The following is a 72089-nucleotide window of genomic DNA, read 5'->3' as shown; positions in this document are numbered from 1 at the left end:
CATAAAAGTGAGGGACTGGGCATTTCAGATCTGACAGTAGATTATTTTCTTATTGCTTTTCCACAGTGTTTTACCTATACTAGTTAAACAAATATTAAAGAAGTACGTATAAAACAATACAAATAACTCAAAGTTTTAGTATTTCCCTATGATTAGACTACACTATTTTTGCTATGTGTAATTGGTGATACTGAATAAAAATGTTTTGATAAAAACTCTGTTCACATGAGTGAATTTGGAAAATGAAGATAAAGAATTTTGTGAAAGATATTTCTAAATAATGAAATGATTCAGCAGTCTAAGCCTTCTTGGTTTGCCCAAAACTGTTTTTCCACAATAGGTAACTGCCTTTGGATGATAAGTGAAGTATAAATTTGGGATAATTGCATGGTATAAAAAGTACCCAAATGCTATTTGCACAATTCTCTGCAAAAGACTGCAACTGAATTGCCCTCTTGGTCAAATGATTTATCAAGCATGTGGAATAGAAAACTTAAAATCTAGTTAAATTTTAAAGAGAAAAAATAATCTCCAAATAGTTTTAGCAGAATCTTCCATTCTTAATGAAAAAAAGTTTGTTAAAACTAAAATGGACAGTTGGGTTTCCAACAAGTAAACCATTTATTCCTCCTTTTGTTTTCATGTTTGAAAGCACAAATACATACAAGGTATGTATGTAAATGAGCATTCATCAAAAGACTAGCATTCTTCTATGTAAAAAGATGAAAGCTATATATCTAATCTAATGCTGGACATGAACTGATATCATATGCATATTGATTATACCTTAAAAGTTTCATATGGTTTCAGCAGTGAAAAACAGACCAAAATAAAGCCTTTGAGTAAACTAACCCCCCCAAAAAAACAGATTCAAAGTGAATTGTGTGGAACTAAGAACAAATATAAGAAAATATAAGACTGTGAAGATGGCTGAGCGCTGAAGAATTGATGCTTTTGAACTGTGGTGCTGGAGAAGACTCTTGCAAGTCACTTGGACTGCAAGGAGATCCAACCAGTCCATCCTAAAGGAGACCAGTCCTGGGTGTTCATTGGAAAGACTGATGCTAGGGCTGAAACTCCAATACTTTGGCCACCTCATGCGAAGAGTTGACTCATTGGAAAAGACTCTGATGCTGGGAGGGATTGGGGGCAGGAGGAGAAGGGGACAACAGAGGATGAGATGGCTGGATGGCATCACTGACTCGATGGACGTGAGTCTGAGTGAACTCCGGGAGTTGGTGATGGACAGGGATGCCTGGCATGCCGTGATTCATGGGGTCACAAAGAGTCGGACACGAATGAGCGACTGAACTGAACTGAACTGAAGAGCAAATATTGGTACAGAATGATATATAAGTTGATCTCCATGGAGAAGGAGGGGATAGTATATGCAGCAATGTCTTGAAACTTGTTTTATTTAAGTCTCTTAACAATAATTCAAATTATTCTTCTAGTGAGGAATATTCTTTGGAACTCACCAATAAGGTAACCCAGAACCTGTCTAAAACCCAGAAGAACATGTTTCTCACAAAAGGCTGAATATCTTTCTGACTTCCACCTGTATTTGTATAGGTGATATCTATATTCCCTAAAAGTTATGACTAAAAGCGTCCATTTCTGATAATGGAAATAACCTTCTATAAATTGAAATTTTTAGTTTTAAACAGCTTTGGGGGCATTCAGGTAAATACAGTCTAAGAGTTTATAATTAGTCTGACATTTCTAGACACAATTAACTTGCAGATTTGAATACTTGATTTACATATATAAATATCATCATGCACTGACACTTCATAATTTTCCTTTGGAAAATGAAACTCCATCAGAAGTTATTCTCTGGTGTGTATTTATTGAATTTTCCTTATGGCTACACACACATACACATATTCATAACATTCAGATCTTTTCTGAATTGCTAAAAAATATTGCTAAGTGATAGGTTTTCTGCCCTAGCATACTGAGAGGTCTTATGTGACTTTCAAATATAAACTCTTCAACTCTCTGATAGAAAAAAAAATTATTGAATTACGTATTATTGATTTTTACACATTTTCTAATATCTTTTTATTTCTTAACAAAATATATATTGTTTATTAGTTTAAGTATTATATCTTTTAAAATGTGAGTTAGGAATGAATGTATATAAAGAAGTATATATTTTCATTATGGCACTGAAAAATGAAGATATTGAATTAAGCTCTATGCTTATTATTCAAATCCTAGAATATAAATTTATTTAATGAAGTAACTATTTGTCAGAGAAATAGACGTGATGTTCTACATGTCATTTTACCAACTGTTTGACATTATTTCCAACTTTATTTGCATGTAACTCTTTTGCAGTGTCCAAAGTATATATGGCAATATCCTAAGTGAGAAGTAAATGAGTCAGAGAAAATGAGTAAAGAGAACTATCAAATAAAATATTAAAATAACACCTCAAATCATATTGGATGGGTTTAGAAATATACACACAGTCACTGATATTCAAAGGGAAAAAAAATAAATGCATCTCTTTAGAGAGCTTTTGTGACTAAACCATTTATCTTCCATTATTTTAAGAAAGTATTGCTTAAATGGGGATATTTTTGTTTTGTACCGTAAAATGTTTAAACTGATAGATTTAATTTTAGGTCCAGTCAAATGTGCAGTTGTCAAGCACTTAATGCTGAAATATGTTGCCTTAAGAAATGTTATTTTCGAGCTGTCTGCCTTTTAAATTCTAACATGCTGTATATCTATTTGTCTAGCCACCATCAAGGAGACTATTGTAGCTGGAAGCACAGGAAGACAACTAAAGGGCTACATCATGTCAGACACTCAAGTAGGAATTATTGCCTTTCTTGCCTCAGTTCCCAGCTGTATTATGTCACCAAATCACATCACAGTGTAATCAAAGATGAATAAAATATTTTTTTCTTTACCTTAAATGCTTTTTCTGTCAATTACAATCAAAGGACATGATTTCAGGTCTGTCAGTTTGTGAGGCTCTTTCCTACTGATGACTAAAGCTGTAATCTGCTAAATATAAAATAACTCAGAAAAGTCTTAGAATGATTCTGCTATTAAGAATGTTTTTTCCCCTCCCATAGGGGACAGAAAGTAATTGGTCTTTAAAGAATGAGATCAAAGATTAAAAAAAAAAAAAATGACCCCTCTGGTTTTCTTCCTTTTATGCTTTCCTCTTCCTGCTTTAATTCTAAGTCATCAATTGTGACACCGGTTTGTTTTACTGAGAAAATATACATAGTACTCTAATCAAAACTATACAGCTCTTTGTAAATATTTTATTAGCCCCACATTTTTATAAGTCCAGAACCTTCTCAGCGTATTACTGCCGATTAGGTACCCTGTAATATTGGCAGTAATTCTTCTATAACTCCAACTTCTAGGCAAGTTTCTGGCTTGATTACATTATTAACCATAATCAAAAACATTTTCCCAGAATGATTTTAGCTTGGTAGTTAGGATTGCTTCCTTTGATCTTCTTAGCATTATTTTACGATAGGTTGCTCCTCATTTACACTACAAATGCTGGCAAAAATGAAAGTGGTATCTCTGCTAGCAATGCCTGATAAAATAAAATAACTGGTTCAGCAGTCTCTGCCAGCTGCTTTCATCGATGAAAATCGGGTTGTTTATAATGGGGGACAAAGGCTTAGAATGTAAATGTTTGCCATCATGAGAAGCTTGATAGAACTTGTCATGAACTTCTGCCTTGTTCCTCAAATTTTCTTATTTCTATATTTAAGAATTAATCAAGTATTTGTGCAATTAAGACACCTTTCTTGTGTTTCATACTAAATGCCACTCTTGGGTGCTCATATCCAGAACTACTCTTAGGAAATGTAAGAATATAAATACAATATATATATATATAATCTTAATTTACTACCCCAGAATTTCTCATACATACCTGCCATCCAACTCTCCTTCATCTTCCATTACTATTTATTCTCCAAAGTGAGAAATACATATTTGTGTAGCCACGCTGTTTTAAGACATTTCTATTTCTTTAGGCTGGGAGAGAGGAAATCAGACACCTGTTAGCCAGTATTTCTCTGTGGTTCAGAGTGTGTGTATGCGCATACACACATAACACACACACACAGAAATACTGGGCTGAGAAAAGAGTACGGAAGCAAGCACTGCAGATAACCTAGTATTATATACGAATATTTAGTTCCATATCTCATTCCAGATGCCAGTAAGCTCAAATCACTTGAAACAAGATATCATGCGCAGAAAATAAACCCAAATGTCTTTCAAGTACTTTGGCAAATGAGAAACTGAGCAGTGCACTACAAAGGAAAACTCTGAAGAAGCCCGAAGACAGAATTCTGCCAGTGATTTTGTCACTGGCCATATGACCTTGAAATTAACTAAAAATTTCATTTTCTATGTATATACATTTTAAAACATGATGAGACCCAGATCAGTTAGTAAGCACTCCCATCAGTTTCAAAATCTAAAGAAATCATACAACATTAGAATCCAACAAAGCTTGTATGTGACATGGTGCACCCTCTGCACTCGTTTTACAAATGAAGAACTAAGAAACCAAGACTCAAATGAAGGCAGAAGAAAACTGCTGCTGAGCAGGCCAAGATCAAAAGTCCTTATCTGAAAAAGTGGAGCATCAAGCCTCATAGGTAAATAAAAGTACCTAGAATATTTTGATAAATTATAAGAACTTATTCAATATCAACCAAAATATTTCACACAAGGATAAACTTCCTGTAACTACCAACTCAAATTTCAATCTTCCTAACTCCATCCCATCCTATAACAAACGAAAAATACTACACCAGAATAGTTTGTTTCCTTCCAGATAGTGTATGTGTATGTCTACTAGGTTAAAAAAAAAAATGTACCCTTTGGGAGGGGACTTGAATGTGACCTCAAACTCAGAGAATCCTGAGGATGAATTGAAGTTCAATGTTATGCCTAAGCCTAATAATAAGCAGGGACAGACTATCTTGGCAGGAAACATTTGATAACTGTATAAACAAAGGTAGCCTTTGGACTATAAAGAAAGCTGAGCACCGAAAAATTGATCCTTTTGAACTGTGGTGTTGGAGAAGACTCTCAAGAGTCCCTTGGACAGCAAGGAGATCAAACCAGTCCATCCTAAAGGAAATCAGTCCTGAATATTCACTGGAAGGACAGATGCTGAAGCTGAAACTCCAATACTTTGGCCACATGATGTGAAGAAGTGACTCACTAGAAAAGACCCTGATGCTGGGAAAGATTGAAGGTGGGAGGATAAGGGAATGACAGAGGATGAGATGGTTGGATGGCATCACTAACTCAATGGACATGAGTTTGGTAAGCTCCAGGAGTAAGTGATGGACAAGGAATCCTTGCATGCTGCAGTCCATGGTGTCACAAAGAGTTGGACATGACAGAGTGACTGAACTGAGCTTAACTGAGCCTTAACTGATATGCACATATTTTTCTCTAGAGCACTGGATTCAAACCCTTTTTCAATACTTTTCAGTAGTAGTAGGACTTTGAAAAAAATTAGGCTTTCTGAGATCCAATATCATTATGTATATAAGGGAAGGAAATATTATCTAGTCTATTGAGTTGCTTTGGAGATTAAATAAAATTAAATACATAGAGTTCTTGGAACATAGTGCTTACTTGTATTTATTGTATTTTATTGTAATTATTTTCCATTCCATTGGAAATATTAGTTACTGGAGAGATAAAGTTCATTTCTTTATCTTTACCATTTTGCACAGTCCCTGTAATATAATTAAAAATTTTTGATTGGTTAGCTGTCTGAATAGATGGATTAGCAAATCTGTACAAAAGCCAAATAAAACTGGAGAACTAGAAATTATTTGGTAAATTTGACCAATTTAAATATAGGAAGCTTAGAAGGGAAGCAAAAAGCAAAGGAGAAAAGGAAAGATATACCCATTTGAATGCAGAATTCCAAAGAATAGCAAAAAGAGATAAGAAATTCTTCCTCAGCAATCAATGCAAAGAAAGAGGAAAACAACAGAATGGAAAAGACTAGATCGCTTCAAGAAAATTAGAGATATCAAGGGAACATTTCATGCAAAGATGGGCACAATAAAGGACAGAAATGGTAGGGACCTAACAAAAGCAGAAGATATTAAGAAGAGGTGGCAAGAATACACAGAAGAACTGTACAAAAAAGATCTTCACAACCAAGGATAATCACGATGGTGTGATCACTCACCTACAGCCAGACATCCTGGAATGTGAAGTCAAGTGGGCCTTAGGAAGCATCACTATGAACAAAGCTAATGGAGGTGATGGAATTCCAGTTGAGCTATTTCAAATGCTGAAAGATGACGCTGTGAAAGTGCTGCACTCGATATGCCAGCACATTTGGAAAATTCAGCAGTGGCCACAGGACTGGAAAGGGTCAGTTTTCATTCCAATCCCAAAGAAAGGCAACGCCAAAGAATGCTCAAACTACCACACAATTGCACTCATCTCACACACTAGTAAAGTAATGCTCAAAATTCTCCAAGCCAGGCTTCAGCAATACGTAAACCGTGAACTTCCAGATATTCAAGCTGGTTTTTGAAAAGGCAGAGGAACCAGGGATCAAATTGCCAACATCCGCTGGATCATGGAAAAAGCAAGAGAGTTCCAGAAGAACATCTACTTCTGCTTTATTGACAATGCCAAAGCCTTTGACTGTGTGGATCATAATAAACTGTGGAAAATTCTGAAAGAGATGGGAATATCAGAGCACCGGACCTGCCTTTTGAGAAAACTATAGGCAGGTCAGGAATCAACAGTTAGAACTGGACATGGAACAGCAGACTGGTTCCAAATAGGAAAAGGAGTATGTCAAGACTGTATATTGTCACCCTGCTCATTCAACTTATATGCAGAGTACATTATGAGAAATGCTGGGCTGGAGGAAGCACAAGCTGGAATCAAGATTGCCAGGAGAAAAATTAACAACCTCAGATATGCAGATGACACTACCCTTATGGCAGAAATTGAAGAAGAAATAAAGAGCTTCCTGATGAAAGTGAAAGAGAAGAGTGAAAAAGTTGGCTAAAGCTCAACATTCAGAAAACTAAGATCATGGCATCCAGTCTCATCACTTCATGGCAAATAGATGGGGAAACAGTGGAAACAGTCTCAGACTTTATATTTCTGGGCTCCAAAATCACTGCAGATGGTGACTGCAGCCATGAAATTAAAAGACGCTTACTCCTTGGAAGGAAAGTTATGACCATCCTAGAGAGCATATTAAAAAGCAGAGACATTACTTTGTCAACAAAGGTCCATCTAGTCAAGGCTATGGTTTTTCCAGTAGTGATGTATGGATGTGAGAGTTGGACTATAAAAAAAGCTGAGCACTGAAGAATTGATGCTTTTGAACTGCGGTATTGCAGAGACTCTTGAGAGTCCCTTGGACTGCAAGGAGATTCAACGGGTCCATTCTAAAGGAGATCAGTCCTGGGTGTTCATTGGAAGGACAGATGTTGAAGCTGAAACTCTAATACTTTGGCCAACTATGCGAAGAGCTGACTCATTGGAAGAGACCCTGATGCTGGGAAAGATTGAGGGCAGGAGAAGCAGCGAATGACAGAGCATGAGATGGGATGGCATCACTGACTTGATGGACATGAGTTTGGGTGAGCTCCAGGAGTTGGTGATGGACAGGGAGGCCTGGCATGCTGCGATTCATGGAGCCACAAAGAGTCAGACACAACTGAGCGATTGAACTGAATATGTTATTTTACTTTTTCTCAGATGGTTGTTTGATCAATACTTCTAAAATGTTTGTTTTTCACCCACACCTTTGGCATGATTTTTGCCACACCACATATCACATATAACCTGGCAATTCCCAAACTTTATTCCATCATATGAAAATAATAACATTTGTTTGACTCACTTGGGGTCACCCAGCAGGGTGCTCAAGAGCCAAAGTGAAGGGAAAGAAGAATTCTCACTGGCCCACTGCACTCAGGCCCCCAGTGAGCCAAGGAGGTCTCTAGGAACCCATCTTGTAAAACCATCCTCACAGTTGGGGCAGAAGATTCCAAATACTTTGATTTGCCCAATAGTATTTATTAAAATGATTTTACACATTATGTTTATATTTAACCTTGTCCTAAGGAGAAGGCAATGGCACTCCACTCCAGTACTCTTGCCTGGAAAATCCTATGGACGGAGGAGCCTGGTAGGCTGCAGTCCATGGGGTCGCTAAGAGTTGGACACGACAGAGCGATTTCACTTTCACTTTTCACTTTCATGCATTGGAGAAGGAAATGGCAACCTACTCCAGTGTTCTTGCCTGGAGAGTCCCAGGGATGGGGGAGCCTGGTGGGCTGCCGTCTATGGGGTTGCACAGAGTCGGACACGACTGAAGCGACTTAGCAACAGCAAGCAAGGACTAATATTGATGAAATCCCAGGTATTATCATCTAATTTTTGTTGTTGTAACAAACAACAAACGACCTTAAAAATCCCAGTGGCTTAAAACAACATGGATTTATTCTTATCTTGTGCTTTGTTGTTTATCTGTTCCCAGAACCTCTGTTTTGTGTTGTCATTACTCAGAGACAGGCTGAAGGGTCTTCTCCCATCTGGAATGTTCCTGGTTGCCCTGTTAGTGGAAGACACTATGGTGAATTTCATGCTGATTTGTAAAGATTTCTGCCCCAAGTTTCATCAGACAAAGAGGCTCTCTTCCATAATGAACATCAAAGCTGTGAGGAAATGCCATCCTCCTGTATGTTTGACAGGAGGAGACTGAAATGTTGACGATCTGCCCTAATGACTATTCTCAATTTCCTTTTTCTTCTCTGAATATGATGCAGGCCTTAGCATAAGGGAGTCGACATAACAGATTACATACCAAAAATAAGAATTCATTTTTATAAAAGCAGTATTCAGAATACAGTAATGCTATATCAGCCTGGAAGTACCAAGGCAGAGAAATATAGGCATAACTTTGCAGTAAAATCATGGATATAATCTGCAACGTCAATATCATACCTGAATTAGCTTTACTTTTCAGTGTTTTTATCCAACTATCATGTACACACTCTAAATTAAATTTTCAAAATTCTAAAATGTCTTTAAAATAATCATTCATGAAAGCATTCAGCAATATTTTTAAAGAGTCTGTAATTTTTTTAGCTGAAAATGGGCTGATGCAGCCAAAAGCATGCTGTTGCTCCGGTGCATTTCATTGAGCTACGACATCTCTCTCTGTGGCGGATGCAGCTGCCCTGCAGTCCCATGGTGGGTGTAGTACAATCACAGTCTCTTCACTGTTTTACCCATAGTATTGCTACCAGTCCTCTGATGATCCCACCTTGCAGAACCAGCAAGTAAACATCTAGTGTCAGCCAGAGTAGTCTGAATGGTTAATAAACTGTAAGTCACCTGACAAAGCCGTATAGCTTGGAAGTAAACAAAAGAAAAGGATACAAGGTACCTTAGAGGAAAATTTCCTAAAAATGGAAATGAAGTCAGGATAATGTCTACAGTCTAAAAAAGGCACTGGCATGGCATCACATAGCAAAATATCCAGATATTTTACTGAACGTTCTGCTTTTCATTTGGATGTCTTAATGCTCCCCTGACTCATTCCCTGGAAATTACATAAAAATAGCACATTCTTTATCCCACATATAGTGCGTCTGTACTGACAGGTGGCAGGTGGGAAGACAACTCTAAAAGGAATGTATCCCTATATTTCTAAATGCCCTGTGGCATACCTTGATGATACACAGTATGATACAAGAGATGTGCCCTAAATCTTCAATATGGCAGCCAATTTCCATTCCATACACAAAGCAGATAGGAAGTGTGGAGACATGATAGAATACACATCTTTCAACCTGGTAAATGCAGCTAGATTAACAAAAATATTTTAAAACAGACAATAATTATAAGAGCATTCCTTGCCATTGCATAATTATTTAATAAACCATATAACATACAACTGTTATTCCGTCACAGACGCCCTCTTCACACTGCACCATATGGCTAATGGCTTCGACTGCGCATCACACCATACTGAGAATTCCTTCTCATCATCCTGTATTGGCTACAGACTCAGTTTGTGGCTAATGTGTGTGTTACCCTTTCACTGCATGTTTATTTTATGAGATGGTGGCGTTTGTTTTATTGCTGATGCTGAAAAGATAAACTGCTCTTTTTAAAATATAACTAGAGGATGACCTCACTATTAATTTTCCAAGGTAGATCTTAAACTATAATTTCTGTTATCTTTTCCCCAGTTGTAATTCCAAATGCTAGCCTTTTGCATTTTGATCAGTGTCCACAATGAGAGTCTATATTTATTATAATGTCACTAGTAAATGTAAAACGTGAAATTAAATGACGTATGGGCGTCATTTGAAAACATTTAACTAGTAGATTTCTCCTATCTACTGCAGGGTGATAGCAAGGCTCCAGGAGCCTCAAATAACTTAGTTTCAGAATTCGACATTGAGTCTCCAGGAGCAACTCAGTGAGCCTCTCAGAGCAGCTTCCTACTGAACATCAGTATATGCCAGGGTATTCCAGATACATATCTTCAACATGCTGTTTTCTAAATGAATACTAGTTATATAATACTTATTTTGGGGTTTGAGGATTAAAACAAGGAAAAATATCAGTCTGAAAAGTAGTAAAAGTAACTTAGTTTAAAAAATCAAATATTTTGTTAATTTATTCAGATTTGACAGGCATCTAGACTGACTGATTTTTTTTTTTTTAACTTTCCAGACCAGATGTTTTGGCACTGGTCTTCGACTGTAAAATGATTTGGATGGGAGGGATAAAATTATCCCTGGGGCTAAATAGACTTAGCTGAACCACAACAACAAGCGCAAAAAAAATGTAAAGCACATGATCAGCAACACACTCTTTTTGCCTGAAAGTGAAAAGAGAAATGTGAGAAAATACATTTTCTTTTTATTTTGGGTTTTTAAAAAAATAGAGATTCAATTTCATATTAGGAAAGCCCATTTCTGGTTGAAAAATTTTCTGTTTCTAAACATTAAGAATGTTGCAAGTTAGGGGGAAAAAATGTTTACCCTCTTTGAATTTAATCAAATTTGTTGATGGCAGAAATTAGCATGACTAGTGCTTAGCAGAAAATCAAGATGATTACTCCTAACATGTCCCAGCTTTAAAGAACCCAAAGCATTCATTTTGTATTCCACCCAAAATAATTTTATAACAATTTGACTTCTGCCATATTTCAAGGATAAGCAGAATAAGTGGATATGTTTTCCTCGTTCAAAAAGGAATCATTTAACCATGAGACAAATTTGGATTCTACTTTAGTTTGAGGTATCATCTCTATATTCACAAAAAATCATATATAAAACCATAGAATTAGATGGACAAAGCCGTCTCAGATTGGAAGTCAAAATAATGCTAGTATAATTTTCCCATATTCAACAGAGCATTCCTACTTGTATTGGGCCATCAAATTGCTAGATAAAATTACGTGTTTCTGTATTTCTCTATAGTCAATCCTAAAACTCAAATATATCCAGCTTTTATAAGCAGGATTCCAAATGAATCTCGGTTCACTCCCAGTTAGTTATAACATTTCACAAAGTCTTTGAAATTAATCACCGATTAAGTTTTAAACTCTAAAATAGAATGAAAATCATAAAGATACCAATATTATCAAGCTAATCCATACTGCCTATTAAAGAAGCACTTATTTCTTTCATATTTCCACATGACTCCTACTACCAAAAAAAAAGTGCTTATATCTCTATTCTAAATCACTTTTTTTCAATATAATCAGTTTTGTTAGATAGAGCATGTTCTGCTTCATTTATAAATGGGCAGTGGAGACATAGTTTTCTCAGGTGGCTCAGTGGTAAAAAATCCGCCTGTCAAGCAGGAGACATGAGTTTGATCCCTGGGTTGGGGAAGATCCCCTGGAGAAGGAAATGGTAACCCACTCCAGTATTCTTGCCTAGGAAACCCCACGGACAGAGGAGCCTGGCAGGCTATCCAGTCCACGGGGTTGCAAACCCTTGGACACAATTTAATGACTAGCAAAGCAGCAGTCAGGACATGATTTTAGACTAGGATCTTCCATTTTTATGAAGTTTTGCTGTTTTCTTTTCAACTAGCTATTAATCTGGCAATGATAGGTTTTTGGGGGGTTTGGTTTTTGGTTTTTGGGTTTTCTTTTCTTTTTTTTTTTTGGTAGCCTAAGATGAAACTTCCTAAGGATTGCCTTTATTAAGTGTCAACTTCCTCCCTGGTTCTTTGCTTAAAGGAATAAAGGAAATATCTGGTTTATTTTTCTTTTTTTCTTCCCAGTGAGCAAGAAGAGGGCTTGTAAAAAACAAATCCCATATAACAAATAAAAGTTTGGGTGACTTGTCATCAGGGATGATTTGTTTACTTCAATTTCTTTGCTTTACAAGACAAAAGATGACATTTCTGCTATGGCTAGAGGAGCACCCCAGCTAATTTAACTACCATGAGTCCCTACCACTTCAGTGGGCTATTGCCTAACATTTGTAAGGCCTGGCATCTTGGCACCATATAATTTCATTACGCTTGATCCTATAGAGAAGCCGGGTGTGCAAGGGCACCAGGATGCCCATAGTAAATCAGCTGTTTCAATGCACCTAATAGTACCCTGGTGCCCAGGAAGTGTTAATTCACTTCACATGAGTGAACAGTCTACTTGAAGATAGCAGTTTACCCACCCAGGCTCACCATAGGGTTGGCCCGTTATTAATAAGACTTCAGCCTTTGTTCAGTTTTATAATGGGCCTTGCCTTGGAGATGCCATTTTCAAAGCTATTGCTTTCTGGTTTGGCACATGGATATCAAAATCTATTTTATTTTACCGAAGTATAGAATAAGAACACATTTCAATGAGAACATTCATTTATAACACAAGGCAAATTTACAATAAGTTCTTGGGTTGCTTCTGATTCTTTTCCAAGCTTCCTCAGGCATTTCTAGTAAATGACACCTGGGGAAAGAATAGGTCCAACATGTATACTCTCCTCTGAACACTGTATACAAACCCACACAAAGAAAAACTACTGGGCTTTAATTGCTTGTTAATAAGTTTTTTTAATTGACCTACTCTGGTTTGGTGTATTCTGTGTTATCTTTTGCTTGTTTTATCCAGAGGCCATGCTGTGATATTGCCTCAATGAACCAAAGACACAACCTGGATATGTGTAAACTAAAACAGTTGGCATTTCCCTCTCCTGAGGATTTTTGTTCTTTGCAAAGCCACTAAGAGATTTTTTTAAAAGACACTGGAAAAAAATCATAGTTAAAAATAAGAAAACTTTCATTACCATAGATTACCTCACATGTTTACAAACTTATCCCATTTCCTCAATTATGTGATTAATATATTTTACATCTACATTTTAACAAGGATACTTACATTCAAAGCCTACAGTATTTTAGTCATCAATAAGGTTTTAGCCTTTTTTGTTATTTTACAGAAAATTAGATTTTTCTCAACAGCAGACATCCAAGCCAATAGGTTACAACAGTGTTAACATACAAATTCTTCCATGGGTTTTAAACTTAGAAAAATGGCATTTTCTGTCCACCTCAATTAGAGAAGTTATTTTGTATAATAGAGTACTCTGCCAGGTAATGTACCGTATTTTCTATTTGAATTTGCACCATATTTTATCTACTTGCATATAGCTGTGAATGTATCTGCAGCAAACACTCATTCTTTGGGAGATGTATTTCCAAGGACAGTATAATATGGGGAAAATGCAAAATCTGTCTGAGATGGGAAGATGCCCAACTGTGAGGAACGTGAGAATGGAAATATATGAGGTGTGACAATAAAGTAATAAAACTAATTTCCTTGTGTGGTTCATAAACTAGCTCTAAAGTCACTCCCATGAATGGAGTTCCAAAAATGCTCTGAGCACTGGCAAACCTACAAAATCAGCTCATCAGATTGCCAATTCCAGTGCTAAAAGGGATAGCACACTTTGGGGCATTAACATTTCTCTGTGTCTGAAAAAATATACATCCCCCTACAAGCCTTACTTTATAAAGTTTATGGATGTAATCTTATTGAAATTCTATGACAAACTTCTTATGAATTTCTTTGAGACATTTGACAAAGCTTTAAAGCTCCAAATATTTTCCACATAAAAAATCACATTGTTTATAGCATGTTATAACATATTCTGATGAGGTGAGTTTATCTAACCTGAATATCAGGAGTATGAATAGTTGTTTTCTGTGAAAAAAAATTAAGAAATTTAAGAAGGAAATGTAGAAGAATCCATCAAGAAGTATCAGTGGTCCAAGGAGAATCCCAACATGCAAGAAGATTTTCCAAAGAGAAGTACAAATGAGTGAAAAGTAATAATTTCTCTCTTTCTGATAACTATACTCTGAAGTGACTTCAAATAGATTCTATATTAAAATTTTAAAGTATCATTTCACTGCTCCCTTGAATTTGTGGAACTAAACCTTAACACTTAATTAATACTGATCTAACTAAGGAGGGAGGTAAGTATCACATTTTTTGTCAAGCAGAAGAGGTACTTCATTCACATTTTTTAATTCGATAAATTCACATTTTTTATATTTGATAAAATTACTTTATGAAATTGCTTCTTTGCCTGAAGATGAATTTTCTTCCACATTTTTTACATTAATTGCTAATAGTTTCATTGTGTAAGTTCTCCTTTAAAGAAAGAAAAGCATCAAATGACTTAGACATTAGGTGAGAAATTAGGCTTTTGATAATATCCAATTCAATAACAGTCTTCCCTGGTGGATAAGATGATAAAGAATCTGTCTGCAATGTGGGAGACCTGGGTTTGATCCCTGGGCTGGGAAGATCCTCTGGAGGACAGCATGGTAACCCACTCCAGTATTCTTGCCTGGGAAATCCCCATGGACAGAGAAGCCTGAATGGCTATAGTCCATGGGGTCGCAAGAAGTCAGACATGACTGAGTGATTAAGCACAGCAAAAAAAAAAATCATTTCTTAGTCACTGGCAATGTTAGTGAAGGATCAAAACCAGTTATGTTGAAGCCATATGTTTGATGAATAATGTCAAAGAGGGGACTTTTTAACTTTTGTGTGTGGTTATTAAAAGAAGAAAACCCAAACCCAGAAAAGTGGTTTACCCAACATCGCATTGCAAGTCAACAGAGCCAGAATTCAATGTCAGCTTTATAGTTCAGTTCAGTTCAGTGGCTCAGTCGTGTCTGACTCTTTGTGACCCCATGAAACGCAGCACGCCAGGTTTCCCTGTCCATCACCAACTCCCGGAGTTCACTCAGACTCATGTTCATCGAGTCAGTGATGCCATCCAGCCATCTCATCCTCTGCCATCCCCTTCTCCTCCTGCCCCCAATCCCTCCCAGCATCAAAGTTTTTTCCAATGAGTCAACTCTTTGCATGAGGTGGCCAAAGTACTGGAGTTTCAGCTTTAGCATCAGTCCTTCCAAAGAAATCCCAGGACTGATCTCCTTCAAAATGGACTGGTTGGATCTCCTTGCAGTCCAAGGGACTCTCAAGAGTCTTCTCCAACACCATAGTTCAAAAGCATCAATTCTTCGGTGCTCAGCCTTCTTCACAGTCCAACTCTCACATCCATACATGACCACTGGAAAAACCATAGCCTTGACTAGACGGACCTTTGTTGGCAAAGTAATGTCTCTGCTTTTGAATATGCTACCTAGGATGGTCATAACTTGCCTTCCAAGGAGTAAGCGTCTTTCAATTTCATGGCTGCAGTCACCATCTGCAGTGATTTTGGAGCCCAGAAAAATAAAGTCTGACACTGTTTCCACTGTTTCCCATCTATTTCCCATGAAGTGATGGGACCGGATGCCATGATCTTCGTTTTCTGAATGTTGAGTTTTAAGCCAACTTTTTCACTCTCCTCTTTCACTTTCATCAAGAGGCTTTTTAGTTCCTCTTCACTTTCTGCCATAAGGGTGGTGTCATCTGCATACTTGAGGTTATTGATATTTCTCCCGGCAATCTTGATTCCAGCTTGTGCTTCTTCCAGCCCAGCGTTTCTCATGATGGACTCTGCATATAAGTTAAATAAGCAGGGTGACAATATACAGCCTTGACGTACTCCTTTTCCTATTTGGAACCAGTCTGTTGTTCCATGTCCAGTTCTAACTGTTGCTTCCTGACCTGCATACAGATTTCTCAAGAAGCAGGTCAGGTGGTCTGGTATTCTCATCTCTTCCAGAATTCTCCACAGTTTATTATGATCCACACTGCCGGGGTCCATCCCCGGCGGATCCAGGGAATTCAAAGCAGGGACGGCGTCGGCGAGGATCAGGAAACAATTGCTTAATTAAATGTTAATTAAGGATATAAAGAGTGGTTAAATAAGGATAGCTCAGCGAGGAAATTCAGTGGAGAAAAGAGGCTGAATAATTCAGCCAGAAGGTAAGAGAAAGAACGACATGGGGAGACCAGGTTTCGGTGAACAAGGCCCACACTTTATTTTCCAAAGTAGTTTTTATACCTTAAGTTATGCATAGAGGATAATGGGGGAAGGGGTGGAGTCATGCAGTAAGCCAGGTTTTCTTCCTGCAAACTTACCATATGCAAAAATTTAGGTGATTTGCATCATCTTCTGGCCCGGAGGCCTGTTAACATTTTAAGACCCTTTCTTTAGAAAACTTATTTTTCTCTAAAGGTGATTAGTCAAGCGCCACCCTCCAAAAGCATTAGATAAAGTTGCATTCCTACAGAGCAAAGGTATGATGGGCTATAACAAGACAAAGAATTAACTCAAGGCTCCAAGGTTACAAACACTGAGGCTAGTACTTACATTTCTATACACCCATTATATCAATCAATACACTGCCAAGGACACAGTAGGTAAGGGATATGGAGACTTAGCAGCAAACATTGGCCCAACAAGTGAAAAACCCTTCACCAATACAATCTCTAATCAATCTTTTAACTACTCAAAGGAATCTGTGTTTAGACAGTTTAGAACATCTCCTGCCTCTCACAGTTGGGAGGCTCTGAACAATCACATGTGGCCGGAAAAAACCTATTCAGGCAGGCTAGAGGACTTCCAAAGGAGTTTGTAGGTTGAAACACTGTCACACCCAGGAATTATTAACTGGAGCTGTAAGCTAACTCTTTTTTCAGAGAGAGGTAGTGGGGGACAGCCCCCCGTAAAGTCAGAGGTGTAGGTGAAAGCACAAAGCAGAAAGTAGGCAGACTCTGGTTTTGGGGGTAGATGCTCGAGAATTTCCAGGGGGACCCCTGAGGCTCGATCCCGCCTTTGCGTATGCCGAGCCTCCTTCCTCATGACCTTTGTCATGGGTGGAGCTCCTCACGCTGGCTCCTGGCAGTGATAGAATTCTAGTTGAGCTATTCCAGATCCTGAAAGATGATGCTGTGGAAAGTGCTGCACTCAATATGCAATATGCACTCAATACGCAATATGCTAGCTCCCGGCACCACACAGTCAAAGGCTTTGGCATAGTCAATAAAGCAGAAATAGATGCTTTTCTGGAATTCTCTTGCTTTTTCGATGATCTAGCGCATGTTGGCAATTTGATCTCTGGTTTCTCTGTCTTTTCTAAAAACAGCTTGAACATCTGGAAGTTCACGGTTCACGTATTGCTGAAGCCTGGCTTGGAGAATTTTAAGCATTACTTTACTAGCGTGTGAGATGAGTGCAATTGTGCGGTAGTTTGAGCATTCTTTGGCATTGCCTTTCTTTGGGATTGGAATGAAAACTGACCTTTTCTAGTCCTGTGGCCACTGCTGAGTTTTCCAAATTTGCTGGCATATTGAGTGCAGCACTTTCACAGCATCATCTTTCAGGATTTGAAAGAGCTCAACTGGAATTCTATCACCTCCACTAGCTTTGTTGGTAGTGATGCTTTCTAAGGCCTACTTGACTTCACATTCCAGGATATCTGGCTCTAGATGAGTGATCACACCATCGTGATTATCTGGGTCATGAAGATCTTTTTGGTACAGTTCTTCTGTGTATTCTTGCCACCTCTTCTTAATATCTTCTGCTTCTGTTAGGTCCCTACCATTTCTGTCCTTTATTGTGCCCATCTTTGCATGGAATGTTCCCTTGGTATCTCTAATTTTCTTGAAGAGATGTCTAGTCTTTCCCATTCTGTTGTTTTCCTCTATTTCTTTGCATTGATCACTGAGGAAGGCTTTCTTATCTCTTCTTGCTATTCTTTGGAACTCTGCATTCAGATGTTTATATCTTCCCTTTTCTCCTTTGCTTTTAGCTTCTCTTCTTTTCACAGCTATTTGTAAGGCCTCCCCAGACAGCCATTTTGCTGTTTTGCATTTCTTTTCCACGGGGATGGTCTTGATCCCTGTCTCCTGTACAATGTCATGAACCTCAGTCCATAGTTCATCAGGCACTCTATCTACCAGATCTAGGCCATTAAATCTATTTCTCACTTCCACTGTAAACTCATAAGGGATTTGATTTAGGTCATACCTGAATGGTCTAGTGGTTTTCCCTACTTTCTTCAATTTCAGTCTGAATTTGGCAATAAGGAGTTCATGATCTGAGCCACAGTCAGCTCCTGGTCTTGTTTTTGTTGACTGTAAAGTGTTTCTCCATCTTTGGCTGCAAAGAATCTAATCAATCTGATTTCGGTGTTGGCCATCTGGTGATATCCATGTGTAGAGTCTTCTCTCGTGTTGTTGGAAGAGGGTGTTTGCTATGACCAGTACATTTTCTTGGCAAAACTCTATTAGTCTTTGCCCTGCTTCATTCCGTATTCCAAGGACAAATTTGCCTGTTACTCCAGGTGTTTCTTGACTTCCTACTTTTGCATTCCGGTCCCCTATAATGAAAAAGACATCTTTTTGGGGTGTTAGTTCTAAAAGGTCTTGTAGATCTTCATAGAACCATTCAACTTCAGCTTCTTCAGCATTACTGGTTGGGGCACAGACTTGGATTATTGTGATATTGAATGGTTTGCCTTGGAAATGAACAGAGATCATTCTGTCATTTTTGAGATTGCATCCAAGTACTACATTTCGGACTCTTTTGTTGACCACGATGGCTACTCCATTTCTTCTGAGGGATTCCTGCCTGCAGTAGTAGATATAATGGGCATCTGAGTTAAATTCACCCATTCCAATCCATTTTAGTTCTCTGACTCCTAGAATGTTGACGTTCACTCTTGCCATCTCTTGTTTGACCACTTCCAATTTGCCTTGATTCATGGACCTGACATTCCAGGGTCCTATGCAATATTGCTCTTTACAGCATCAGACCTTGCTTCTATCACCAGTCACATCCACAACTGGGTATTGTTTTTGCTTTGGCTCCATCCCTTCATTCTTTCTGGAGTTATTTTTCCACTGATCTCCAGTAGCATATTGGGCACCTACTGACCTGGGGAGTTTCTCTTTCAGTATCCTATCATTTTGCCTTTTCATCCTGTTCATGGGGTTCTCAAGGCAAGAATACTGAAGCGGTTTGCCATTCCCTTCTCCAGTGGACCACATTCTGTCAGTGGTTTAACTTTTTAACTTATGTGTGGGGTTATTAAAAGAAGAAAACCCAAACCCAGAAAAGTGGTTTACCCAACATCTCATTGCAAGTCAACAGAGCCAGAATTCAATGTCAGCTTTATCAGCACTCTGTAACCAACCATTTTCTGTTCTGCTTATATGAACCAGTCACATTTATAAAAATCAAGTTCCTCCTCTCTGGAAGGGGCAGTTGGTCATGGTCAGTAGCAGAGTCCCCTGGCCATTAATTAGTCTACTAGTTACAAAATGAGTGGGTTGTGATCCCCACTGGTACTGGCACACAACCTTAAAATAGGGCTACCAGAGCCCAGCCCACTGTGGAGAGATGTGCTGTTTTCTCCACACGTGGACACCTGACAAAAGGGGTGGAGGTGAGCTGAAATCCAGCCTGTGTTCTGTGCTATGTTCACTTTATGCATCATGTTGGCTGAATCTTGGTGCCCTGATATTTGGTCAGACATTATTCTGGATATTCCTGGGAAGGTGTTTTCATAGATATGATTAATATTTGAATCAGTGGATTTTGAGTAGAGCAGTTTACCCTCTATCATGTGGCTGGACCTCATCCAACCAGTTGGGGCTTAAATGCAACAAAGACTGACCACCCAGAGAAGAAATTCTGCCATCCAACTCCCTTTGAACTTGTAACAACAACACTTCCCCAGTCTCCAGCCTGGCAGTCAGATATATCAGATTCTGGACTCACCAGGCCTCTACAATTGTGTGAGCCAGTTCCTCATCTCAATCTGTGTGTGTGTGGGGGGGGGGGGGCGGTGTACAAGTGGGCACACACACACCTATAAGGTATGTGTGCGCTCAGTTGTGTCCAACTCTTTGCGATCCCATGAACTGTAGCCAGGCTCCTCTGTCCATGAAATTCTCCAGGCAAGATTACTAGAGTGGGTTGCCATTTCCTCCTCCATAGGGTCTTCCCAGCCCAGGGATCAAGCCCACATCTCTTGTGTCTCCTACATTGGCAGGCAGATTCTTTACCACTGAGCTACCTGGGATCCTAATACTCCTGTTTCTTTCTTGGCTAGTACACTCTATTCACCTAGACACTCTGTTGACTAGTCTAGGTGTAAGAGGCACTTATTTATAACCTTCATAAAGATACACTACAGGCTAACAAAAGGCCTGTTTTTCTTTCATTGTCACTTATTTTTCACCCCATAACTAATAATAAACAGTGAGGGTTTATTTGACTTAGTGCCTTGGAACAAATTTTTTAAATGTTGAACAAACTTGAAATATGCCCTTGAAAAATGCCTGGAGCCTCAGAAAAACATGTGATGCAACAATACTGGAAAAGAAATCAGAAAATAGCATCAGGTGGTAAAGGCTTCCCTCTGGCTCCTATTCCTCTTCCAGTCTGTGGCTTTGAGGTATGCTTCTTCTTCCCCTCGTGACCATGGCCTCTCTTGTTGCTGAATGCTCTGCTCCCTGCATTCCTCATACCGTGTGAGCCCTACTCAGATGATTCTTTTTGTTGCTGTCTGTGGACTGGACTCTGACTATACACAACTCAGCTGTGACAGCTCAGCAAAAACGTCCTGGTTTCTTCTCTTGACAAATTTAGGCTTTGGGCAGTGGAATTCGATGTGTACTTATCAATTCCTGTTGCCCTAGTCTACTTCCTGTAACTGTTCCTTAATAAATTAACATTAATTAGTACTTGAAACATATTCCCAGTCCCTAAAAGTAAAATATTATAAATAGAGTTAAGTAGGATCTTGAACCATTTGCTTTCTCTATTTGTAGCACATTTGATATGTAGTATTTTTCTATCAAAAATGATACATAGCAAAATTATTTTAACTCAATAAAATGAGGGAGCTGTATGCTGCTATTGAGTGTCATAAAAAGGGGGGCTCCAGAAGCATAATGATGACAAAAATTTTAATGAACAATCCCAAGGCAGAAGATCACAGATTAAGGTATATACTGCATATCCCAGAAAACTGACTGGAATATGCAATACTGTACATGGCTTTGGGAGAAGAAAAGCAAAGAAAACAAATCACATGCAACTTTGGTAACTTTTTGGTTTCTATACCATGAATATTAAATAGTCTCACAAATATATATATTTTCATTTTAAAGTTTCTTGCAAGATATTATATGTCTGATGATTTGGGTGTGGATTGGTCTATTATTGGTGGAAGAAAATGACCTGAAGCAAGGGAGAGGTTTTTTTTTCAACAAAATATTCTCTGGTTAAAGCATAATTATCCACAATTAATGGAACACCACCAGCTCTTCCTCTTTTCAAATTCTTTCCTGATCTCGTGGATCCCAGACTTTAGATATCAGAACAACTCAGGCCTATCTCAGTTTAGTGTTGATTCCTTCATCTCACTGTTATATTCCTATGCACATAACTTTATATTACCAAATTCTAAACTTTTTCAAAGCAGGAAATTTGTTTCTAAGAATTCTTTGCATCTTGACCATGGCACCTTCTAGTTGAATGGTCAATATGTAACCAGCACTATCTCTTCTTTGGGCAATGTTGGACCTATTAGATGAGACTCACTTTCTGTTTTGAAGGATGATGAAGACAAGGAGTAATTTAAATTGAATTTGGTTAATTAACAAAGATTCCATACTTGGTGTTCTAGGACCAATAAAGTTTGCCATTTGGTGTTCTAGGACTAATGAAGCTTGCCATTTGAGAGATCACAGTTCACATCACCTGAATCCACCTTCCTCGTGGCTCTTTGATAGAAAGAAACGAAAGCTGTTACAGATGAAAATTAACAGAAACTACAGGGTACACAGATCTTTTACCATCCCCAGAAAGCAGTGCATATTACTGTCCTATTGTCTTAATGACATGCAGTCTGTAATAAGTTTGTAGCACCTATTCCCTATGAAGCATTCCAAAATCAGTTCTCTGCATTTAGCTGCCCTGGTCAGACCCTCAGCTTGCATTCAAGTTAGCTTTCCTACATCTTTGTTTTGTAAGTTAAAAAACAATTGGCCATAGACTCATTTTCATTCAAAAATACTTAGATAAAAATTTTTAAAATTTAAGTTGCTCTTTGGTTACCAGCTTCCCATAGGGTTTGTTAGATTTATATTCCTTATCTACCAGTCTTAAAGAGAGTAGAAAGAAGGAGCACTCTCCAGATCACCTATGATTCATTCATTTCTTTCTTTAAAGTAGTTATTGAACACAGAGTATGTTCCAGACACACTGCTAGTTCTGGGGAGATAACTGAAAACAAGGCATTCAACAGGGCTACCAACAAAATTCAAATTTTTAACAAGCAGATATAGCTTGGCCTTGACAACATAAAAAACATCTTCTGAGGCAATAACACATGCAAAACAATTAGATAAGATACCATGAATTAAGCTAACTACAGCAGACAATTTTAAAGCTAAATAGAATTGATGTTAGACTATGAGATTATGAAGTTTAGCTCAGAAAAAATACGTGGTCATAGTACTTTATGGTACAACCAGTACTAAATTTTTGTTTTCTGATAGATTGCATTATTTCATGGAATGGGACAAGAACAGGGCCAAGACCCAGAATAATATCAGCTCAAATCCATTTCGGTCATACATGCGTTTCATTCTCCCTTTTCTACTTTCTCTTCTGAATTACTCCAGCATTCTGCCTTTACTGAAAAAAAAAAAAAAATCACAGACAAAACAAAGAAACTAAGAACAGTATTATTACCAGTGGCACAAATCAAAGATGGCATGTCCCATGAATTCTGTCAGATTTAGAGATTTATTTGATTTTTTTCCTTTACACTTGTTGAAAGAAAGAAAATACGATAGCATCTCTCAAAGAAGAAATTCCAAACTTAAAAAACAAAGTGAGAAGAAAAGAGCTACCTTTTTCTTTCTGAATCACAAGTTGAAAACAATTCCAGGAAATAGTCTCCCAAACATTACTCAAGGAAATTATTAACCACCTTAAATATAGCTTGCTGCTATCCACAGTCACTCCTCACAAATCACCAGTCTGCATCTGTAGAAAGTCATTGGAGGGACCCTGACTGCCTCTCAGAAGAACTTTTCTGTATATCTACATTTTAAGTCAGAGCATTTCAACCACACACCCAATTTAAGGTAAATATATTACCCAGCTTCATGTGAGGCAATAAGACAAAGCAGAACCAGAAAACTGATTTGATGTATACATAATACATATTTACAAATTATGATTTATCACACAAGAATCTAACTGCATACCTCCTTAAAATTTCATTAAGTGTAAACAATACCTAGGTCAGATAATTTTATAGAAGGGTATAATTACATTTACAACTTAAAAAGAAGTTGCAAACTGAAAAATCTTGCTGACAAAATTTCATGAGTGTTTCTTCCCTTTTTATGGGTACTTTTTTACTGTGGCATAAAATGCATAAAATTTGCCATCTTAACAGTTATAAGTATAACTTCATGCATATTGTTGTGCAACAGATACCTGGAATTTTTCATCTTGAAAAACTGAAACACTCTATCCATTGATCAACAACTCCCTTTATCCCCTGTCCTCAAGCTCTGGCAATTTTCATTCTACTTTCTAAAAGTCTGACTACTTTGGGTACCTCTTATAAGTGTAATATGCCATTTTATTCTTTTTGTGACTAGCTTACTTCACTTAGCATAATGTCACGGTTTATTTTTTATTTTTTCTATAGCATACAACAGTATTTCCATTTTTAAGGCTGATCACTTACATATGTATATTGGAGAAGGAAATGGTGACCCACTCCAGTATTTTTGCTTGGAAAATCCCATGAACAAAAGAGCCTGGAGGGCTACAGTCCTTGGGGTCACAAAGAGTCAAACATGACTGAGCAACTAACAGAGATATATGTACATAAATATATATATATATATATATGTATTACACACATAATATTTTCTTTATGCATTAATACATAAATTATTGTAAATAATGATATCAGTTCAGTTCAGTTCAGTCACTCAGTCGTGTCCGACTCTTTGTGACCCCATGAACTATAGCACGCTAGGCCTCCCAGTCCATCACCAACTCAAAGAGTTCACCCAAACCCATGTCCACTGAGTAAGTGATGCCATCCAACTATCTAATCCTCTGTCATCCCCTTCTCCTCCTGCTCCAAATTCCTCCCAGCATCAGGGTCTTTTCCAATGAGTCAGCTCTTTGCATCAGGTGGCCAAAGTATTGGAGTTTCAGCTTCAACATCAATACTTCCAATGAACACCCAGGACTGATCTCCTTTAGGATGGACCAGTTGGGTATCCTGGCAGTCCAAGAGACTCTCAAGAGTCTTCTCCAACACCATAGTTCAAAAGCATCAATTCTTCGGCGCTTAGCTTTCTTCACTGTCCAACTCTCACATTCATACATCACTACTGGAAAAATCATAGCCTTGACTAGATGGACCTTTGTTGACAAAGTAATGTCTCTGCTTTTTAATATGCTGTCTAGGTTGGTCATAACTTTCCTTCCAAGGAGTGTCTTTTAATTTCATGGCTGCAGTCACCATCTGCAGTGATTTTGGAGCCCCAAAATAAAGTCAGCCACTGTTTCCACTCTTTCCCCATCTATTTGCCATGAAATGATGGGACCAGATGCCATGATCTTAGTTTTCTGAATGCTGGGCTTTAAGCCAACTTATTCACTCTCATCTTTCACTTTCATCAAGAGGCTCCTTAGTTCTTCTTCACTTTCTGCCATAAGGGTGGTGTCATCTGCATGTCTGAGGTTATTGATTTTTCTCCCTGCAATCTTGATTCTAGCTTGTGCTTCCTCCAGCCCAGCATTTCTCATGATGTATTCTGCATATAAGTTAAATAAGCAGGGTGACAATATACTGCCTTGAAGTACTCCTTTTCCTATTTGGAACCAGTCTGTTGTTCCATGTCCAGTTCTAACTGTTGCTTCCTGACCTGCATACAGGTTTCTCAAGAGAGAGGTCTGACAGAATGTGGTCCACTGGAGAATGGCATGGCAAATCACTTCAGCATTCTTGCCTTGAGAACCCCATGAAGATTATGAAAAGGCAAAAAGATAGGACACTGAAAGATGAACTACCCAGGTTGGTAGGTGCCCAATATGCTACTGGAGATCAGTGGAGAAATAACTCCAGAAAGAATGAAGGGATAGAGCCAAAGCAAAAGCAACACCCAGTTGTGGATGTGACTGGTGATAGAAGCAAGGTCTGATGCTGTAAAGAGCAATATTGCATAGGAACCTGGAATGTTAGGTCCATGAATCAAGGCAAATTGGAAGTGGTCAAACAGGAGATGGCAAGAGTGAACATCGACATTCTAGGAATCAGAGAACTAAGATAACCTGGAATGGGTGAATTTAACTCAGATGACCATTATATCTACTACTGTCGGCAGGAATCCCTTAGAAGAAATGGAGTAGCCATCATAGTTAACAAAAGAGTCCGAAATGCAGTATTTGGATGCAATCTCAAAAACAACAGAATGATCTCTGTTCGTTTCCAAGGCAAACCATTCAATACCACAGTAATTCAAGTCTATGCCCTGACCAGTAACGCTGAAAGAGCTGAAGCTGAATGGTTCTATGAAGATCTACAAGACCTTTTAGAACTAACACCCAAAAAAGATGTCCTTTTCATTATAGGGGACTGGAATGCAAAAGTAGGAAGTCAAGAAACACCTGGAGTAACCAGCAAATTTGGTCTTGGAGTACAGAATGAATGAAGCAGGGCAAAGGCTAATCGAGTTTTGCCAAGAGAACACACTGGTCATAGCAAACACTCTCTTCCAACAACACAAGAGAAATCTCTACACATGGACATCACCAGATGGCCAACACCGAAATCAGATTGATTATATTCTTTGCAGCCAAAGATGGAGAAGCTCTATACAGTCAGCAAAAACAAGACCTGAAGCTGACTGTGGCTCAGATCATGAACTCCTTATTGCTAAATTTGGACTTAAATTGAAGAAAGTGAGGAAAACCACTAGACCCATTCAAGTAGGACCTAAATCAAATCCCTTATGACTATACAGTGGAAGTGAGAAAGATTTAAGGGACTAGATCTAATAGACAGAATGCCTGATAAACTATGGATGGAGGTTCATGACATTGTACAGGAGACAGGGATCAAAATCATCCAAGAGAAAGAAATGCAAAAACACAAAATGGTTGTTTGAGAAGGCCTTATAAACACCTATGAAAAGAAGAGAGGTGAAAGGCAAAGGAGAAAAGGAAAGATATACCCATTCAAATGCAGAGTTCTAAAGAATAGCAAGGAGAGATAAGAAAGCCTTCCTTAGTGATCAATGCAAAGAAATAGAGGAAAACAACAGAATGGGAAAGACTAGGGATCTCTTCAAGAAAATTAGAGATACCAAGGGAACATTTCATGCAAAGATGGGCACAATAAAGGACAGAAATTGTATGGACCTAACAGAAGCAGAAGATTTTAAGAAGGGGTGGAAAGAATACACAGAAGAACTGTACCAAAAAGATCTTCATGACCCAGATAATCATGATAGTGTGATCACTCACACTCACCTAGAGTCAGACATCCTGGAATGTGAAGTCAAGTGGGCCTTAGGAAACCACTGCAAGCAAAGCTAGTGGAGGTGATGGAATTCCAGTTGAGCTATTTCAAATCCTGAAAGATGATGCTGTGAAAGTGCTGCACTCAATATGCCAGCACATTTGGAAAACTCAGCAGTGGCCACAGGACTGGAAAAGGTCAGTTTTCATTCCAATCCCAAAGAAAGGCAATGCCAATGAATGCTCAAACTCCTGCACAATTGCACTCATCTCACATGCTAGTAAAGTAATGCTCAAAATTCTCCAAGCCAGGCTTCAGCAATACATGGATGGTGAACTTCTAGATGCTCAAGCTGGTTTTAGAAAAGACAGAGAAACCAGAGATCAAATTGCCAACATCCACTGGATCATTGAAAAAGCAAAAGAGTTCCAGAATAATGATATAATGAACATAGATATGTAAATATCTCTTAAAGATCCTGTTATCTATTCCTTTGACATATACCCAGAAGACAGATTGCTGAATCATATGGTAATTCTGTTTTTCAGTTTTTTTGGAAACTCTAAACAGTTTTTCACAGAGGCTGCACCAATTAACATTCCCACCAATAGTGCATGAGAGTTCAGCTTTCCCCACATACTCACCATCACATGTTTTTTCATAGTGGTCATCCTAACAGTTATGAGACAACATCAGCATTGGATTGATTTTCATTTCCCTGATTATTAGTTTTGTTGAGCTTCATTTCAAATGCTAGTGGACCATTTGTATATATTATTTTGAAAATGTCTTTTCAAATCTTTTTTCCATTTTTTAAATAGCATTGCTTTTTTGAGTTTTAGAAGTTGCTTATAAATTTTGAATATTAACCCCTTATAAAATGTATTTTTCTGGATTTTCTCCCATTCTGCAAGTTAAATTTTCACTATTGATTGTTACTTGCTCTGGAAAATTTTTAAAATTTGACATAATCATATTTGTCAAATTTTGCCTTTGTTACCTTTGCATTTTTTGTCATATCCAAGATATCATTGAAAAATCCAAGAGCAAGAAGTTTTTCCCTTATGTTTTCTTCTAGGCCTTTTATAGTTTCAGGTCTTACATTTAGGCTTTTAACCACTTTGAAGTACTTTTGTATATACCATAAGGTAAGGACCCTACTTCATCAATTTGCAATGGATGTCCAATTTTCCCAACATCGTTTTTGAAAGAGACTGCTTCCTATTGTGTAACTTTTTCACTTTTAAAAAGACTATTTGACTAAATACACAAAGGTTTATTCCTGGACTCTCTTTTCCGTTCCATTGCTCTATACGTCTGTCTTTATATAAGTAATACATTGCTTTGATTACTTTAACTTTGCATTAAGTTTTGAGTCAGAATGTGTGAAGTCTCCCACTTGCTTTCCTAGTCAAAATTGTTTTGGATCCTCAGGGTCCCTGGAGATTCTATATGAATCTCAGGATAGATGTTTCCATTTCTATAAAAAAATGCAACTTGGATTTTGATAAAGATCGCATTTTATCTATAGAAGTCTATAGATAGTGTGGATATTTAACAACATTAAGCCTTCCACTTTCTGCCATAAGGGTGGTGTCATTTGCATATCTGAGGTTATTGATATTTCTCCCAACAATCTTGATTCCAGCTTGTGCTTCCTCCAGCCCAGCATTTCTCATGATGTACTCTGTATATAAGTTAAAAAAGCAGGGTGACAATATACAGCCCTGATGTACTCCTTTTCCTATTTGGAACCAGTCTGTTGTTCCATGTCCAGTTCTAACTATTGCTTCCTGACCTGCATATAGGTTTCTCAAGAGACAGTTCAGGTGGTCTGGTATTCCCATCTCTTTCAGAATTTTCCACAGTTTATTGTGATCCATACAGTCAAAGGATTTGCCATACTCACTAAAGCAAAAATAGATGTTTTCCTACAACTCTCTTGCTTCTTTGATGATCCAGTGGATGTTGGCAATTTGACCTCTGGTTCCTCTGCCTTTTCTGAAACCAGCTTGAACATATGGAGGTTCATGGTTCACATATTGTTGAAACCTGGCCTGGAGAATTTTGAGCATTACTTTACTGGCATATGAGATGAGTGCAATTGTGCGGTACTTTGAGCATTCTTTGGCATTGCCTTTCTTTGGGGTTGGAATGAAAACTGACCTTTTCCAGTCCTGTGGCCACTGCTGAGTTTTCCAAATTTGCTGACATATTTAGCACAGCATACCTGAATGGTCTAGTGGTTTTCCCCACTTTCTTCAATTTAAGTCTAAATTTGGCAATAAGGAGTTCATGATCTGAGCCACAGTCAGCTCCTGGTCTTATTTTGCTGACTGTATAGAGCTTCTCCATCTTTGGCTGCAAAGAATATAATCAGTCTGATTTCAGTGTTGGCCATCTGGTGATGTCCATGTGTAGAGATTTCTCTTGTGTTGTTGGAAGAGAGTGTTTGTTATGATCAGTGCATTCTCTTGGGAAAACTCGATTAGCCTTTGCCCTGCTTCATTCTGTACTCCAAGGCCAAATTGCCTGTGATAAAGTTGGCTTAAAGCTCAACATTGAGAAAACTAAGATCACTTCATGGCAAATAGATGGGGAAACAGTGGAAACAGTGTCAGACTTTATTTTCTTGGGGTCCAAAAACACTGCAGATGGTGACTGCAGCCATGAAATTATAAGACGCTTACTCCTTGGAAGGAAAGTTATGACAACCTAGATAGCATATTCAAAAGCAGAGACATTACTTTGTCAACAAAGGTCCATCCAGTGCAGGCTATATTTTTTCCAATAGTCATATGAGGATGTGAGAGTTGGACTATAAAGAAAGCTGAGCATCGAAGAATTGATGCTTTTGAACTGTGGTGTTGGAGAAGACTCTTGAGAGTCCCTTGGACTGCAAGGAGATCCAACCAGTCCATCCTAAAGGAGATTAGTCCTGGGTGTTCATTGGAAGGACTGATGTTAAAGCTGAAACTCCAATACTTTGGCCACCTGATGCGAAGAGCTGACTCATTTGAAAATGATCCCACCCTGATGCTGGGAAAGACTGAGGGTAGGAGGACAAAGGGTGAAGTGGTTGGATGGCACCACCGACTCAATGAACATGAGTTTGGGTAGACTACGGGAGTTGGTGATGGACAGGGAGGCCTGGCGTGCTGTGGTTCACGGGGTCCAAAGAGTCAGGCACAACTGAGCAACTGAACTGAACTGAAATTAACTGAAATCTTCCACTCCATGAAAATGAGATAGATATCTAATTTTATTATCTTGTATCATTTCAGAAATATTTTGTATTTTTTGGAGCATAAGTTTTTCACCTTTCAGTCAAGTTTATTCCTGTGTTAATATTTTATTATTTTTGATGTGCTTATAAATGGGTTGTTTTTATTAATTTCCTTTTCAGACTGTTTATTTTTATTTTATAAGAAACAATGATCCTTCCATTTCACTGAATTTATTGATTCATTTCAAATTCTTTTTTTTTTAACCAATTCTTTGGGATTTTCTATATACAAGTATTTGTGTTGTTGTTCAGTCACTAAGTCATATCTGAATCTTTGCAACCTTATGGATTGTAACACATTAGGCTCCTTTGCCTTCTATTAACTCATGGAGTTTGTTCAAATTTATGTCCACTGAGTTGGTGATGCTATCTAACCATCTTGTCCTCTCTTGCCCCTTCTCTTTTTGTCTTCGGTCTTTCCCAGCATCAACATACATCAGCATAAATTATTATATCAGCATAGAGAATTATATCTTCAGCAGATAATGGCAGTCTTACATCTTCCTTTACAATGTAGATGCTTTTATTTATTTTTCTTGCCTAATTAGTTGGCATGGATTTCCAGTAGTACATTGACTAGAAATGATAAGAGTAGACATCCTTGGCTTGTTCATGATTTTAGAGGAAGATATTTCAGTTTTTAACCATTGAGTTTGTCAACTAAAGTCTTTTTGTATATGATTATTATGTCAATTTAATTTCTGATGTTTCTAGTTTGTTGAGTGCTTTTACTATAAATGAATGTTGTCAAATACTTGTCCTTCATTAATTAAGATGAACATGTGATTTTATTCTTCATTCTTTAATGGCACATTATAGTGATGATTTTCATATCCCAAATCATTCTTATATTCCAGGAAAAAACCACTTTGTCACAGTGTATTATACTTTCAGATGCATTTTTGAATTTGACTAGCTAGTATATTGATGAGGATTTTTGCATCTATGTTCATCAGAGATATCAGCCTGTAATTTTCTTTTCTTATAGTATCTCTGATTTAGTATCAGGATAATGCTGGTCTCATAAGAAAGAGCTTGAAAGTGTTCCCTCTTAAATTTTTCAGAGTAATTTGAGAAATATTTATGTTAATTCTTCTTTAAATGTTTGGTGGAATATATCAGTGAAGCCATCTATTCCTGGGCTTCTCCTCATCAGAAGGCTTTTTTATTACTAATTCAATCTCCTTTCTGGTTATAGTTCTGTTCTGATTTTGTATTTCTTAATGATTCATTCAGTCTTGCTAGGATAGGTTAGTTTATTGTTTTTTTCTTAGTTCCTTGAAGTCTAAAGTTAGATATTCATTTGTGATTTTTTAAATGTAGGCATTTATTGCTATACATTCCCTTCTTAGTTCTGCTTTTGCTGTATCCTGTAGGATTTCATATGTTGTGTTTCTATTTTCATTTATCTCAAAACATTTTATTTCCTTTGTGTTTTCCTCTTTTATTCATTAGTTTATCAAGAATGTGTTTAAGTTTTCCCGTATTTGTGCACTTTCCATTTTTCTTTCACTATTGATTTCTAGTTCTATCCCATTGTGGTCATAAAAGGTACTTGTGTGACTTAAATCTTCCTAAATTTGGTAATATTTGCCTTATGTCCCAGTTTGTGACTTATCTTGGAAAATGTTCTGTGAATATTTGAGAAGAGTACTGCTATAAAATGGAGTTTTCCATATATGTCTCTTAGGGACAATTGGTCTGCACTTGTTTAAGCTCTCTGTTTCTGCACTGATTTTCTGTTTCTTCCATCCATAATTAAAAGTTAGACATTGAAATTTCCTATTGTTGTCTTCCTGTCTATTAAATTCTATCAATGTCTATTCTTCATATATTTGGGTACTCTGCTATTAGGTGCATCTATATTTATAAATATTATATTTTCCAGGTGAATTGATCTTTTGATTATTATATAATGTCCTTCATTGTCTTTTGTAACAGTTCTTAACTTAAAATCTAATAGTCTGATATACGTATGGCCACCGTGCTTTCATCACCATTTGCACAGCCTATCATCTATCTTTTCACTTTCAGACTATGTGTCTTTATATCTAAAGTGAGTCTCTCTATATATTAAGCAATTAATAACAGATCTTAAGGGATAAATAGATAATAATACAACAATTGTGGGGAACTTCAATACATCACCATCAGCAGTAGCTAGATCATCCAGATAGAAATTCAACAAAGGAAATGTTGGAACTAAACTAGATCTTAGAACAGATTGACTTAATAGACATACAGAATATTCCATCCATCAGCAGCAGAATACACATTATTTCCGTTTAATGGAACATTCTGTAGGATAGATCACATGATAGGCTATAAGACAAATCTTTGAAAATGTTTCTGACCACAAGAGTGTCAAATTAGAATGCAACAAGAGAAAAGTTAAAAGATATACAGCTATGGGAAAACTAAACATATTTCTAGATAGTCATTGATCAAGAAAAAAACAAAAAGTAAATAAAAATTATCTTAAAAACAGCATATCTTAAAAACATCTTAAAAACAACATATCAAACATTGTGGGATGCAGCAAAAGGAGTTATGAGAAAAAAGTTTATAGCAATAAGCATATATTAAAAAATTAGAAAGTACTCAAGTAATCTAAATTTACACATTAAGGATCTATGGGGAAAAAATAAATTAAGACCAAAGTTAGCAGAAAGAATGAAATAATAAAGATGAGAGATGAAACAAATAAAATGGAGACCAAAAAAACAGAAAGGATCAATAAAACTAAGAGCAATTTCTTCAAAAGATAAAATTGACAAACCTTTATCTAGACTAAAAAAGAGGCTCATATAAAGTTAGAAATGAAAAATGAGACAATTAATGATACATAAATACATAGAATCACAAGAGACTACTAAGAACAATTGCATATCAACAGAATACATAACCTGAAGAAATGAACAAATTTCTAGATATAGACAAGAATGAAACAAGAAGAAATTAAAAGTCAGAGAAGACCAATAACAACTAAAGAAACTGAATCAGTAATCAGAAAATTCCAGGACCAGATGGCTTCTCTGGAGCATTCTACATAAAATTTAAAGAAAATTTAGCACTAATTTTCAAATTCAAGCTATCTAGGAGGAGGGAACACTTCCTAGTTCATTCTATAAGGCCAGAATAACTTTAGTAACAAATAAAGATAAAGATACTACAAGAAAACTATAGATCAATATTTCTGATGAATATATATGCAAATATTCTCAGTAAAATATTTAAAAACACATTAAAAGAATTATACACCAGGATTAAGTGGGAGTCATCTCTTGAGATGCAAAGATGGTTCAAAATATGCAAATCAATAATTGTAATACATAACATCAATAAAATTAAAGCTAAAAAAATCACATGATTTTATTTCAATAAGTGCATAAAAACCATTCAACAAAATATCCTTTTCTGATTAAAAAAAAGAAATCTTAACAGACTGAGTTTGGAAGGAACATAACTCAACATCATAAAGTCCATATACAACAAACCCATATCTAATATTTTACTCAATTTAAAGAAATGGAAAGTCTTTCCTCTAAGATTAGGAGCAAAGCAAGGATTCCACACTCAGCACTCCTTTCCAGCATTCCATTATACTGGAAGTCCTAGCTAGAGCAATTAGGCCACACAAATAAATAAAAGGCATCTAAATTAGAAAGGAAGAAATAAAATTGTTGTAATTCACTAGTGAGGTGATATTATCTTATATATTAAAAAATCCCAAAGAATCAGTTGAAAAACTGTTGGAATTAATCAACAATTTTAATAAAATGACAGTATACAGATCAAGAAACAGAAATTAAAATTGCATTCCTTTACACTAAGGATGAAGCATCTGAAGAAGAAATAAACCAAGCTGTCCCATTCACAATAGCACCAAAACCAATACTTAGAAATAAATTCAACCAAGGAAGTGAAAAATCTGTACAAGAAAACTATAAAACTTTGCTGAGAGCAATAGCAGAAAACAAATAGAAAACCTGTGTTTTGGGGTCAGAAGAATTAATATTGATAAAATTTCCATCCTTCCCAAAGTCATCTACACATTCAATGCAATCCTCATCAAAATACCAAGGTATCCTTTATAGTAATAGAAGAAATACTCTTAAAATTTGTGTGTACATATAAATGACCCAGAATGACCCAAGAAACACTGAGAAAAAAAAGAATAAAGCCAGAGATATCACACTTTCAGATTACAAACAGCACCACATAGCCATAGCAATAAAAACAGTATGGTACTAACATGAAAATAGACACATTGACCAATGGAATCGAAAATGGGGCTCAGAATTAAACCCACACATATACAGTCAACTAATAATTGAAAAAGGAGCAAAAAAAAAAAAAAAAAAAAGCAATGAGAAAAGAATAGTGTCTTCAACAAATATTACTGGGAAAAACTGGAGAAACAAATGCAGAATAATGAAATTGAACCGCTATTTCACACCACTCACAAAACTAAGTTAAAATGGATCAAATATTTAAACATGAGACCCAATATCATAAAACTAAAACTCCAAGAAGAAACATCAGGTAAAATCTCATCACTATTGGTCTAGGCAATAATTTGGGAGACAGGATGCCAAAAACACAAACTACAATAAAATCAATTTTTTAAAAAGCTCTATCTAACTCAAAAGTGTCTGTACAGCACAAGAAACAATTATCAAAAGAAAAAGAAAAAGTTCAGAATGGAGAAAAATTTGAGAACCACATATTTGATAAGGTGTTAATATCCAAAATATATAAATAATTTAATCAACTCAATAACAAAAAAATTATGATTAAAAAAGTGAGAAGAACTAAATAGACATTTCTTCAAAGAAGACATCAAAATGATCAACAGAAAAATACACAAATGCTCGACATCACTAATCATCAGGGAAATGCAAATCAAAGCCACAATGAAATATCACCTCATGTATGTTAGGCTGGCTACCATGAAGAAGACAGGAGACAAGAGCACTGGAAAGCACATGGTAAAAATGGAACATTTAAATATTGTTGGTGGGAATGTAAATTGGTCCAACCACTGTGGAAAAGAGTATGGAGAGTCCTCAAAAAATTAAAATCAGATCTACCATATGATCCAGCAATTCCACTTCTGGGTATATAACCAAAGGAAACAAAAACAGGATTTCAAGTTGTTATAGGCACTCTCATGCTTATTGTAGCATTATTAACAATAGCCAAGGTAAGGAAACAAGTTAAATGTCCGTCAGTGGATGAATGTAAAAAGATGTGACAAATATACAAAATGGAATATTATTCACCCATGTGAAACACTGGTGGACTTGAACACTGTATGTTAAGTGAGATAAATCACAGAGAAAGACAAATACTGTGTGATATCACTTATATGTGGAATCTAAAAAAGTTAAATCTCTAAAAATCAGAGTAAAATGCTGGCTGCCAGGGGAAAAGGGAGATAAGAGTGATGGTGTTTAAGGGTACAAAACTTGTAACAAGTGGTAAATAAACATAGAGCTCTCATGCACAGTATAATGAGTATACACAGTAATACTGTACTATAGTTACATAATATGATAGATATTGTTACACTTGCATGTTACAAAGTAAGATCAAAGTAACCACACTATATCTTAAACAAGCTGTATGTCAAATTTATTCAACAAAAGTTTTTTAAATTTTAAAAAATGAATGATGTAATATACCCCAAACCATTGAATTGTACGCTTTAAATTGGTTAATTATATGTACATGAATTATATCCCAATATAGCTGTTAAATTTTTCAAAAAGTTAAATAAGTCTCATAAAGCCAACATATAGTTTTGTTTTGATTTTTATCTAATCAGCTACTCTACTAAGTCTTTTAATGGAGGTATTTAATCCATTTACATTTCAAGTAATTACTGATAAGGAAGGACTCGCTTATTGTCATTTTGTTGTTTTCTGAATGTCTTCTAGTTATCTGTCCCCCTTTTCCTCTCTTGCTGCCTTATTTTGTGTTTCATTGATTTTTGTGTTGTTTAGTAGAGTGCTTTGATATCCTTTTCATTTTCTTTTGCATACCTTCTATAGATATTTCTTTATTGTTACCATGGAGATTATATAAAATATTTATAGTAATAGGAATCTATTACATTTCTGGAATAAGAATCTATTTTAAACTGATAATAGTTTAACCAATTTCATTAAAAACTCTTCTTATATCCTCCCTTTATATTAAATTTCACAAATTACATAATTTTATATTTGTGCCCATTACTGGTTTTATAGCTATAGTACTGTTTATGCTTTTATAAATTCTAGATCAGAATTAAAAGTGACTTATGCACCACTATTATATGTATTCCGTATTATGTATATGTATATTCTGTATTATGTATATGTATATTACATAGATTCTGTATTACATAAATTCTGTATTTGTCTATATATTTATCTTCTCCAAGAAGCTACATATTTTCATCTGCCTTTGTGTTCCCATGTTGCATTCTTAAGTTTCAACTTGAAGGACTCCCTTTAGCATTTCCTATAAAGCAAGTTTGAAAGTGAAAGTTGCTCAGTCGTGTCTGACTCTTGGCAACCCCGTGGGCTGTAGAGTCCATGGAATTCCCCAGGCCAGAAAACGAGTGGGCAGCCATTCCCTTCTCCAGGGGATCTTCCCAACTCAGGGATCAAACCCAGGTCTCCCTCATTGCAGTCCCATATTGCAGGCAGATTCTTTACCAGCTGAGCCATCAGAGAAGCCCAAGAATACTGGAGTGGGTAGGCTGTCCCTTCTCCAGAGGATCTTCCTGGGATCTTCCAGGAATCAAACCAGGGTCTCCTGCATTGCAGGTGAATTCTTTACCAGCTGAGCTACCAGGGAAGCTATAAAGCAAGTTTAGTGGTTATGAACTCTCTCAATGTTTATCTGGGAAAGTCTTTATTTCTCCTTATAGTTTAAAGATAGTTTTGCTTGATACAATATTCTTAGTTGGCAATTTTTCTGTCAGAAGTTCAAACATATCAATCCACTGCCTTCTGACTTATAGGTTTCTGTTGAAAAATTTGCTTATTCTTTTATGGACACTGTCTTGTATGTAACAAGTCACTTTTTTATTGTTGTTTATTCAAAATTCTGTTTATTTTTTTTAACAATGTTGTTATATCAGTGTAGATTTCTCTAAATTCCTATATAGAATATTTTTAACTTTGTGAATCTGAATGTCCATTTCCTTCTCCAGATTTTGGAAGTTTTCAGCCATAATTTTTTTTTTGTAATTTTATATATTTACTTTTGGCTATAGTGGGTCTTCATTGCTATGCAAGATTTTCTCTAGTTGTGGCAAATGTGGGCTACTCTTTAGTTGTGGCACATGGGCTTCTCATTGAGGTGGGTTCTCTTGTTGCAGAGCACAGGCTCTTGGGCACGTGGATTCAGGAATTGTGGCTCCTAGGCGCTAGAGCACAGGCTCAATAGTTTTGGTGCACGGGCTCAGTTATTCCACAGCATGTGGGACTTTTCTGGATTAGGGATTGAACCCGTGTCTCCTGTGTTGGCAGGAGGATTCTTTGCCACTGAGCCAGAATGGAAGCCCACAGCCATAATTTTTTTTAAAAACATATTGTCTGCTCTTTTCTCTCTCTTCTTCTTCTGGAACTCCTACAATGTGTTTTTTGGTCACTTGATAGTGTCTCATAAGTCTCTTAGTCTTTCTACATCAATATTCATTCTTTTTGTTCCTTTGACCCAATAATTTCAAATGACTTGTCTTTGAGTTTGCTTATTCTTTCTTATGCATGATTATGTCTACGGTAAAACTCCTTTGCAAAATTTTTGAGTTCAGTTATTATATTCAACCCCAGAATCTGTTTGGTTCTGTTTTGTTTCTCTTTGTTGACATTTTCATTTGGTTCATGCATAATTTTCCTAATTTTGATTAGTTACTTACCTGTCTTCTCTTGTAGCACATTGAGATTCTTTAAGCAGAGGATTTTAAATTCTTTGTCAGGTAATTCAAAGAACTTCACTTCTTTAGGGTCAGTTTCTGGAGATTTATATTGATATATTTATTGGGCCATGTTTCCCTGATTCTTTGTATGCCTCGTCTTTTTTTTTTTCCTGCTGGAATGTATACATTAGAAAAAAAGAGCCACCTCTCCCAATATTTATGAACTGGGTGCTACAGGAAAAAACCTACAGCAATCAACCTAAATATTTTATGGGCCTCTCTAAGCTTTTCTGGGGAAGTTCCTTCCTTGGTCTATGCACATAATTTCCCAGTTGGAGGGGTTTGCAAGTTTCCTGTCAGGAGCTTGTGATCTTTTGCTCTCTCTTGTGTCTATCTTCAGTAATGCAATTTCTCTGTTACTACAATAACTCCTCTTTCTTTTGTTTTCAAGGGGTCCGCCAGGCATTTATGATACGCCAGTTTCATCAATGCTGGGAGTCAGGTGAAACAGATATCAGTCCCTTGGGACACTCTCCAAAAAGTCAGAATTTTTGGATGTACATTCTACTCTTCTCTTTCCCTAAGGGGAAGCTGGAAGTTGGTCGTTTATTCCTGATCACACTAAACTGTGTTGGCTTGGAGGAAGAGATACAGTGAGTGAAATGAAATAACTTACTCATCACAATATGGCTATTCTTGGCTTTGAGTTTGCCTGGGGCACAACAACTTCTTCATTAGTTTCTGGGATTCTCAAAAAGGTTTGAAAGTCAAAGTGTTAGTCACTCAGTCATGTCCAACTCTTTGCAACCCCATGGACTATAGCCCACCAGCCTCTTCTATCCATGGAATTCTCCTGGCAAGACTACTAGAGTGGGTTGCCATTTACTTTTCCAGGTGATTGTACCAACCCAGGGATTGAACCCAGGCCTCCTGCATTGCAGGTAAAATCTTTACCATCTGAGCCACCAGGGAAGCCCTCATAAAGGCTTAAAGTGAAGTGAAGTGAAGTGAAAGTCAGTCAGTCATGTCCGACTCTTTGAGACCCTATGGACTGTAGCCTGTCAGACTTCTCTATCCATGGAATTTCCTGGCCAGTATACTGGAGTAGGTAGCTGTTCCCTTTTCCAGGGGATCTTCCCAACCCAGGGATCAAACACAGGTGTCCCGCATTGCAGGCAGATTCTTTACTGTCTGAGCCACCAGGCTTATTGGACTGTCAATTCTTGTTAAGCCATTGTTTCTCTTGGGAAATAAGACCTAGGCTTCCTATTCTGCCATTTTGCTATCATCATCATTATCAGGAGTATTTAACTTCATTTATTTGTTTGACAACCTTTATTAAGTATCCTCTACATGTTAGTTCTTGGCTAAGTGCCAGGAATACAATGATAAATAATACAATGCTCAAGTTTTCGTTATTGAAATTTCATTATTTTCTAAATATTTGCCCAAAATTTTCATTCCAGAACTATAAATTTTTACACATATTTTTATTAGTTTACTTTTCATTGTTTTTCTCAGCTTTATAGAGGTATATTTTTAAATGTGTTCTTATGATATGCCTTAATTTATTACTGGTTGTTCATTGCTTATCCAAGCTGAAATTAATTTTAGAAATTTATAATTCATATTAAAATATAAAATATAGTAAAGTGATTTTATACAACTTCTAATAATTGAACCAGTTTTACATGTTATATCACGTAAACAAAACTCAGAAATAATGTCACAGTAGTGATCTGTAGAGAAAAAATTAATATTTTATCTGAATCTAGATTCCATTTCAAATTAATTTGCCATTATCCATGGCGCTGTTAGAATTATTTCTAGTACTTTGCAATATGATATTAATAATATTAATAGAAACTTAAATATAGCTAAGTGAAAAGAATTTATATTTAAGTGACCAGACATTTTCATTATCTACTACACTGTAATCATTGCAAAGAGCATCCATGAACAGAGGAGCCTGGCGGGCTATAGTCCACAGGGTCACAAACAGTTGGACATGATTGAGCAATTGAGCACACAGCACATATATACCAACTGTTATTTTTATTGCAATCATCATATTTCATCATGCAATCATCAAGATTTCATGAAAGAGGTGTTGTTTTTGTCTAATTTCGTCTTGCCAGTTCCTGATTGCTATATGATTCTCATTCCTTATGATAGATATATCTTGATGAGCCTGCCTAGAGTCTTTGCTCTGAGAAATGCCTCCCACCCAAACTTCACATAGCCACAGTGGCTCCTCTGTCAGAATTGGACAGGAAATAAACACCTTATATATAACCTGGATCTATCAGGCTCTGTGTCCAGTGTAACTGGAACTAAGAGACATTAGTTTAGACATTAGTTTACATTTGTAATAGGTATTATATTTTGATGAACTAGGGAAGATAATGGACTTCCCTGTTGGCTCAGACAATAAAGAATCTGCCTGCAATGCAGGAGACCTGGGTTCGATCCCTGAGTCAGGACAATCCCCTGGAGAAGGAAACGGCAACCCATTCCAGTATTCTTGCATAGGACAGAGGAGCCTGGCGGGCTACAGTCCATAGGGTTGCAAAGAGTTGGACATGACTGAGCAACTAAGCACAGGGACAACAATACTCAATCATATGAACTAAGAAACAGGAAATATTGGTTCTCCAAAAATTGGAAAAGTAAAATAAGTGTACACAATGAAAGATAAAGATTGAAATAAAAGCCTCTGGGAAGTTTCTAAATCCTGTCTGAGGTTCACTTGCATTCTCACACTTGGAGTCTGGGAAGCCTCTCAGTTAACATTATAATAATGCTTTCCATTTATATAAGTCAGTTCATATTGGTCTCTATTTAAAATAATTAATTCCTTGGACGCCAGCAGTACATTGCTGCAAACAAGCATATCCCTTAGTAAATGAGCCAGATATTTTGTTCATAACAATGGAAAGTTTCAAATGGTCACTTTGATGTAATAATTTGATGAATTCACTCTTTCTGGGGATTTATTCCCAGAAGGAGGTTCATATTCACAGTGAAATCAATCCCAGTAAATTTTCCATAATAAAAGTAATCTATTTTAACTAAGAGGCATCCCTGGTGGCTCAGTGGTAAAGAATCTGCCTGCAATGCAGGAGAACTGAGTTCAATCCCTATATTGGGAAGATCCCCTGGAGAAGAAAATGGCAACACACTCCAAAATTCTTGCCTGGAGAATCCTATTGACAGAGGAGTCTGGAGGGCAACAGTCCATGGGGATGCAAAACAGCTGGACACACTTAGTGACTCAACAACAATAGCTACTAATCTATTTCTCAGCAGAGGCTGTTAGTACAGTGCTGTTTGTGGAATCACCAATCTCCCCTGCTGACCATAGGCTGATCATAATATCACCTGGAAGAGTGTGCTCTCTGGCTCAAGTAATTATATGAACAGAGTAGTTCTCAACTGATTCCTAAATACTAAGAGACTTCATCTTCCAGATATTAAAGGGCCTCTACTTAAATGTGCTAAGTCACTTCAGTCTTGTCTGACTCTTTGAGACCTTATGGACTATAGCCAGCCAGGCTTCCTGTCTATGGGATTCTCCAGGCAAGAATACTGGAGTGGGTTGCCATTTCCTTCTCCAGGAGATTGTCCTGACCCAGGGATTGAACCTGTGTCTCCTGCATTGCAGGCAGAATCTCTACCACTGAACCACTAGGAAAGCCCACACCTTTCATAGATAGAGTGTATCAAATAAGCTTGAGGGATTCCCCTTGCCAGTGACTGAAAGGATCCCCTTCAGCTGAGGGTTGGGGCAGAGTGGAAAACGAGCTATCAGAAAATGAGAATTAGGTCTTGCCTCCTCATGATGCTAACATCAGTGGCTTTTCTTACAAGAAAAATCCTTTCCAACATTGACTAATTCAGGGGTTTTAAACAAAGTGATCACTGTAGAATACTTCTTATTTAATAACTATGTTATTTTTAGTCTTCAACAAAAAAATCAAGTTCCACTTAATAACCAAAAAACTGGTACCTAGCCAACTGCCATAAGAACAACCAGATGTGCATTAGTATAATCAACCTATGCTGAATGAATGCTATGCTCCAACTGGATTACATAGCTTTCCACTACACCAGACCTGGAAGAGAGTGTGTCTAGATTTGTCTACCACCAGCCAAAATAATCCCGGACCACTTCACCTCCCACCTCTTTGCCTTTTTTGCTTATCCATCTTAGACCTCACACTTCCTGCTCCCAGAGAGTTATTAGTATTACAACAAATACTCTTTGAGTGATCTTTCTGTAGTTCCTTTACTTATCTAAGGAAAGTGAATATATAAAACTAATAAAAAATAAAGTTTCAAATCAAACATACTTCAAGATAATAAAGACTTTTACTGAAGCTAACAACCTTAACTTTATGTTTATAAATCAAATTTTGGTTGGCACATTGGCAGTATTTCTTAAATTCTGTGAACACTTTTAATAGTTAAGTACTGTGACTAGATGGCTTTTTGAGTGTATGATTCCTAACTAAAGTGCCAATCAAGCTGAAGGAAAATATTTAACCTTTGATGTGGTCTGTGGCCTGTTTGAGTGGACCTCATTTATTATCTTCTTAAACTGAAGCTTTTAGATGTAGCCAAAGGACACAGTCTTCAGTTGTATAAGCCATATGGAGAAAGCATGGATCTACTGCTAGGAAGGTGTCACTGTTGAAATCTCATTGCTGAAATAGCAGAACATAGAACACACTTGAACATAAACCCTCACACTGTTTATGAGAGAATTCAAGTTAGTCACTGGCTCTATAAATGTGTGATCTGTTTCTACTATATAGACCTTGAAACAAGCTACGTCCCAAAGGGTGCTAAAAATATCTGGAAGATAATACATTGGTCAAAATTTGTACTGTGTGATTTCTTTTTAAACATCAGATAAACATACATGTTTATAAAGACACGTTTTAATCAGAGTTTTTTATATCTGTGTAATATATAGAAATGCCTGGAAAATCCCATGGACGGAAGAACGTAGTATGCCACAGTCCATGGGGTCACAAAGGGTCGGACACGACTGAGCAACTTCACTTCACTTCACTCAGCTCTGCCGGCAGAAGCTCCTCTCTGACAGGCTTTGCACCTGTCTCATCCATAGGGGCCTGAGAAGCGGCATCAACTCCAAGCTAGTGAGATGTAAAATATTCCCCGGAAGTCCTTCCCCTTCATAGAATTTCTGCCACTCATCAAACTGGTTGACAGAAACACGTGGCCATCTCGTTTTCTTGGGAATCTGCCCATATTGACTGGCTTAGAAAGTTTTCAAGAAAAAGTTTCCTTCCAGAGTAAGCCACCGAGTGTGAGCTCAGCTGGCAGTGATGGCTTTGAATTGGGCTTTCTCAGATGGTAATTGGGCAAATAAATTTCCAGCATGGGAAGTAAGACATAAGGTATGCTGAGGTTGCTTCTGTCCAAAATTACTTTACCTGAAATTGCTGATTGAAGGTAATGAAGTATTTCCCAGAAAAAAAATGAAATGAAGAGACTGAGGGAGAAAAATCTGGAGAAAAGTCAAGCCTACAGATTCTTTTCCCATATAGATTATTGCAGAATATTTAGTAGAGTTTCCTGTGCTCTGAGTCTTTGGAGTGGTAGCAAAAACTCCAAGGCCCTAGACTACCTGAGAACTAACCCTAGGGAGTATAAAATAGTGAAAACTCATGCAGAGGAAACCACTTGAATACAAGACCTGGCATCACCCAACCACCAGTAGTGCTTTATGCAGGATGCCTCATCCAAACAACAACAACAAAAAAAACAAAAATACACACTCAATCATCAGCAGATGGGATTATCACCTCACTCAGCCTTGCCCATCAGAGGAAAAACAAACAAAAACTCAGCACAAATCTCACCCTATAAGAAGCTTACACAAACTACTGGACCAACCTTAGAGGGTAGAAACCAAAAGGAAGAAAAAGTTCAACCCTGAAGCCTTGGAAAAGGAGACGTCAAACACAGTAAGTTAAAAAATAATAATAATAATGAAAAGGCAGAGGAATACTACACAAATGAAGGAACAAACTAGAGACACAGAAGTCCAAATAAACAAAGAGGAAATAGACAAATTACTTGAAAAAGAACTCAGAATAATGATAGTAGAGATGATTAAAAACCTTGAAGAAAAATGGAGAAAATTCAAGAATCAATTAACAAAGACCTAAAAGAATTAAAGAATAAACATGCAGAGACAAACAACACAATTACTGAAATTAAAAATACTCTAGAAGAACCAATAGCAGAATATCTGAGGCAGAAGAAGAAATCAGTGAGCTGGAAGATAAAATGGTGGAAATAACTTCTGAAGAGCAGAATAAAGTAAAGAGAATGAAAAGAACTGAGGACAGTCTCAGAGACCTCTGGGACAATATCAGATGCACCAACATTTGAATTATAGGGGACCCAGAAGAAGAGAAAAAGAAAGGGTATGAGAAAATTTTTGAAGAGATTACAGTTGAAAATTTCCCCAACATGGAAAAAGAAATGGTCAATCAAGTCCAAGAGGCACAAAGAGTCCCATACAGGATAAACCCAAGGAGAAACATGCCAAGACACATATTAATCAAGCTAAAAAAAAGACTAAACACAAAGAAAGAATATTAAAAGCAGCAAGAGAGAAGCAACAAGTGGCATACAAGGGAAACCCAATATGCTTAACAGCTGATCTTTCAGCAGAAACTCTGCAGGCCAGAAGGCAATACAGGACATATTTAAAATACTAAAAGGGAAACATCTACAACCAAGATTACTGTACCCGGCAAGGATCTCATTCAAAACTGATGGAAAAATAAAAAGCTTTTCAGACAAGCAAGAGTTGAGACAATTCAGTACCACCATCCTAGCTTTACAACAAATGTTAAAGGGGCTTATATATGTCAAGAAATGCAACAGAAGAAAAAAGATCTACAAAATCAACCACAAAATTAGAAAATGGCAATAGCAACATATATATCAATAATTACTTTAAATGTAAATGGATTAAATGCTCCAACCAAAAGTCACAGACTGGCTGAATCGATACAAAAACATGATCCATATATATGCCATCTATAAGCAACACACTTCAGATCTCAAACACATACAGACAAAAGTGAGAGGATGGAAAAAATATATCCCATGCATTTGGGAAGCAAAACAAAGCTGGAGTAGTAATCCTCATATCAGACAAAATAGACCTTAAAATAAAGAAGATTACAAGAGATAAGGAGGGACACTACAAAGTGATCTAGGGATCAATCCAAGAGGAACACATAACAATTGTAAATAACTATGTTCCCAACATAGGAGCACCTCAATACATAAGACAAACACTAACAGACATAAAAGGAGAAGTTGACAGCAGCACAATAATAGTAGGAGACTTTAACTCTCCACTCACACCAATGGACAGATCATCAAAACAGAAAACTAATAAGGAAACACAAGTCTTTAATGATACATTAGATGAGATGGATTTCCTTGATATTGTCAGGACATTCTATCCAAATGCAGAAGAATATACCTTCTTCTCAAGTGCACATGGAACATTATCCTGGATAGACCACATCTTGGGTCACAAATCAAACCTCAGTAAATTTAAGAAAATTGAAATCATATCAACCATCTCCTCCAACCACAACACCATGAGACTAGACATCAATGACAAGAAAAAAAAACTAAGAAACACAAACACATGGAGGCTAAACAACACGTTTCTAAATAACCAACAGGTTACTGAAGAAATCAAAAGGGAAATCAAAAAAATTTCTACAAACAAATGTCAATGAAAACATGACAACTCAAAACCTGAAGGTTTTGAGGGAGGCAGCAAAAGCAGTCCAAGAGGGAAGTTTATAGCAATACTATCCTACCTCAAGAAACAAGAAAAACATCAAGTAGACAGCCTAACCTTACACCTAAAACAACTGGAAAAAGAACAACAACAACAACAACAACAAAAATTAGTTGAAAGAAAGAAATCATAAAGATCCAAGCAGAAATAAATGAAAAAGAAATGAAAGAAACAATCAGTTCAGTTCACTCCAGTTCAGTCGCTCAGTTGTGTCTGACTCTTTGCGACCCCATGAATCGCAGCACGCCAGGCCTCCCTGTCCATCATCAACTCCCGGAGTTCACTCAGACTCACGTCCATCGAGTCAGTGATGCCATCCAGCCATCTCATCCTCTGTCATCCCCTTCTCCTCCTGCCCCCAATCCCTCCCAGCATCAGAGTCTTTTCCAATAAGTCAACTCTTTGCATGAGGTGGCCAAAGTACTGGAGTTTCAGCTTTAGCATCATTCCTTCCAAAGAAATCCCAGGGCTGATCTCCTTCAGAATGGACTGGTTGGATCTTCTTGCAGTCCAAGGGACTCTCAAGAGTCTTCTCCAGCACCACAGTTCAAAAGCATCAATTCTTTGGCGCTCAGCCTTCTTCACAGTCCAACTCTCACATCCATACATGACCACAGGAAAAGACATAGCCTTGACTAGACGGACCTTTGTTGGCAAAGTAATGTCTCTTCTTTTGAATATGCTATCTAGGTTGGTCACAACAAGAGAAACATCAAATAGACAGCCTAACTTTACACCTAAAACAACTGGAAAAAGAAGAAAAAAAAATTAACTGAAAGAAAGAAATCATAAAGGTCCAAGCAGAAATAAATGAAAAAGAAAGAAACAATAGTAAAGATTAATAAAACTAAAAGCTGGATCTTTGAGAAGATCAGCAAAATTGACAAACCTTTAGTCAGGCTCATCAAGAAAAAAAGAGAGAAGAATCAAATCAGCAAAATTAGAAATGAAAAAGGAGAGGTTACAACAGACAATGCAGAAATCCAAAGGATTATTAGAGACTACTGTGAACAACTATATGGCAATAAGATGAAGATCCTGGAAGAAACAGACAGATTCTTAGAAAAGTTCAATCTTCCAAGACGGAACCAGGAAGAAATAGAAATTATGAACAACCAGATTACAAGCACTGAAATTGAAGCTGTGATCAAAAATCTCCCAAAAAACAAAAGCCCAGGACCAGATGGCTTCACAGGAGAATTCTAGCAAACATTTAGATAAGAGCTAATGCCTATCTTTCTAAAACTCTTTCAAAAAACTGCAGTGGAAGGAACACTTCCAAACTCATTCTACAAGGCCACAATCACCCTGATACCAAAGACAGACAAAGACAAGACAAGTAAAGAAAACTCCAAAAAAAAAAAAGAAAAGAAAACTACAGGCCAACATCACTGATGAACATACAGGCAAAAATCATCAACAAAATTTTAGCAAATAGAATTCAGCAACATATCAAAAACCATGATCAAGTTGGGTTTATTCCAGAAATGTAAGGATTCTTCAATATACACAAATAAATCAGTGTGATACACTATATGAACAAATTGAAAGATAAAAACTATGTGATAATCTCAATAAATGAAGAAAAAGCCTTTGACAAAATTCAGCACTCATTATGATTAAAACTCTTCAACAAAATGGGCATAGAAGGAACCTATTTCAACATAGTAAAGGTCATATATGATAAGCCTACAGTAAACATTCTCAATGGTGAAAAACTGAAAACATTCCCCCTAAAATCAGGAACAAGACAAGGGTATCCACTTTCTCCACCATTATTCAACATAGTTCTGCAGCTACAGCAATCAAAGAAGAAAAAGAAATAAAAGGAATCCAGGTCAGAAAAGAAGTAAAGCTCTCATTGTTTGCAGATGACATTATACTGTACATAGAAAACCCTAAAGATAGTATCAGAAAATTACTAGAGCTAATCAGTGAAATTAGCAAAGTTGCAGGATACAAAATCAATACACTGAAATAACTGGCATTTCTATATACCAACAATGAAAAAGCAGAAAGATAAATTAAGGAATCAATTCCATTCACCATTGCAACAAAAAGAATTAAATATCTAGGAATAAACTTACCTAACGAGACAAAAGAACTGTACACAGAAAATTATAAGACACTGATGAAAGAAATCAAAGATGACATAAACAAATGGAGAGATATTCCATGTTCCCGGGTAGGAAGAATCAATATTGTGAAAATGACTATACTACCAAACACAATCTACAGATTCAATGTGATCCCTATCAAATTACCAATGGCATTTTTCAGAGAACTAGAACAAAAAATTTCACAATTCATATGGAAACACAAAAGACCCAGAACAGCCAAAGCTGTCTTGAGAAAGAAGAATGGAGCTGGAGGAATCAACCTTCCTCAATTCAGATTCTACTACAAAGCTACAGTCATCAAGACAGTATGGTACTGGCACAGAAACAGAAATACAGACCAATGGAACAAGATAGAAAGCCTAGAAATAAACCCATACACCTGTGGGTACCTTATTTTTGACAAAGGAAGCAAGAACATACAATGGGGCAAACATAGCCTCTTCAATAAATGGTGCTAGGAAAACTTGACAGCTACATGTAAGAGAATGAAGTTAGAACACTTCCTAACATCATACACAAAGTAAACTCAAAATGGATTAAAGACCTAAATGTAAGACCAGACTATAAAACTCTTAAAAGAAAACATAGGCAGAACAATCAAAGACATAAACCAAAGTAAGATCCTCTATGACCCACCTCCTAGAGTAATGGAAATAAAAACAAAAGTAAACAAGTGGAACCTGATTAAACTTAAAATCTTTTCAGTTCAGTTCAGTTCAGTCGCTCAGTCGTGTCTGATTCTTTGTGATCCCATGAATCTCAGCACGCCAAGCCTCCCTGTCCATCATCAACCCCCGGAGTTCACTCAGACTCACATCCATCGAGTCAGTGATGCCATCCAGCCAGCTCATCCTCTGTCGTCCCCTTCTCCTCCTGCCCCCAATCCCTCCCACCATCAGAGTCTTTTCCAATGGGTCAACTCTTCACATGAGGTGGCCAAAGTACTGGAGTTTCAGCTTTAGCATCATTCCTTCCAAAGGAATCCCAGGGCTGATCTTCTTCAGAATGGACTGCTTGGATCTCCTTGCAGTCCAAGGGACTCTCAAGAGTCTTCTCCAACACCACAGTTCAAAAGCATCAATTTTTCAGCACTCAGCTTTCTTCACAGTCCAACTCTCACATCCATACATGACCACAAGAAAAACCATAGCCTTGACTAGACGGACCTTTGTTGGCAAAGTAAAGTCTCTGCTTTTGAATATGCTATCTAGGTTGGTCATAACTTTCCTTCCAAGGAGTAAGCGTCTTTTAAATTCATGGCTGCAGTCACCATCTACAGTGATTTTGGAGCCCAAAAAAATAAAGTCTGACACTGTTTCCACTGTTTCCCCATCTATTTGCCATGAAGTGATGGGACCAGATGCCATGATCTTCATATTCTGAATGTTCAGCTTTAAGCCAACTTCACTCTCTTCTTTAACTGTCATCAAGAGGCTTTTGAGTTCCTCTTCACTTTCTGCCATAAGGGTGGTGTCATCTGCATATCTGAGGTTATTGATATTTCTCCTGGCAATCTTGATTCCAGCTTGTGTTTCTTCCAGTCCAGTGTTTCTCATGATGTACTCTGCATATAAGTTAAATAAACAGGGTGACAATATACAGCCTTGACGAACTCCTTTTCCTATTTGGAACCAGTCTGTTGTTCCATGTCCAGTTCTAACTGTTGCTTCCTGACCTGCATATATATTTCTCAAAAGGCAGATCAGGTGGTCTGGTATTCCCACCTTTTTCAGAATTTTCCACAGTTTATTGTGATCCACACAGTCAAAGGCTTTGGCATAGTCAATAAAGCAGAAACAGATGTTTTTCTGGAACTCTCTTGCTTTTTCCATGATCCAGTGGATGTTGGCAATTTGATCTGTGGTTCCTCTGCCTTTTCTAAAACCAGCTTGAACATCAGGAAGTTCACAATTTACATATTGCTGAAGCCTGGTTTGGAGAATTTTGAGCATTACTTTACTAGCGTGTGAGATGAGTGCAATTGTGTGGTAGTTTGAGCATTCTTTGGCATTGCCTTTCTGTGTAAAAGCTTTTACACAGCAAAGAAAACTATAAGGAAGGTGAAAAAGCACCCCTCAGAATGGGAGAAAATAATGGCAAATGAAACAACCGACAAAGGATTAATTTCCAAAATATACAAGCAGCTCATACAACTCAATGCCAGAAAAACAAACAACCCAATCAAAAAGTGGAGAAAAGATCTAAACAGACATGTATGTCTCCAAAGAAGACATATAGATGGCCAACAAACACATGAAAAGATGCTCAACATCACTCATTATTAGAGAAATGCAAATCAAAACTACAGTGAGATATCACCTCACACCAGTCAGAATGGCCATCATCAAAAAGTCTACAAACAATAAATGCTGGATAAGGTGTGGAGAAAAGGGAATGCTCTTGCACTGTTGGTGGGAATGTAAATTTATACAGCCACTGTGGAAGAAGGTATGAAGATTCCTTAAAAAACTAGGAATAAAACCACCATATGACCCAGAAATCCCATTCCTAGGCATATACTCTGAGGAAACTAAAACTGAAAAAGACACATGTATCCAATTGTTCATTGCGGCACTATTTACAATAGCTAGAACATGGAAGCAACCTAGATGTCCATCAACAGATGAATAGATAAAGAAGTTGTGGTACATATACACAATGGAATATTACTCAGCCATAAAAAGGAACATATTTGAGTCAGTTCTGATGAGGTGAATGAACATAGAACCTATTCAGAGTTAAATGAGTCAGAAAGAGAAAGATAAATATCATAGTCTAATGCATATATACAGAATCTAGAAAAATTGTACTGAAGAATTTATTTATTGGACAGCAATGTAGAAACAGAGACGTAGAGACATAGAGAATAGACCTATGGACATGGGAAGAGGGGAGGAGAGTGTGAGATGTATGGAAGGAGTGGGATGGGGTGGGACATGGGAGGGAGGTTCAAAAGGGAGGGGATATATGTGTATATATAGAGAAGGAAATGGCAACCCACTCCAGTATTCTTGCCTAGAGAATACCACGGACAGAGGAGCCCAGTGGGCTGCTGTCCATGGAGTCACACAGAGTTGGACATGACTGAAGCAACTTAGCAGCAGCAGCAGCATGGGTGATTCATGTTGAGGTTTGACAGAAAACAACAAAATTCTATAAAGCAAGTATCCTTCAATTAAAAAAACTAAATTAAAATATTAAATAAATAAATTAATGTTTCACCCAAATAGAACATGTTTATAGTGCACTAACAAAGTGGATATGTTCACTTTGAGACAAATGACATTCCATGGGCCAAACCCGTCATGTGGAGTGATGGTTCTCAAACTTTCAGTTCAGTTCAGTTCAGTTCAGTCGCTCAGTCGTGTCTGATTCTTTGAGACCCAAAAATCTCAGCACGCCAGGCCTCCCTGTCCATCACCAACTCCCGGAGTTCACTCAGACTCACGTCCATCGAGTCAGTGATGCCATCCAGCCAGCTCATCCTCTGTCGTCCCCTTCTCCTCCTGCCCCCAATCCCTCCCAGCATCAGAGTCTTTTCCAATGAGTCAACTCTTCGCATGAGGTGGCCAAAGTACTGGAGTTTCAGCTTTAGCATCATTCCTTCCAAAGGAATCCCAGGGCTGATGTCCTTCAGAATGGACTGGTTGGATCTCCTTGCAATCCAAGGGACTCTCAAGAGTCTTCTCCAACACCACAGTTCAAAAGCATCAATTCTTCAGTGCTCAGCCTTCTTCACAGTCCAACTCTCACATCCATACATGACCACAGGAAAAACCATAGCCTTGACTAGACGGACCTTTGTGGGCAAAGTAATATCTCTGCTTTTCAATATGCTATCTAGGTTGGTCATAACTTTCCTTCCAAGGAGTAAGCGTCTTTTAATTTCATGGCTGCAGTCACCATCTGCAGTGATTTTGGAGCCCAAAAAAATAAAGTCTGACACTGTTTCCACTGTTTCCCCATCTATTTGCCATGAAGTGATGGGACTGGATGCCATGATCTTTGTTTTCTGAATGTTGAGCTGTAAGCCAACTTTTTCACTCTCCACTTTCACTTTCATCAAGAGGCTTTTTAGTTCCTCTTCACTTTCTGCCATAAGGGAGATGTCATCTGCATATCTGAGGTTATTGATATTTCTCCCAGTAATCTTGATTCCAGCTTGTGTTTCTTCCAGTCCAGTGTTTCTCATGATGTACTCTGCTGCTGCTGCTGCTGCTAAGTTGCTTCACTCATGTCTGACTCTGTGCGACCCCATAGACAGCAGCCCACCAGGCTCCCCCGTCCCTGGGATTCTCCAAGCAAGAATACTGGAGTGGGTTGCCATTTCCTTCTCCAATGCATGAAAGGGAAAAGTGAAAGTGAAGTCACTCAGCATATAAGTTAAATAAGCAGGATGACAATATACAGCCTTGACGTACTCCTTTTCCTAATTGGAACCAGTCTGTTGTTCTTTAACAGGTATCAAATCATCTGGAGGAGAATTCACAGATTGCTAAGCCACAACCCCAGAGTTTCTGATTCAGTAGGTCCTGGGTAAAGTCCAAGAAGTGGCATTTCTTAACAGCTTCTGAAATAATGCTGAGGCTTCTGTACTAATGCTCCTAGTCCAAGAATCACACTTTGAAGGTTAAAGATATAGGTAATAAAGTGAACATCTAAATTTAGCTAGCTGTAACCTCTGACATTCAGCCAAATAAAAAGGTCAAATGGGGGGAAAGAATAGGGGAAAATGTCTTTTCATTAACTCTCTTCTTAGAATCCATTTTAGGAAGTTCACTGAATCCATGAAACCAATATCTGTACTAGTTATGGTTTCATACCAGTGGAGGATGGAGCTAAAACTGGTTGTTTTGTCAGAAAGTCCCTGTTTTCCTAACAAGATTTTCCTTTATATTTCAAAAGAGTAACTAACATCTTTAAACCTTCTCTTCAGTCTCTAAGGAATCCTTTAATTTCTAATAACTGATGCAACTCCAGAAAAAGAAGAGAAAAAGTCCATGAAGGATTTACTAAAACTTACTCCTATACAGTCCTCACCAGTAGGAGAGAGAAAACATTTCTATTTTTATTAAGAAATTAACTTTACATTTCAAGGAACAGTTAGAAATTTTTATGTACACATACAATTTGAATTTTAATTCTTCACCCCACTGCTTTAAGGTCGGGTGAATATGTCCATAATCTCCTCCTGCAGATCCTGGAAGATCTTTAAGCATGCAGTTACCCACCTTCCTTGATACCCAACTGGGAAGATATGAGCCAGACAGTCAATGGCCCAAAAAAGAAGCTAGTCTTGCTCAACCTGGTATATATCAGTTGGTGTGATCATGTGGCCCATTAACAATAGGGAAATTACTCCTGGGGGAAAAATAAGAGGAAAAAAACCTAAGTAGATCTTTATAGCAAAAATTAATTATTTTACTGAATTCTTAACTATTAGACATGAAGCTCTCACTAAATTAAAGGATGATGTTTCTGATTTCATGGTCATTTCACCTGAAATTGGTATTGTGTTTACCATTGTATTATCTTCGAAGCAAACATTTTCTTAGCAAATTAATGGTACAACTAAGATTATAGGAGAAAGTTTAAAAAAACTTAAAGGAATAACTTTGCTTAATAGCCTCCCTATAGTACCACACACACATCCATTTATAATCAATTTACTGAACACAAATAATTCCTAGTCATTCATACAGATATATCTTTTAAGGATTCCTATTAGGCCTTGTTAAAGTTATAGTAAGTGTGTGAAAATTTGTCAATGAAATGAATTTTAAAAGAGTATATAATTCTGGCTAAAAAGCTATACAATAAAGAAACAGATTTTCTTTTTAATTTTCTCCTATTTGACCTGTTCATATTGATGTATTCTTTGCTAGCATGAATGTCTCAGCAATGACTGTTTTCGCTATCTTGTGCTAGCATTTAGCTCATACTATTAATATCAGGGTTTCTCTTCTATGACACTATGAACACTTTCAGTAGATATAATTAAATAAATATAAAATTTTAGTAGATATAGCCTTTTAGTAGATATAATAGATATACCTTTGTTTTCATTGAATTTTTCCAAATATTTTGTTGCAATTTTAATGTTTTTATTAACCAGGGTCTTCAAAAATAACCTTCAAGGTTACCCAATATTTTAAAGAAAGACTTGAAATCCTAAATTCCTATAAAACAAATGACGTAACTACATAAATTATAAAAAGAAAGCTGGAGAACTGAAAAATTATAGAAGGAGGTAGCAATACATACCTGGTATTAAAATTAAAAATTCGATCTGTTGTTATGAGAATGACTAACCTGAAACGATCACTTGAACAACCATATTCCAAACTGGTTTAATCCTCACATAAGCACAGGTCATTTCAAAATTAATATGTGATCTTCCCAGTAAGTGTTAATCTTAAAAACTGAAAATGCAATGACTTGCTTGTATGATAATTCACACTTCATCATTATTACTTCAATGAGAGGGCACCCATAAATATGCAAGTATTCTGAAGTATTTCAGTTACATGAAATCACAGGCAAATTGCATCTGCCATTCACATAGTATCAATCTTCACTCAGTTTTTATCTGATTTTAATCTTAATTGCCCTCTGTCACAACAGACTGCATGTCTAAAATGTGTAAACTATGTTATCTTGCAAATTTATAAACATAAAAACATACTGTCCAAGTTTTCCTAATATATTATAAAAATTATAGGAAATATCAAGCTATTTGGGAGGAAAAGGTGAAAATGCAGCCTTCTTTTACATCTGGAATGGGGGGAAAAATTGAATGTTCTTTTCTGGGAAAAGTAAAGCTAGATATTTGAAGTTTTTGAAAATATAGTCTCCATAAAGCTAAATTCTATAATCATAAGTATTAAGGAATATCTGTAAGAGTATCATGTGCTCTCTTCTAATTTGAGTAAAATAAGCCTAATAAACATTTCTATAGTTTTGAGAATTATATCATTATGTAGATATAGATGATTCATCACATTAACCTATTGGTTCACGTTTATCAATTATGCTAAATAAATAAATAAATAAAACATGCTTTTCTTTTTTTAATTAAAATAATATAAATATGAAGTTTCCTTCACCCTATATATATTAGCTACATGAAGAACTAAATCTTCTGACAAGAGGGGAAAAAAAATCACCTTTTACCTTTGTGAGGAATACAAAGGATCTGAGATTCCCTAAATAGCAAAACTGTTCAGACTTTGTTTCAGTAGAAGAAATTCTAATCCATTTCCTCTCATTTTTATTAACTTTTACTAACTGATTGATAATTAAACTCTATGAAGACAGGGGTACATCAACTCTTCCTTGCATTCCTAGTATCTAAACCAATGCCATTTACAAATAAATGTTAAACAAATATTTGCCAAATTGCAATTATCATAAAGATCCAATTAAACAAAAAAAAAAATCACTTGACATTCTATAAACAGGCAAAATGTTTATCAGTATAGAATCAGACAAGTACCATACTTAGAAGTTGATGTTGCTAAAATCTATGGATAAAGTCCAAAACTGACATGGCAATTTTATCAGGCTTTTGAACCTCCTGATGACCTTCTCAAATGCATGTTACTGGAGTATATATTTTTTTCACTATGCAGTCTTCACATTTCTCATGGTTTTTTTTTCTGTCCCATATTCAGGGGAAACTGCTATATCCTTACAAAGATCAAAAAGTAAAACAGTGACCTTTACACAGTTAGATATTTAAATGATATTCTTTTTAAGTATCTATTAGACAAGATTTACTTCATGCCATTTTCAGTCAACTGCACAGACAGGCCATGTGTATATAAAATAAATTCCTCTATTCAAGCTAACAAAAATATTTCATCTACACTTTGTTTATCCATGGAAAGAAACTGAGCATGTCCTCTGCAGTTTTACTACAGGTCATCTGAAGGGCAGCCCCTGGATTCCTCTGATCCATGCAGACTTCCCAAGGGCCAGAGAACAAGGCCCGTTTGATCCAGCACCTGCTGTGAGCCCATCACTTGGATACTTTCTCTGCAAATTTTTGCCAGACTGTGAATCGTGTAATATGTAAAAGGGGGGAGGGAAGCTCAAAGAGCAATAGGAAAATCGGCAGGAAATCAACAAAAATACCATTAAGAACCACTGATCAATCATCTCACATTACTTCCCCCAATATGGTTGCACAGGCAGTAGGTCAGAAATTGGCTCCAGGACTCATAGACATTGTCTACATGTTTTATAGCTTAAAGTATCTTTATTGCTTCTGACCTATGATTCAGGTATGCAGTAAAAATAACCATATTTACTAATCATTTACTTCTAAGTAGAAAATGTCATAAGCAGCAAAAACTTGTACATAGAATAGTATCAGAGATTGGAAAGCATTTATGAAAAAGCGTTTTCAATCACTAGTATTAGTAAGCAATACAGTGTTCCAGAAGAGAGAAAAGATCACATTTCTAACTATAGTTAAGAAATGGCTTTCATGTTGAGATTAACTAAGACTAGTCATACCTCATATGAGAGAATGACTGGAAGTAAAATAAATTCTAAGTGGGTTCCTGTTTTAATGCTCTAGATTAACAGAAATCTGTGTAAATCTTGTTTCTTACCACCTTTTATAAATGCTGTCCAAATTTAAGTGACTGTAGGTATAGAATAGTAAAAGAGCAACATCCTTGATTCATTTCAGTTTTCATTCTTATAACACGGGCTACCTGACTCAGATACTAAAAGCTGGTGTGCACAGACTGGGTGACAAAAAGCAACGTTTGACAGAGAAGAAAATAACACAAATAACCTCAAAAATCTTCACTCCTTTTCTAGTTTTTTCAGCAATATTCATAAATTGGGTTTGTCAATGTTGCATTGATGGCTCAGAAAAAGACATCTCTGTCCTCTAAGAATTCAGTCTGTAAAAGAATAATCCAAGACATGTACTCAATTTGGTACAAGGAGGAATACCTGAAGGGCACTTTACTGCTGAACAGGGTAGCTTTGAGAGGAGACAGCATTAGAGCTGGACCTCAAAGGATAAGCAAGATTTAAAGAAGCAGAGATGGACAGTTGCCTGTTTTATGAAGACAAGTTATACTTAGACCACATCTTGTATTTCTTTGCATCTCTCACACTGAGTGCAATACCTTAACATTATAAGCATTCAATACACAATTCCTACTGAAAATGTTTTTAAATTGAAGAATTATACTAAAGTATTAATTTATTTCTTGGCCTGGCATTCATGATCATGTTCAATCTCATCCAACATTTCTTTTAATCCTATTACACAATATTTTGCTCATTATTTCTATATTTTCCAGTGTTACACATGCTAACCCAGGACATGCACAACCCAGAATTATCTTTGTCTACCTTTGCTAAATGAAACTTTATCATTTTTGAAGACTCAGTTTAATTTCACCTCCTCCTGAAAGCCCAGACAGCAGTCATCATGCCTTCATTTGAACTTTTCATACAGTTTTTCTTTGTAATTACCCATTTCTTATAGTAGAGCCTTTGAAGTTAAGGCAGCATATTTTTAGTATTATGAGTTCTTCCTAAATGCCTCATTTCTTACATATAATAGTCATATGATAAATATCCTTGACAGAATCTGGGCTAAAGTCCATATAATTAAGGGGTTGGGGGTTTTGTTGTTATTATTGCTTACATTCAGCTTGTTTATTAAGCATCTTGAAGTTTTTACCCCATTTCATGACACTAAACTGGAAATAATAGATGATACTTTTAGATATATTTTTACTTTATTTTGAACTAATATTAGGCATGCATAAAAGTTACAAAATAGTACAGAGAGTTCCTATATAACCATCACTGGGTTCTCCTCCTGTTAACTTCTTCCTTACTTCTAACTTCTAACCTTACTACATTATTACAGCTAACATATTAGCAAGGCATAATACCATTAACTATAGTACAGATCCTATTGTTTTACCAGTTGATCCTCTAATGATCTCAAGATCCTATCTAGGATCTCATAGGGATAAGGCCAACCCAGATTCAAGGAGAGAGTCCACAGATTGCACCTCAGGATGTGAGAACAGAATGACCTACAGAATGGAAAAGGAATAGACAGTGGCCTTCTTTAAAGACTACCACAACTGGGTTTTCAAAAATACTTTTAAAACTCACTTAAGACAATTGAAACCTGGGAATCTGCCACTTAGCACATAGAGCCTTTTTTTATTATCAGAAACTTTTTTAAAAGTTTCACAGGTATGGCGGCTAAGTTCTGCTAAAACTGCTGCTAAGATCTCTCCTTAAAGAAGAAAACTGTCAGGCAAAGAACAGACAGCAGCTTCTGGCTTTTGCTTTTGGAGGCTCTGCTACAGCATTCATACCAGGGCCACACCCTCCCCAGCTTGCTTCTGGTCAGTGACTAAGGATAGTAGTGGAACTAGTCATTTCTACTTGTCCTAAGAGTCCCTCAAGGGCTCCCCCTCAGCCCATAGAGACTTACAGCCACACTGCAGTCTGAGCTCTGCCTACCCAAGCCTCTATCCCCCCTCTCATCTGTTCGTGGTTATCAAAACTACATTGCGATTAGTGGGTTTTTAATACTTAAATTCCAAATAAAGTAAGTCATATCTGTTTAAGGAAATGAAATAAAAGTTGAAAAAAAAATAATCCGCAGTATTCTCATTAATCAAAACCAGTACCATCATGAATATTAAAAATCTTTCATTCTCAAAGAATCTTTCTTTCTCATTCATCCACATACAGCAGAAACTTCTTCTTGAAAATTATATGACAAAAATGATATTGCAACTGGCTTCTATATAAAACTACATCTTCAAATGAAAAATACATAGTCATTGTAATTACCTTGTTTTGGAGAAAATTAAAAAATACCCCTGACAGCACAATAAAATCCTGTATCTATAATAGAGAAAGCATTACTCTGTGGTCAGTCAAAGGGACTGACCACCATTTGGTCAAATATCACATTTTCATCAATGTCTTATTAAACAGCTTTTCTTTCCATTGATCTGATAGATTATTTGATATTATAGTGTTCAAAAAGCTTTTGTACATGGAAAGTATGTTTATGTAATTATAAATCTAATACACAAAAATGTTCTAAGCATATAAATATCACAAAATTAAACTAACACTAACATGTACAAAAACTAGCACTAAAATGTATAAATCACCACCAGTAATTTAACATATCAACTTCTTTCAAAGACTCTGTTCTAAAGTGGAAAGAATAAATTATCATAACAAAACTCATTGTTACACTTGCATTTCACCTAGCATCAAAGTCCCGACACCATCTATTGGCATATTTATCTTCAGCTCTCACAATAAACAAAAGACACTCAAAGAAAAAAGATATCATTAGAGCCTATCTGGGTTACAGAGTTTTTATTATGGAATGAGTGAGTCCTGGTTGGCACATGCATCTGAGTGAGATTCCATGATTCAACTTTGTGCCAATATTGCCAAAATTTCCCAAGTTTTTTTTTTTAAGTTTATCTGTCAGACTCATATAGTATATTTTCAGTCCTTCCTTTCACATATTTTTATGTTTTTATAACCTGATGCCTTTTTCCTGAAATAATCTATTCATTAGTATCAACCTATATCACTTCATTAGTAACAAGTTAACTTAGCTCAGTTAGAGCTAAAAACTTAGAAATTAGTTTTTTAAAAAAGTTAGTTTGAAGCTATTCTTCAAAATCCTTCAGTTTAGTTCAGTTCAGTTCAGTCGCTCAGTTGTGTCTGACTCTTTGCAACCCCATGAATCGCAGCACGCCAGGCCTCCCTGTCCATCACCAACTCCTGGAGTTCACTCAAACTCATGTCCATCGAGTCAGTGATGCCATCCAGCCATCTCATCCTCTGTCGTCCCCTTCTCCTCCTGCCCCCAATCCCTCCCAGCGTGAGTCTTTTCCAATGAGTCAATTCTTCACATGAGGTGGCCAAAGTACTGGAGTTTCAGCTTTAGCATCATTCCTTCCAAAGAACACCCAGGACTGATCTCCTTTAGAATGGACTGGTTGGATCTCCTTGCAGTCCAAGGGACTCTCAAGAGTCTTCTCCAACACCACAGTTCAAAAGCATCAATTCTTCAGCGCTCAGCCTTCTTCACAGTTCAACTCTCACATCCATACATGACCACTGGAAAAATCATAGCCTTGACTAGATGGACCTTTGTTGGCAAAGTAATGTCTCTGCTTTTCAATATGTTATCTAGGTTGGTCCTAGGTACTTTTAAATGGAGAGGAGTATTAGAGACAAAATTTCGGAATAAGCTGAATTTCACCAAAAAACAAAATTTCTAGAGGTAGGATAGATGAGTACTTTGGGGATAGAACTTAAATATAGATTTATTATTGAGGACATGAGCTCAAAATGGTAGTTACAATTTAGTAACTTATTTTTCCTAAATATATTTTCATTTATCTTCTCCACTATATATATCATATTTTAACCAATCACCTCTATTGTTATATCTTCTTTTATAATTCTTATCTGTTTCATGAACCATGACTCTGTAGTCATCCCATGAACATAACTAACTTTTTTAAGGAAGCTGGCCTGATATGACTTGTTTAGAAAGAAACAGGATAAACTTAATTTTGTGTCATTAGTGGCACTGATTTGTGGTTTCTTTGACTTCCTTTACTCTGAAGAACTTCTTGTCGGACATTATTGATCAGCTTCATGTTGACACCAAATATGGCTCCTTGTTCCCTAATCTACTCTTCTCCATTGCTCTGCCTTTCCCTTTTAAACAGGTCTTCAACTGGTCACTAATTCACTTCCTCTCAAGAAAAGGGCTCTGCAATTTTTCTGGTACTTAATTTTGAATTATATGACACTAACTCTATTGCTTATAAGACACAAGTCATCCACATACCAAAAATTCTATATTTTTTCCTAGTTCCAATTTAAGAGATTAGAGTAGAATTTTAAAGTTGCATTGCCACTGAGCTACAGTTAATTGACTTTTTGGTATATGGAAAGAATTATCCCAATGAAATCTTACAGCGCTTATAATAGGAATATCCTAAGTTTTTAATATTCATATCTCCAGGCACGCTCTAAATACCACCAACATGCATAATGCATTAAAGCCACACCTGAACTTCCCTCACAATTGGGAAAAAATGTTTTTTAATGTGAAAGTAATATATATTTTGCTGCTTAAAAAAATAATACTAGATAATCACATAATAAACAGACTTTCCTGCCAGATGAAAGTGGGGTTTTATTGGCACTCTGATCAAGTAATATATAGGATAAAAATCACATGCTGATCCAATATTTAATGTTAACTATATTAAGGAATCATATCTCAAAAAATTGTCACTGATAACTCACTAATTCTTCTAAATGTGTGTTGCAAACATCATGGCCACATGTATCCAACAGCTACTTATATTTAGGTCCATAGGAAATAATCAGACGAATTTATTAGCTTAACTACTTTGCATAAATGTGTTTCCTATTTGTGACTGCTATCCATTTATTGTGTCTCAGCTCTAAATCCACCCTTCACTGCCCTGCTTGTGATACTGGAGCTGGACCTTGTAAATATTTCTCCCTTTGCTAGCTAGCAAAATGTTAAGCTTTGCCAGTAGAGGGCCCTAAAGAGCTGCTGCTGTAGGAAGGGGCTTGTATTCCTATTCTGATGATTTTCTTCCTCTTCTCTCCTCCTAATTACCGCTAGGTAAGGGAGTTTCAGAGAAGCTCACCCATAGGCTTTAAAAAGTACTGGTGCAATAAGGCTTGCCACCTTATTCTATGCAGAACCCAGGGACTACTATGTAATGAGTCTGAGTTACTGTCAAAGAATGAGAGACCATGTGAAAGATAACTAAGATATGCTGATAAACAGCTGTCTGTGAGGCCAAGCTAGATCAGCCAGCCAGCAGCCAATCCAACAGTGGACCACAGATGCATAAGCCAAGTTATATCGAGCTGGTTCAGATCTCCCAGCAGACCTACAGAATATAAGTTGGGTGCTGTTTTAAAATACTAAGTTTTGGCATGATTTATTACCTAGCAGGCTTCCCTGGTGGCCCAATTGTGAAATGTATTACTTTATTTTCCAAAAGAAGAAAGGGGGAATCAAAGTCCGTGTTTCTGGTCAGAAACAGAGAATCATCAAAATGATGTCCATGAATGTTGGAAGGCTTTTGTGGTAGAAACCTTCTCTGGAAATATAGATTTGTCTAACCTGTCTAACTTAGACCAGCCAAATCTTTTGTAGGTCATGAAAACATCAGTCAAATATAAGAAGTATTATAGTGTCTTTTTTAAAAAAATTATTTGATCTATTGAGGCCAGTAGAAACAGTTAATTATGAAAAGTTTATTTGTGGTCATTAATGCAATTTAAAATGTTCTCTAATTGTAATTGAATTTGTAAGTGAATTTCATAGAATTCCAAAACACAATAGCTTTTATAGAACACAGTACCTTTAATGCCAATTATTATGTGGCAGAATTTTAACATGTAATTAAATTTCAGAAGACTTTATAAAAGTAGTATAGGATTCTTTAATCATTTTAGGGTCCTCTTCTAATGTTAAAAGTTCCACTTAACTGCACCATAATACTATAAACACAACACAATACATCTGAATTTCTCCTTATAAACTTACTTCTTTTCCTACGGATTGTTACTTGAGGAAGTCCCCCATCTAACTAATGCACATGCTATGAACACGGAAATCACTGTCTATGCCTTTTGCTCCACCAGAATCTTCCTAACCATTTCTTGAGTGTGCCTTCTTTCCATCCCCACCATCAATACCTCAATCATTCAGAATACTCCGTTTTCTTTCTCATTTTGAGTACTCATCTTTTTTGGCTACTGTTTGATTTCTGCTGTCTAGTTATCCCTTCAGTGTTATTCCCACATTCTCCATGTGGTGGTGCTGTCTCCCACACATCCCTCACCTACCATCCTAGCCTAGCCCTTTCATCTTTAGACACACCCTCTGGTCAGTTCTGTTCTCAGAAAAGAAGGTGTACATGTCCTTTAGCATCTATGATACTCTGAGTTCTTGACCTTCTATCAATATTTCCATTCTCTCTCTTTGCCTTAAAATTAAATTTTGGCAATCTTTGGGGCTCTATCTTCAGACTACTATTCTTCACTCTAATAACTATGTATTTATTAAAACATCTTACCAGTATATAACTATACAAAGAAAGATCTGAGAGGTTTTTATTAAAAAGTCCATATAGCATATGCTTGATATAATTACGTTTTTGATGACCACAACTTCAAAGGAAAAAATCTCTAAGATCTATAAGGCACTATATTTTCCATTATAAATCCACAGATTCTTCACTTTTGTACAAAGGAAAATGCTTTAAAATAAAGACATAATATTCAAATTCACTACCGATTTCATGCTGTTGATGTTCTGTAAAAACGAAATTGGAAGTATAGCAATTAAACAAATGGGCTTTAAAATCAAAAGTTCTGAGGATAAAGGGGTTTTCTACTAGCCAGCTGTGGCAGATTTCTTAATCTGTATACTTTTACTTGCTTACTTCACCTATATATAAAATAGAAAAACCATCTGTCTAGGTTTCTAGTAAGAATTGAAATGAAATGACATACTTAATGTTTATCACAACTTCTAGCACCTGATAAGCACTCAGTCAACAGCTCCTGAAGCAATAATTTAGCCTGTGTCTTCTCTTTCTCTGCCTCCAAAGATCTCTCCTACTCAGAAAAAAATGGCATCCAAAAATGGGTGGAAGACTTAAATAGATATTTCTCTAAAAAAGACATACAGATGACCAAGAGGCATATGAAAAGATGTTCAACATCACTAATTATTAGAGAAATGAAAATCAAAACTACAGTGAGGTATCACCTCACATGAGTCACAATGGCCATCATCAAAACATCTGCAAACAACAAATGCCGGAGAGGATGTAGAGAGGCTGTACACCATTGGTGGAAATGTAAATTGATACAGCCACTGTGGAGAACAGAGTGGAGTTTCCTTAAAAAACTAACTATGGAAATATCATACGACCCAGGAATCCTACTACGGGACATGTACCTGAGAAAACCATAACTCAAAAAGACACATGTACCCCAGTGTTCATTGTAGCACTATTTTCAATAGCCTGGACATGGAAGCAACCTAGATGTCCATTGACAGATGAATGATAAAGGAAGTTGTGGTACATATATAGAATGGAGTATTAGTCACAAAAAGAATGAAACTGAGTCAGTTGTAATGATGTGGATGAACCTAGAGACTGTTACACAGAGAAGAGTCAGTCAGAAAGAGAAAAAACAAATATTGTATATTAATGCATATATATACAGAATCTACTGATAGAAAAAATGCTACTGATAGACCTGTTTGCCAGGCAGGAATACTGGTGCAAACATAAAGAACAAACTTGTGGACACAGAGGCGGAAGAAGAGGGTGGGATGAATTGAGAGAGTAGCATTGACATATATATTCTACCACGTGAAAACAGCGACAGGGAAGCTGCCATACTATAGCACAGGGACCTCAGCTCTAGAGGGGTGGGAAGGGGGTGGGTGGTGGAAGAGAGGTTCAAGAGGGAGTTGTTATATGTCTATGTATGACTGATTGACATTGTTGTACAGAACAAACATAATGTTGTAAAGCAATCATATTCCAATGAAAAAGAAACAGGAAATACTTAATGGCATCTAGATCTCTAAGAAGGTTTTGCTATTCTTTGGACATATAACAGTATAAACTTTAAAATACAATGTTTAGAGCCCTTTTGTGCAACCACCACTGGTCACCATTAAAGCAAGTTAGGAGAAAAAGAAATGTGAATTAAGATTTCTCATGTGACTTTCTCATCGGAAGTGGAGATACATAGAGCAGAATTCTTTTTTAAGTTATTCACTTTATATAATGGGGAAGAGCTGAAAATGGAAAAAATACCTATACCATTTTTCAATTCTTAAAACAGGCCCAATTCCAAAAGGGATAAAAGTTACAGAGTGACCAGATTAGTATAATATTACAGATGGAAAGGAAGGGGGATTCTGCTCCTAAAGAGAGGTTATTATATACATCTGTGTGATGATCACTCATGTATTTTTTTTAAAATATGCACCACAGAGTCTCTAAGCTCTCTGCTTGTCTTTTTTGCCTTCCCTTAGTTCATCTATGTTTTTAAAAGGGTCAGTACAATAAATTTCTTGAAAAGAATGATCTTTAGTGATGGAGGTAACCCCCTCATGTATCTGAATATGAGATTTATGGGCACTTTTTCATTACCCATCCAAGGTCCCTCCATTTCAATTCCAGTTGTTCACATCCTGTTTCAAGAGACACCCTACAGAGCTGATCACATGCAGGAGAGTCTGTTTCAAAGTCTTTTATTTATTAGAAAAATTCTCTTTCAGGGTCCTGGAAGTAGAGAGAAGACCCCAGGTCCCCATGACCACAATAAATGTGCTAGTCTTCCTCGGAACTCAGACTTCCTCATTCCTAGCTTTCCTCATTCCGACCCTTCCTCATTCTTTTCACCAGTTCATCATTTCTTCCAATTTAAAAATCAGAAAGACATTTCAAAGCTTGATGTTTCAAAAGAATCATGATCACATTTCTTATTAATGCAATTTCATATGAATTTTAGAATTCCATTTTTTTTTTTTTTTTCAGTGTGGTAAATCTTACTTTGTGTGTCTGCTCTTGCTATTCACAAACACTGGCTTTCCTTTTGTGTTGTGATTTTTCAAATACTTCTCCATCATTATCTAGCCTAGGTAGAGTGATTAGAACAAAGTCAAAAATTGATGGCCACAGGTCAGATTCAGCATATAAATACATTCTGCTTGATCCTCAAAATTGTTTAAAATCCTTTTGAGTTCATTACCAGCATTTAAAAGTCAGAATTTTATGTTAAATCTGTATTTCCTGATTCTCATGAAGTACTGGAAGTTATCCCAGTACTGGATTAAGCTTTGTACTTGAGAACAATTGGCTGAAACTCTCTTAGCATGGGCTTGTGTTTTATACCCCAGTCTCCACCACCCCTGATGTTTTTCTCCCTTTATATTATTTCTTGACCTTTCTCAATACTTGCATTTGTGCACACACTGCCTATGTTAACACACAGAAATGCAAAGAGTATATCTCATATCCAAGGTATGAAACTTTTTCTCAAATTTTTCTCATCTTATACTTCTCAACAAATATTACCTGCTCTAAATCAAATCAGTACTACATAAAGAGTACTTCCAAAGTTTTAGTTTTACTAGAGCACTTCTTTAAAAACTCCAGCTTCAGGCCAAACTGAGGTTTAGACATACCTCGATGTGCCCAGATGGCTTCCCTGTTGGCTCAGCAATAAGGAATACACTTGCAATACAGGAGATGTGGGTTCCAACCCTAGATGGGGGAGAATCCCTGGATGAGGAAATGGCAACCCACTCCAGTATTCTTGCCTAGAAAAATCCCATGGGCAGAGGAGACTGGTGGGCTACAGTCATGGAGTGGCAAAGAGTTGTATACAACTGAGAACATGTGCCCAGAGATATAAAGAGACAGTCAGGGTAGAAATTTTCCAGGACATGGGAATCTAAGAAGAGACATCTGGAGGAGAAAAACTCACTCTAAGGGCAAGTGAAAGTGAAAAAGTGAAAGTTAGTCATTCATTGGTGTCCAACTCTTAGACACTCCATGAACTGTAGAACTGTAGAACTGCCAGGCTTCTCTGTCCATGAAATTCTCCAGGCCAGAATGCTGGAGTGGATAGCCACTCCCTTCTCCAGGGGATCTTCCCAACCCAGAGATCCAACCCAGGTCTCCTGCATTACAGGCAGATTCTTTACCATCTGAACCACCAGAAAAGCTCTTCACTTTCACCCTGGACCCCCAGAAAGGACTGAAGGTACAGTGAGGAAGTGATCCAAAGGGAATAGCTAAATCAGTGCAATATTGGCCCCAAGCCCCACTCACTTTTCTCTGAGTCCTACACAGAGAGGAACAGCAGTAGAAACCACAGAGCTAGTTGTTTAAAACTTTTGTAGGACAACAGGACACATATATCACTGCTCTGCTGATCCTCTGCCAGAGAGCAGCCCCAGACAATCATTACCTTCTGTCAGTCAACTGAAATATTCTCAATGAGTAAACAGTTTAATGTAAAGTATGAAAATATATTTCTGCCCTAATTTTTAAGATTTCTTTCCTTCTACTAACCCTGGGGTTCTTCATTTCTTCCTTTTCTAGTTGCTTTAGGTGTAGGCTTAGGTTATTTATTTGACTTTTTTCTTGTTTCTTGAGGTATGCCTGTATTGCTATGAACTTTCCCCTTAGGACTGCTTTTACAGCGTCCCACAGGGTTTGGGTGGTTGTGTTTTCATTTTCATTAGTTTATATGCAAATTTTGATTTCTTTTTTGATTTCTTCTGTGATTGGTTGGTTATTAGGGCAGAAATAAATGCAAAAGAAACAAAAGAGACCATAGCAAAAATCAACAAAGCCAAAAGCTGGTTCTTTGAAAGGATAAATAAAATTGACAAACCATTAGCCAGACTCATCAAGAAACAAAGGGAGAAAAATCAAATCAATAAAATTAGAAATGAAAATGGAGAGATCACAACAGACAACACAGAAATACAAAGGATCATAAGAGACTACTATCAACAATTATATGCCAATAAAATGGAGAACGTGGAAGAAATGGACAAATTCTTAGAAAAGTACAACTTTCCAAAACTGGACCAGGAAGAAATAGAAAATCTTAACAGACCCATCACACGCATGGAAATTGAAACTGTAATCAAAAATCTTCCAGCAAACAAAAGCCCAGGTCCAGACAGCTTCACAGCTGAATTCTACCAAAAATTTAGAGAAGAGCTAACACCTATCCTGCTCAAACTCTTCCAGAAAATTGCAGAGGAAGGTAAACTTCCAAACTCATTCTCTGAGGCCACCATCACCCTAATACCAAAACCTGACAAAGATGCCACAAAAAAAGAAAACTACAGGCCAATATCACTGATGAACATAGATGCAAAAATCCTTAACAAAATTCTAGCAGTCAGGTTCCAACAACACATTAAAAAGATCATACACCATGACCAAGTGGGCTTTATCCCAGGGATGCAGGGATTCTTCAATATCTGCAAATCAATCAATGTAATATACCACATTAACAAGTTGAAAAATAAAAACCATATGATTATCTCAATAGATGCAGAGAAAGCCTTTGACAAAATTCAACATCCATTTATGATGAAAACCCTCCAGAAAGCAGGAATAGAAGGAACATACCTCAACATAATAAAAGCTATATATGACAAACCCACAGCAAACATTATCCTCAATGGTGAAACATTGAAAGCATTTCCTCTAAAGTCAGGAACAAGACAAGGGTGCCCACTTTCACCATTACTATTTAACATAGTTTTGGAAGTTTTGGCCACAGCAATCAGAGCAGAAAAAGAAATAAAAGGAATCCAAATTGGAAAAGAAGAAGTAAAACTCTCACTATTTGCAGATGACATGATCCTCTACATAGAAAACCCTAAAGACTCCACCAGAAAATTACTAGAACTAATCAATGATTATAGTAAAGTTGCAGGATATAAAATCAACACACAGAAATCCCTTGCATTCCTATACACTAATAATGAGAAAACTGAAAGAGAAATTAAGGAAACAATTCCATTCACCATTGCAATGGAAAGAATAAAATACTTAGGAATATATCTACCTAAAGAAACTAAAGACCTATATATAGAAAACTATAAAACACTGGTGAAAGAAATCAAAGAGGACACTAATAGATGGAGAAATATACCATGTTCATGGATTGGAAGAATCAATATAGTGAAAATGAATATACTACCCAAAGCAATTTATAGATGCAATGCAATCCCTATCAAGCTACCAATGGTATTCTTCACAGAGCTAGAACAAATAATATCACAATTTGTATGGAAATACAAAAAACCTCGAATAGCCAAAGCAATCTTGAGAAAGAAGAATGGAACTGGAAGAATCAACCTACCTGACTTCAGGTTCTATTACAAAGCCACAGTTATCAAGACAGTATGGTACTGGCACAAAGACAGAAATATTGATCAATGGAAAAAAATAGAAAGCCCAGAGATAAATCCACGCACATATGGACACCTTATCTTTGACAAAGGAGGCAAGAATATACAATGGATTAAAGACAATCTCTTTAACAAGTGGTGCTGGGAAAACTGGTCAACCACTTGTAAAACAATGAAACTAGAACACTTTCTAACACCATACACAAAAATAAACTCAAAATGGATTAAAGATCTCAACGTAAGACGAGAAACTATAAAACTCCTAGAGGAGAACATAGGCAAAACACTCTCCGACATACATCACAGCAGGATCCTCTATGACCCACCTTCCAGAATATTGGAAATAAAAGCAAAAATAAACAAATGGGACCTAATTAAACTTAAAAGCTTCTGCACAACAAAGGAAACTATGAGCAAGGTGAAAAGGCAGCCTTCAGAAGGGGAGAAAATAATAGCAAATGAAGCAACTGACAAACAACTAATCTCAAAAATATACAAGCAACTCCTACAGCTCAACTCCAGAAAAATAAACGACCCCATCAAAAAATGGGCCAAAGAACTAAATAGACATTTCTCCAAAGAAGACATACAGATGGCTAACAAACACATGAAAAGATGCTAAACATCACTCATTATCAGAGAAATGCAAATCAAAACCACTATGAGGTACCATTTCACACCAGTCAGAATGGCTGCGATCCAAAAGTCTACAAATAATAAATGCTGGAGAGGGTGTGGAGAAAAGGGAACCCTCTTATACTGTTGGTGGGAATGCAAACTAGTACAGCCACTATGGAGAACAGTGTGGAGATTCCTTAAAAAACTGGAAATAAAACTGCCTTATGATCCAGCAATCCCACTGCTGGGCATACACACTAAGGAAACCAGAACGGAAAGAGACACGTGTACCCCGATGTTCATTACAGCACTGTTTATAATAGCCAGGACATGGAAGCAACCTAGATGCCCATCAGCAGATGAATGGATAAGAAAGCTGTGGTACATATACACAATGGAGTATTACTCAGCCATTAAAAAGAATACATTTGAATCAGTTCTAATGAGATGGATGAAACTGGAACCTATTATACAGAGTGAAGTAAGCCAGAAAGAAAAACACCAATACAGTATACTAACGCATATATATGGAATTTAGAAAGATGGTAACAATAACCCTGTATACAAGACGGCAAAATAGACACTGATGTATAGATGAATCTTATGGACTCTGTGGGAGAGGGAGAGGGTGGGGAGATTTGGGAGAATGGCATTGAAACATGTATAATATCATGTATGAAATGAGTCGCCAGTCCAGGTTCTATGCACGATACTGGATGCTTGGGGCTGGTGCGCTGGGACGACCCAGAGGGAGGGTATGGGGAGGGAGGAGGGAGGAGGGTTCAGGATGGGGAACACAGGTATACCTGTGGCGGATTCATTTCAATATTTGGCAAAACTAATACAATATTGTAAAGTTTAAAAATAAAATAAAATTAAAAATTAAAATAAAAAAATAAAAAGCAAAAAAAAAAGAAAATATAAATCAGACGAATAGTTGGATAATCTCAAGAGGGATAAAGGACCTTTCTAAACACAATGAGAAAATGGAGGAATGACCTAATTGACTATAACAACTTTTGAAACTTCTGCATGGCAAAACATTTCAAACTAAAATGGAAATCTATTTGCAATACAGATGATGAAATTATCCTTAATATAAAAGGTGCTCTTATAAACTTGTACAAACCAGTAAGAAAGTTAATAGAAAGCTGGACAAAGCACATAATCCATTAAAGATACTCTAATGTCTGGAAGTACATGCACAAATATTTTATCATTTATTACTTGAAAATATGTAAAAACTAAATATGAGATATCTTTTCTCACTCTCATATCAGCAAAGATAAGAAATGGTAGCCAAGAGCCAACTCATTGGAAAAGACACTAATGCTGGGGAAGATTGAAGGCAAAAGGAGAAGAGAGCAGAAGATGATGAGGTTAGATAGCATCACTGATTCAGTGGACATGAATTTGAACAAACTCTGGGATATAGTGAAGGGCAAGGAACCTTGCAGTGCTGAAGTCCACGAGGTCTCAGATTCGGACATGACTGAGCAATTGAACAACAACAAAGCACTTTAATATATTCTATGGAATATTTCCATATTTCCATAGGTTGGGTGTTTGTGTATTACATTTTTAATAAAATACAGATATAAAAAGTAAAAAAGGCAATGCTCTTATAAACTACTGTATACAAAAATTGTCACAAATTTTCTGAAAGTTATTTTGACAGGCATCAAAAAGTGTTAATTTTCATATCCTTAATTCAGCAACTCCTCTTCTAAAAATGTGTATTTACAAAAAAAACTGAAGATTTGAGCAAAGATATATACAAAAAGATGTTATTAGAATATTGTGACTTTTAATAGCAGAGAACTGAAATAAAAGAAAAAATAAATCCCTTGTGATAAGGAAGTAATTCCATATCCATATAGTAGATTATACCAGCTCTTTAAAAAACAAAATTTGTTATTTGAGGAAATTTGTGATCAGAGGGGAAAGTGCAGAATAGCTAATTAGTGTAAAATATATGATGAAATGTAATCCACTGGAGGAGGGAATGGCAAACCACTCCAGTATACTTGCCATGAGAACCCCATGAACTGCACAAATGGCTAACAAACACATGAAAAGATGCTCAACATCACTCATTCTCAGAGAAATGCAAATCAAAACCACAATGAGGTACCATCTCACGCCGATCAGAATGGTTGCTATCAAAAAGTCTGCAAACAATAAATGCTGGAGAGGGT

This window comes from Bos indicus, chromosome 1 (assembly GCF_029378745.1).
Source record: "Bos indicus isolate NIAB-ARS_2022 breed Sahiwal x Tharparkar chromosome 1, NIAB-ARS_B.indTharparkar_mat_pri_1.0, whole genome shotgun sequence".
In the NCBI taxonomy this organism is placed as follows: Eukaryota; Metazoa; Chordata; class Mammalia; order Artiodactyla; family Bovidae; genus Bos; species Bos indicus.
The sequence above is the reverse complement of the archived record's forward strand: the minus strand, read 5'-3'. Positions refer to the sequence as shown.